Source organism: Ostrea edulis, chromosome 6, assembly GCF_947568905.1.
Source record: "Ostrea edulis chromosome 6, xbOstEdul1.1, whole genome shotgun sequence".
NCBI classification, from domain to species: domain Eukaryota; kingdom Metazoa; phylum Mollusca; class Bivalvia; order Ostreida; family Ostreidae; genus Ostrea; species Ostrea edulis.
Window position 1 is genome coordinate 47,806,297 of NC_079169.1, and position 70,109 is coordinate 47,876,405.

The window sequence follows — 70,109 nt, forward strand, 5'->3', positions numbered from 1 at the left end:
TGCAAACTCTTCAAATCATGAAAACTAAGGTTAATTGACATATATGAATGAGGACTAATGAAGTACAGAAACTGACTAGTGATCCCATTTGACACGGAATGATAGATAGCCGACCTAACAATATTGTAAACCAACAGGTGTCATTCATTTGAGCTAGTTATATATTATATACCTGTAGATCGATAACAATAATAAAAGCACATAAAATTATAAAAATGAAATGAGCACATGTGCAACGATATCTAGCACCATAATTTTTATCTGTTAAATACAAAAACAATGGATTACATTACACAATCCCGACACGATTAATTTTCGTAAACAGAACTGAGAAAGGAAGAGAATATGTTTACCTTTTCTTTTTACACCGCGTGCCACAGGTTCGAACAACTAGTTAGTTTAAAGCATTAAGTAAATATTATAAAACATACCTTTCTGAAGCTGAAAACTTCACTACTCAAGCACCTATATCAATGTTTGACATCTCACATTCAAGATAGTATCAGCGGAAGTCATTCTGATGAGAATGCACGGGATGACTACTGAAAAAGATATTCATTGGCTGAAAATTGATGCTCGAAATGTTTAGCGGGAATTTTGAAAACTACGTATAACGTGAGATAGCATGTTCTGTCGTTTGTATAAATTTCATCCCATTGTGAGGGGACCAACACAGTAACATGTACCTCTGCTAAATTATCATCAGTAAATAAGTGATTTTTGAAACTGGATCTTCTGTACATTAAACATCAACAGGGAGAGGGTGGCCCCATGGCCCCAAAATCTGTCCCGTTGCTTTTCGTCATTTTACACCTGTCCTGTGAGATTGATGATATCAAAAACCGTGGGATGACCTAGTGGCTGCAGTGACAAGAATTTGGAATGGTCTCTCTCAAACATACAAACAGCTATCAACTACAGTACTTGGCCATCAGTAAGTTCCCAAAGAAATTTTTCTCTATATTTCATGTAAATTATTATTTTTCAAAATCTTCTCTTGGAGCCTAATTTTCCCTCTATGTGGATGAAATAAAAACTATTTTGTTTAGAAATATCAAAAGTATCTGTTGTATTTTTAAAAATGTTACGATGAAATATTGCAGAGAGATAACATTTTATTCATAATGTTAATTTTATTAAATTCCAAAATTGCACAAACTAAATGTCAAACTTTTATAAAGAGTAAGTACTCTCAAATTAAACTTCGTGTTAAAATTGTCATATCTTTACAATAGATTATTATATAATTATTCTGAAATTATTTGATGATATTGTGAATACTTCTGATCAGATCAGTGCTTTTTATTTCATCAAAATTGATCAAGAAATGCGTTCAGAATTTTTGTTGTTGAAAAGATATGGTTTTGTATGAAATATATCTAGTGGAATTTTTTTTGGGGGGGGGGGGAACTTACTTATGGCCAAGTACTGTACATATCTATATAGTCCGAAATATCTGACATTTTTCTGGGTTTTTTATGATTTTGATATTTACCGTGCCAGGAAAACGTCAGAACCGGCGCCATTACGTAAACTGGAAATTCGCCGCCTCCAGCTGGAGGCGGCATTCTCGGACCGATTTTAAATACTTTGGAGTCGAATTCAATGTTACATTGTAAACTCATAATTAATCAATAAAACGAAGCTTCTTGTACTTACTAATATCAATTTTATGGGTTCATTCATCATATAAACAGCCTCATGAAAACATTTTAACAAACTGTCGAGCTGTTTCGAGTCACGTGACTCGTTCGCTCAAATGACAGCGAAAATTCGGTTGACTACAATTGTGTGCTTCTGTTATCGATTTTGGAGTGATATTTTCTTTTAATTGGTATTAGTAAGTACAAGAAGCATCGTTTTATTGATTAATTATGAGTTTAACATTGAATTCGACTCCAAAGTATTTAAAATCGGCCCGAGAATGCCGCCTCTAGCTGGAGGCGGCAAATTTCCAGTTTACGTAATGGCGCCGGTTCTGACGTTTTCCTGGCACAGTAAATATCAAAATAATGAAAAAGCCAGAAAAACTTAAGATATTTCGGACTAATATCTATACTGCAGGAGTTTGTTTTATATATATATCTGTTATTCAGTAGATCTATATCGAAATCACCATATGGGTCAACGACAAATTAGCGACAAAGTGTTGTTTATTAAGCCTATATCTACCTTAAAGCTGTATGGTCCGAATTACAATATTTTTTTCCATCTCGTAAAAACGCTATTAAATCATCGCACGTATGTAGTTATGAGACTATACGACATATCATAAATTATTTCACCTGTTTTAAACCAAATAATTTGATTTTAAATCGATGTTTACAAATAACCGCTTCACTCTGCCATTTCTAGTGACAGTCACGTGACCAGTTCAAACTTTCAGATCATCGGTGGTCTTATCTGTGTAAAGCTGTGTATTTTGTTATAACAGTACCGTACCATAAGTTTAATAGAAATAAAAATATCAAATACCTCTTAGTAATTCGTTGTTTTACGCACTTTCAGTCTTAAAACTAGACAGTTGCGTATGAGTTAATACATCATGTTGGGATTCCCCTGACGCGCGTGGGTCTATTTATAGACGTCTATTATGGGAGGATTTATATATGTACCCACTATATTTACTTTCTAAATAATATTCGCACTGTTTTCTTTTACATGCAGATGTTTTCAAGCATGTAATTAAGGGAAAGTTAATAACTTTATAAAGTAATTAATCTGCTTTAAAGTAATTATGTACAAAAATAATACATGAACATCGGGTCATACAGCTTTAATATATTAGGTTTGTTACCGACTGTAGATCAATCTATGCAAGGTGAAGATAACGAACAGTGATCAATCTCATAACTCCTATAAGCAATACAAAATAGATAGTTGGGCAAACACGGACCCCTGGACACACCAGAGGTGGGATCAGGTGCCTAGGAGGAGTAAGCATCCCCTGTCGATCGGTCACATCCGCCGTGAGCCATATATCCTGATCAGGTAAACGGAGTTATCCGTAGTCAAAATCAGTGTATTTACTATTAGAATTAGATCTTTGGATCCGCTCACAAATATCGCTGGTGATTGACTGCACACAGGTCTACCGTCGTACGGAAACATGACAGTCTGGTCGGTCCATGTAAGACGTGAAGAAACTGTACGGTATTATTTTCGTGTCTTTAAATTGTTAATAATTAATACTTTTGAATGGAGTGCACAATAATTGAATTATTGCTCACTTCAAATGATATCTTATCAACAGTGATAAAAAATGCGTGAAAAAATTGAGTTGATGCGCGCATTGATCAAATCAATCATTGCTCCTTCGTATCAATTCAATTAATGCGAGCAAAGATGAGAGAGAGAAAATAGATTTTAAGGTGCGTATGAATGGAATTTTAGCTTGCAGTAATTAATGATATCTTCAAATGATTAATGGTATCTTCAAATGTGTGAGTTCATGTTAATTTGGCGCTCCATAAAGAGGTATTAAATTAGAAGTTAAACACGTGACGCGTTTTATCAGATGACAGAGCCTCATTCTAGTAAGTGCATAGAGACCAAACCTCTACTCACAATAAAGTACAGTTGATTGATTGTATCTTGTGTAATGTCTCTCTCTCTCTCTCTCGAGAATTTTTCACTCATGGAGACGTCACCAATCTTGACCGGTGAAGGGCTTCGAGGCCTTTGCTCAGCGCTTACGGCCATTGAGTAGTGAGGGTTCTTTAGCGTGGCATCCGTTTTTAAGGTAACCTCCGAGGACCCGTGCCATTCCGATGGAACTGTCACTACCTGTACTAAAGACTTTGGTCTGTCGCGGCCAGGATTCGAACCCGGCCGTCCCCATGCGGGGCAAACGCTCTCTCAAACGTTTATGTATAGCTGAAAAGTTTCGTGTGACAAAAAGTATCACCGATACTCTGGCAAAATACGAAAAGTCTAATGTATTTTTTGACCATGTTGATATTGTTTTTGATAAACAATCACTTTCAAAATTAGTTTTAGCTCACCTGAGCCGAAGGCTCAAGTGAGCTTTTCTGATCAAAAGTCCATTGTCTGTCGTCGTCGGCGTTGTAAACGTTTCACATTTTCATCTTCTTCTCCAGAACCACCGGGTCAATTTCAAGCAAAGTTGGCACAAAGCATCTTTGGGTGAAGGGCTTACAAGTTTCTTCAAATGAAGGGCCATGCCCCCTTCAAAGGGGAGATAATAACAAAAATGCAAAATTAGGGTAGAGTCATTTAAAAATCTTCTTCCTAAGAACCACTGAGCCAGAGGAGGTGAGATTTACATGAAAGCTTTCTGATATAAAACAGATTCAAGTTTGTTAAAATCACGGACCCGGGGTGAGATGGGGTCACAATAGGGGATCAAAGTTTTACATAGAAATATATAAGGAAAATCTTTTTCTCAAGAACCAATGAGCCAGAAGACCCGAGATTTACATGAAAGCTTCCTGACAAAGTGCAGATTCAAGTTTGTTAAAATCATATGGCCCCCGGGGGTAGGTTGGGGTCACAATAGGGGATCAAAGTTTTATGTATAGATATATAGTGAACATCTTTTAAAATCTTCTTCTCAAGAACCACTGACCCAGAAGAGCTAAGATTTACATGACAGCTTCCTGATATAGTGCAGATTCAAGTTTGTTCAAATCATGGTCTCCGGGGGGGGGGGGGGGGGGGGGGGGGGGGGTAGGTTGGGGCCACAATAGGGGATCAAATTTTACATACAAATATATAGGAAACATCTTTAAAAATCTTCCTCTCAAGAACCATTGAGCCAAAGAAGTTGACATTTGCATGAAAGCTTCCTGACATAGTGCAGATTCAAGTTTGTAAAAATTATGGTATTTTGGGGCCACAAATGGGACTAAGGTTTTACATGCAAATATACATGTACAGTGTATATGGAAAGTCTTCAGATATGGGCCAAGGTGACCCAGGTGAGCGATTTGGCCCTCTTGTTAAAGGTGTGTTTCTAGTAGAAGAAAGAACACGGTGTAGTGCAATATATCACAATGTCAAACGTATGCCATGGTTTATGAAAATTCATTGTAAATTAAGACTAAGCCATATCTGGTGTATTCTTAATGAAAATCCTGGTCAACAATTGTCTAATAATTGTTTCTTGCAACTTGATTCTGTATATGGAAATAGTTTCAAAAGAATGTACACTTTGTGCGGTAAGAATGTTTCAAATTATATCCTTGAACCTTCCATTGTACCTACCTAGGCTGACAAAATAAAGCAAGAGAAATCAGCAAGAGAAATCAACCTTCGCTCAATTCTAATGTGGAACACTCCCTATTCGCATTGAAACTTGTCGCTTCCGAAATGAGCCAATGCATGACCGAATTTGTGTTTTTGTACAATTCCGTTTGTTAAAGACGAACAACACTTTCCTTTGAGGACTCAAATTTCCCCTGTTCGATTATAGATCTAGTCTAGAAAGAGAGAGAGGGGGGGGGGGGGGGGGGGGAGAGTCATAGAATTATAAGATCATTGATGACTGTATCACTAAGGATAAATAAAATTTCAGCATAAAACATTCATGCAGAATATTACGATCTACAGAGCAAATGTTTAATCCCCCGTAAATACTATCTGCAACAAAGTCGTCATCTGATATCTGTGAAGTCGGACTGAACTGAAGACTGAAGTTTATAGCGCACGACGTTGAGTGGAACTTAAAACGATCGTTGTCGCTGTCACATTTGATGACAATGAACCAATTGATTTTTTTTAAAAGCTTCATATCTCGGGAATTTTGCCCCCGCTCGCCGCGCTGTTTGCACAACAAAATCCTTACACTCTCTTATAAATCTTATGTACACCGGAAGTCAACAAGGACGTAAACGAGTCTTGCGCCACCTATGTTTGAAATAGGGGAAACAACTGACAAATATTCGCAATTGTTCTTTATATAAAAACCTGAGACAAAAATTCTCCTATATGTTTAATACAGAACGGTTTTAGCAGTAATGAACAGTAATGAACATTTGTTTGTTAAATTGGTTAATGACTATATTTACAAACAGCCAGATTTGCTATATAATTCAGCTTATCTATTAAAAATATATATCCGTAAGTAACAAAATGCATCTGAATGTAATGAATAATTACGTAAAATAACATGCATGTACTGCTCAGTTGCTTCAATGTGTTATCAGAAAGAGAACATCTACTAGAAAATATAAATGCAAATGTTAGATCTTGAAGAATATGTTGATTTTGAGAGCCAATTAGTATTGAAATATAATATCTTTCTCTTTGGGGATAAATCAACGGTACTAGCTTTGGGAATTTGTCTCATGATAAATAGAAGGTAATTCATATTCTTTGAAAATGTCATTGACTTAGTTATTATTACATGTATCATGAAATCAATTATTGTTCTCATCAATTGCATTGATGCGCATATGATTTGATGCGCGCCTCACTTGGAATTTTGCGCACAATAATTGAATGCATGCGCGCATCAATTCAAGTATTGCTTTCATCAATGAAATTGATTCATGTATAAGTGTGGTGGAATTATTGCTCGCAAAATCTTAACTTGAAGCTTGGTATAAATTATTTGATGATACATTTAATTCAATTGAAGACATCTTTAATTCTTTACAATGATTCGGGTTAGAATGAGTCCTCAGTACCCCTTGCTTATCGTAGGAGGCGACTAAATGGGGCGGTCCTTCAAATGAGACCGCAAAACCCGAGGTCCCAGCAGGTGTAGCACGATAAAGATCCCTTTCTGCTCAAAGGTCGTAAGTGCCGATTATATGCCTACATTTTGCAGCCCTTCACCGGCAATGGTGACATCTCCATGTGAGTGAAAAATTCTTGTGCAATATACATGTACATGCAAACAACCAACAACGATTTTGTATAAGGAATTAATGCCCGCATCAATTCTCTTAAAGAGAGGAACAATTCAATTAATCTTAAACATATTTTATTGAGAAAATCGATAGGATCGGGCAACAGGCATAGCCTATGTAGGCCCTCTCCCAAATACAAAGATCAAGTACAAAGGTATGGTTGATAAACAGGATTCTTTGAAGATGTAACAATATTCAAATAAAGATATTTAATTAATTCAATTGCAGGTATCACTAATTATATAGCTGCTCTCTCTATACAAGAAATCAATCGATATGGTGATATCATTAATTCGATTGAAAAGGGCAATATAGTTAAAAAATTATCATCAATTCATTTTAAGAGAACAGCAATTCAATCATAATCATAATAATTCTACTCAATCATCAATTCAGTAGAATAATTAATGAAGATATCATTAATTATTTGAAGAGATCTTTAATTGAATTGTGAGCATTAAATGAATTGACGATATCTTCAAATTATCAACGATATAATTATTTGAGTTTATGTCAACTTGGCGCTTCAGTGGGGAAAGAGGGCACAAATATATATGTTCATATAATTTTTTCTTCTGTACAAAAATTCATTTGTTTTTAGTTTTAACTACTATATTGACAGTTGTATTTAAGGTTAGGACCTCGTAAATGTAAGTTGATAGAACTTGTGCTCAGCCCTGTTATATATATGTACATGTGTATTTATACAATAAGATATGTTCAAATCAATCAATCTGACGATAGACAGTAGTAAAAGGCATCAAATTGGGCACATAATTCCTTAAAGTCTAATATCTGACAAGCTGAATTAAAAAAAAAATATCAGTTATATTGTACACCCTGATCAAACCACTTTTTGGTACCCACAACTCGTACTATGCTATTACACCACATTGGGTGCTAATGGACATATTAGTTTCAGTCTCCATGCATTTGATAAATTGAAAGAACGCGTAAAACATCATAACAGAACAATGAAACATTAGGAAATCTGATTAGGTCGACGCACATTGGAGTATGTTATTGGGCAGATGGTGGGTGTTGTTCCCTAGGGGTGACGAGGTATTTCATAAAAGCAGATGCATTCGGGTTTTCTTAGATCCCATAACTCACTGGGGAGAAGCGGCGATCCTTAACTTTAAAAGTTACGGTCATTCCAAAAATGGTGGCGTCTAAAGTATGGTAGACTGTTTTTATCCTTCATTTCGTTGGTTTACGCAATTAATTGTTCTGAAATTTTTATGGAGGTTGCCTTTCCCTTTAATATTAAGATCGATTGTTTTCCTCTTGTTATTCTAAATATCACAAAAATACAGAATTTACAACCAATGTAACCCATACATGTATTACAAATAAACGTGAAAAAATATCCATTAATTATCCTTAAGTTTTACGTTGCTAATTGTGTAAAGCTTGTAAAAACAATCGCGGATTCAGAAAATTTTCAAATTGGGGGGTGTGGGGTGGTGGTGGTGTTGCGACCCAAGTCAATACCCTTTCTGCCCACTCCCCTTCCCCTGCAAAAGGGGGGATGGGATGAAGACCTCGAAATAGTAAAATTTACCATTTTTACAATTTCCGGTCTCCTTCACATACAGATGCTACGTAATACCAAATTTGGTCAAGAATGACCCGGTAGTTTCTGGGAATAAGTAACTGTTGTTAACGGACGACGCACATCGCACACCGGACGACGACGGACGCAAACTAATAGCAATAAAAATGGTTCAGACGACACAATGCACTGAGCATCAGGTTTGTGTGTGTAATTTTCCCATACTATTTGCCCCTAAATGTGAAAAAGAAACTTCTGAAAACTTATTGCACATCCACAGAACACCACAACCATCTTCCAAAAGATTTCCGCATTTCTTATTGTACTGTCTAAGTGAGTACTATCTTATCTGACACTTCACTGCCATTTGTAATTTGCTATTTGATATCCATCTATTCATTATATCTTCTCTACCAATATTTCTGACAAAGGTTATTAAGGGAAAAAGTATATACACTGTAGATCTAGATTTGTATTTTATATATATATATAAAATACAAATCTAGATTGTAAATGTTTTCACTAGTCAAAGGAAGATAACTCTCGGGCAAGTTCAGATAAAGTCAAAATTAGCGAGATCCAAGCTAAAAATATTTTAAGAAATAGAATAAAAAGGAAAGAAAAAAATTGCACAATGCTTTTTTTAAAATATAATTTTATCTGGACTAAGGAGGGAGCGGACTCCATGATTAAACTCTTGGCCATCTCTTTGGGTTTGTCAAAAAAATCGTTGGTTGGGGCTACATAATCACTAAAAGCATGGACTGCAACCTCCTGTGATATTGCTGTATTACCAGTGCATCGTGTGTTACTATTCTGATCGATTGATTTGTGGGCAACACATGTGTCACCTTCTAGAGATATTAGAAAAGATCACCGTCTATTACAACGATTATCAAGAAACGTGACTTAAAGTGAAGGTTTCATTCTCTATATATTTTTACCTGTTTGATATTGTAATAGTTCTACATATTTGCAATTTATGTATTTATTTTTATATATAATTCTTTGATTTAAAGGCAATTATATTTTAAATAAAAGCATATACTTAAATTTAATAGAATGTTTGTTCTCGTTAACTAACAAAACAAGTATGAATTAAAAAAAATCATATTTTAAAAAATATCATTTACAGTTTATCTAGCATTAGCACACGAGCGAGAGAGAGAGTTGTCTCCAGTTATTCATATAAGTTTATCTCGCATCAGAGAGTTGTCTCCAGTTATTCATCATAGCAATGATATAAGCGAACGTTCAATATTTATTTAGGGTCGGGACCGTTGCGTTCTTGACCCATATGTCCTATCTCCTACGGATACAAAATAAAGTTGCTGTCCTATATCAGATATGTAATAAAAAAGCGTATATCCTGTCTTATAAATAAATATATATGTATGATTAAACAACAATTTTACTTCATTATCATTGTTACAGATCCCATATATTAGTCCTTGCAAATTGTCTCTAGCATATTCAACTTGGACATGAAATAAACATACATAAAATTCAGTATTATTGTTTGTAAGATAGATAAGTTCTAGGATTTGAATTAAAATTTAGAAATACTTTTATATATCTATTTTTTTCATTGATACATTTGCAATAATAATAAAAAAGAAGATACCTGTACGCTGTCCTCAGTGTTGAAAATAATGATTAAAAAGGTTGGAGTCCATTCTGTATGTAAGCCTAAATTGTGTATGTCCTGTTGCATTTCACAACTCCCCAATAAATATTGACCGGTCCCTAAGATGTCTCCCGAGACCGGAGATAGGAATTACCCTCCATCCCGATAAATGATTTTGAAATTGGTAATTTACATATGTATATTTGAGATTCTTTTAAATTTGTGTAAGTATTTACAGATGTATAGTTAAAAATTAATTGTTTTACTAAATGCTTGGTCTTTAGGAAGAGCTGTCAAAAACATTAATGTTTTTTTAAAAATGTTAAAAACCCACTTTTTAAAATTGTTTCCCCTGATTTTTAAGCTTCTTACACAATACAAGTTTGTCAAGGACCGTTTTAATCTTCTTAATGTTGAATTTCGTTGATTTCTAATAATTTGCATAGTGCTCCACATAAAAAAAAACCACGTTAGCTATTCATCTTAATTATAGTGTTTTATTTTGGTAATTTTACAGATATAAGATATTATGCCATACTGTCATTCAACGTAGTTTCGCCCTCCTGTGACGTCATAAGATTTCGCAAAGTCAATGACTTTAAGATTAACCACAGGCGTTTATATCGCTTGGGGGCCTATTATATAATAGTACTCTTATATATAGTAATTAGGCCCCAAAGCGATATAAGCGCCTGTGACAAGAACATAAATTTTGTTGGAGTCTTTTTCAATAGTTTTTAAAAAAATTTATCTTCTTCTAAAACTGTATTTTTTGACAAAATAAAGTAAATTTGATAATTTACAACTTCAAATATTGTTGTACATATCCTCCACTTTTCATCTACATCAAATTTCTCTGGTAAAGCATACTTCCTTATTAAACCATAAAATATTTCAAAAATCTAAGTTATATATGAATAATCAATCACATTGAATCCAAGAGCAATAACTCTGTTTTCATAGAATCCTTTATCAAGTCCATTTCCTTTATTTATCACAAACATTTTGGGGTTTTTAAGAAACAGTTTCATGAAATTGTTATGAATACTATTGTATCGTTTTAACCAGTTTTTTGACGTTGATAACAGGCATATGTGTGCTAATTGTTAAAAAAAAATTATCAATTCCGCAACATATTTATTTTATCATTTTTATTTGTTACTAAGTTGTTACCGTCTTCCTTGGAAGACGGTATACAGAGTTGAAGTGTTTTACAGTCTTCGGACTTTGCACTTCCTCTCTTTTTTCATTGGTAGAAAGTGCATGAAGTGAAAATTTTCAATTATTTCATTGGTTGAAATGCTCTTCAAGGCAAGGGAGATAATTTTCTGGTGTTCTAATTTTCGTACGACTTAACAATTTTTCAAGATTTTCAATCTTAAAAAAATCGACAAAACGAACAAAAGAAAAATGAAATTCATGAAATTTACCAATCTCTACCCAGAGTTATCGTTCCCGCTACGCTCCACTAATACCTCTGTCAACGTCTAAAAAGTTATATCAAAATGTACAAAAACTAACTTAGCATATCGAACTGTAATGATAATATCTGAGCAAATCAAACACTTCTCTGATTTTTTTAAAATCAGAAGATGGTAAATATGAGACACCTAAGCGAATTAGGTTTATATAAATTAGGTTTATATAAATATTCATTCATTCAATAATACTAGTATAATCATGGAATTCGTTGTTTTTTGTGAACCTACTTTAAGATTTAAAGCATAAAACTTAACTTATAAAATTATTATCCATGATGCTATAGGTATAGGTAAGTTTTGCCAAGAATCTTGACATTTAGACGTTGACAGAGGTGTTGTAGCGCAGCGTAATACGCCCTCTGGTGAGAGATTGGAAATTGACACATTACTTTTTTTTTTTACAAAGCATTTCTATGGTTACTTCATTTACACCAATGTTTTCATTTTTGCATACAAACAGAAAAACGTGCCGTTTTGTTTTTGTTTTAATTGCTTGTGTTTTGGGAATTGTCTATTCGGTATTCACCATGAAATAATCTACCATTTATTCAAGAACACAGAAAAACGTGACGTCATACACAACAGTACACAAAATGATACCTTAAGCTAAGAATTACATAAGAATAAATAAGGCTTGACTTCAAAATGAGGATCACTGTTTTTTTAAAGCATGCAAAAGAATAATCCATCCACCTGTTATTACAATTTAGGTAAACGAGTCTAATTTATGCATTTTCAGGGACTTGCAGAAGTATAGTTAATTATGTGTGATTGTTTCATATTTTTTCTTACATATCATAGAGTGACGTTTTTTCATGATTTAAATCAGAGACACAATGGTATTTATGTCTGTGAAGTAACGTCGAATCACAAGAATTTTTATTCAATTTAACTTAGAATTTTGATGAATTCACTCTTGATTTCTGATATGTATTTTATGATATAATTTTTGGCAAAACTATTACAATATTCCCAGGTCTTATCCTGGTTCATTTCTAAAGCAGTTGTACTGTACAATATGCAAGGATAATTTTCATGCAAATTTGAGCAATTTAAATCTTTTTAGTTTGTTTTGTTTCATAACTTTGTTAAAAAAAAAAAAAATTTGATATACACACTGAAAATCTCAGTTTCATTTGATATAGAGGCTTTAATCAGTGATAATACAGGGAACAGTGATTTTGATTTCCAGTACATATACCATTCATAAATACAAACTTTTACAATGGGAGTCAGGACACAGCTTTGTAAGCATGGCAGTGGCGTAGCTTCCATTGAGGCAACCGAGGCAGCTGCCTCGGTAAAAAAACACCTTTTACGTTGTTAAAATGTCGATAGCCCCAGACCCCCTGCCTCGGTAATATTCGAACCCAAGCTACGCCTATGCATGATGTCCGTGAGATTATTTATTTTAGCCTAATTCAATAATGAAGACAATGGACATAATTCAACTTCGCTCTATAGAGTTGCTGCTAAAGACGGCAAGCTTTTTTTTAAAAAGCTTTACTTGTATCACTTGAAGAATCAATAATCAAATATAAGATTGAACCTATTATTCTAGAAGGGTGGAATATTGTATTTTACTGTTTTATTCCTCTTCTTACTCTTGTAAAGCGCCTTAGAATAATTGTTTTATATAAGGCGCTAAATAATATTATTATTAATCATTTTCACACGTGATTGTAATATTCTCATTTTTTCTCTACTATGGCAGTGAAAATTGCTTCATACATGCTGTAAAATTTCTTTGATTTTGCCATGCCCATATTTCACTAATAATACCATTGCAAATTATGTCAAAGAATTTTTCCTTAGATTTGCAACTTTTTAAAAGTTATTTCATTACGCTGGTGTTAGAAGGGAGGGGGGGGGGGGGTAATAGGCGTTATTCTTAGGGCACATATCAATTACAAGATATAACTATTATTCTGTTCGGCAAGTTTCCTTGGGTCATCCCCACGTCCCCTCCTTTTGATTCCTCAAATATCAACAAGATGCCGTACTGTCTCTAGAAAGCGCAGGTGTTCTCCTGGCATATATATATATATATATATATATATATATATATATATATATAAAAGCACTAAAGTTTCAACAACACCCGATACCTCAAAGTGTCGGATCCACAACATGGATACAAGGTCAAATACAAAAAATTATACAAAGCACTAAAATGACCAACGACACGAACAACGAGATTGTCAATCATATATATATATATATATATATATATATATATATATATATATATATATATATATATAAATTAATCATTGGTCTGTATACTCTGCATTCATATACATATTACTTATATTACTATACTACTGTCATCACTTCACTGCCGTTAGGCCTAGTAATTTGTACTTGATATCTACATTGTACATGTACCTATTCATTTTATCTCCATACCGACTGACAAAAGTTTTTGAGAATAAAAAGTATATGCATATATTATATATAATACGTTAATCCTAAAGATAGCAAAGAATTCTAGAAAATACATAAAATCGAAACAAAAGGATTTGCAAACCCATTGTAAATTTTTTCACTAGTCAAAGGAAGATAACTTCGAATAAGTCAAATTAGCGAGATCCAAGGTAAACTATTTTAAACCCATTACGGGTTCATTTAAAAAACTTTCTTAGAAATTGTCATTTATCAAAAGAAAGGGTGGTGGTTATTTCCATTATATAGGGGGAAAATGTAAATGAATTGAGCAATATTTTAAAGGAGTGTATATATCTTTCTATAAATATCTCATTGATGATACCCTTTTAAGAAATATAACACCAGCGTTTCTGTCATTTAAAGTTTTCCATTGTGGAACATTTTGGGATTTTTTTCCGGTGGAGATTGTATTTTGGATCTTTAACGACCGTGCAACAAATACATGTACACTTTTTGATGTTGTCTGTAACTTATATATACATTCTATTATATGGATATAGTGAAAATATTGCACAATATTTTTATTTTGTAATTTTACCTGGAAGTATTTTACTATGGAGGGAGCAAACTCCATGATTAAACTCACAATCTTTTTGTGGCCACCATCTTCAAATGGGAGGAACCCCATAAGATCCTCACAGTGGCCTTTGTAACTCTTTTATTTGGATTACCCCATTTGTTAGGCCTAGTTAACTCTTTGTCACCCACAACTTTCAACCCTATTGTATATATTGTTTTATAATGACGACAACGAAATAGTCGCCTTCTAGAGATATTAGAAAAGATTACCGCATTATCAACGATGATCAAGAAAACATTGTGACGTAATAGAAGGTGTCTTGACTTATATGTTTTTAGTTATCTAATTGTAACAGTTCTAGAATTTGCAATTTCTATAATTATTTATATATTTCAATCTTTAGTCTAAGGGTAATTGTATTTTGAATGATAACAAATACTCAAACATTATAATATGTTTGTTCTCGTTTAAAAATATGAATTAAAATATTATATTTAAAAAAAAAGAAGATATTATTTATAGTTTATCTAGAGCATTATAACACGAGAGAGAACGAGAGATATAGAATATCACACTCTAATGTTGATCTCGGACCTGGGATTGGCCCCGAGAGTTGATCTCGGCCCGAGCCCGTAGGGCAAGGGCCGAGATCACTCGGCCAAGTCACTTGAGATCACTTGACCAAGTCAAGCATGAAAAGGCGATTAAAGAGGAACATGTGGTGGTAATTTCCAAAACACAGCGGTAATTTCATGCAACCTGGCCTCTTATGTTAGTATTTCGTATGAATAAATCCATACCTTGAAAATAAACAAGAAATTATAATTTAAACAATATTTTATTATGTATAATACATAAAAGGATTGGACAACAGACATTGCCTATATAAGCCCTCTCCATACAAATACATGGTCAAGGTCATACAGATATAGTTATCATAATAATGATAATAAAGCAATATAATATTTTAAAATACATTGATATGTTTAACAGTTTCCATTTCTATGATAATTGACGGCTTGATGTATGACTGACAAATATAATTTAGGTATGGATATAGAAATTTACAACACAGGAAAAAGATATAAACAAGTTGGTTCTGTGGTTTGAAAATGAAAGATTTTAAGAAATTAAACAAATCTATTTGTAGACTAGATAAATTCATGTACAATTTTGAAAATTGTAACATTTTGGTTATAACTAAGATTATTGTCACCATACAAAATAAGTTCTAAAGATAAAGGTAATTGTAATTGTAGATCATTAAAACTTTGTATCAGTATTTGCCTTTGTGTACAATATTTTGGACACTTCAGAAAAAAGTGAAGTGTGGTTTCAGGACTATTTTGACACAAGTCACAATTAGGATTTTCCCTAAGAAAGTGTTTAAATAAATCAGCATTAAGATTACTAGCTTTATTTCGCAATTGACAATGCAGTATATTTGCTTTTCGATTGCCATAGTTAAAATAATTTTTAAGTTTGATGCAATATATACTTTTGATGGCACGCTTGAAAGATATTAGTGTTGGAAGACTTCGAATACTCAAGGGTAGGTCAAGAAATTATGTTGGAAAAGGAGTTGTGGAAGGAAGATTTTTTTTTAAAAAAAAAGTCGCTACTATCACCATCATTATATTCTGGTTGCATATGAAACAATGCAACCAGCACCAGGTTTTTATTCGTCGTTTCCCACCCCCATTTGCCCCTCAGAGTGAAAAAGAAAATTCCAAAAACTTATTGCACATCTACAATACACCATCTATCATATTCCAAACAGATTAACTGGTTGTTGCTTAAAATGAAAGAGAAAGAATAAAGTATGACAGACAGACCAACGTACAGATCAGGGCAACAACAAAATTTCTCTACAAGGTGCAGGTATAAATATCACAACGCACGGATTGAGTATGAAACCAGTCGACTTTGTGAGATATATAACCAACAGCACTCAACATCCAAAATATAGATAGGTCAAATAGATATACATATATATAACAAGCATGAAAATGAAAATATTCTGTCGTTTTTATAAAAGAAAAAAAAATACAAGTATTTGTTTAATGTGAAAGAGTTATCTTAATTATTTTGTTAAATGCATTGATACTTAGAAAGAAAGAAAAACAGAAGAAAAGAAGTCATATCTATTATATCATAACTGAACAGACAGTAATTATACATTGTGCAATACTTTGTCTATCTATTTATAAATGTTGTACAATGTTATTAACATCGCATGCTTATACGTGTATTATGGTAACATATCAATACAATGGAAGCGTCGGGAAGATTGCTGCATAATTTATATAAATTATGCAAATTTCCCCACCTTTCCATTAACCCCCACCACCATTACTTTTAAATACATCCACGTGTCCACCGATAGATCACCAACAAGGCCACAACAGGCTACTGGAGAACCAGACTAAAACAATATGTTCGATGAATAAAGATAAAAGATGTTAACCTACATGTAATAAAAGATGTAAAATAGATGTGTAACGCTAACCAAAAACGCACGAAGGATATATCTATCGCTAGAACACGAATGCCAATTTTTAAGATTTCATACTTATCTAGAAAATAAGACAAATAATTTCTTTTGTTGAAAATTCACTATCTTTATTTTGCATGTATGTTTGATCAATAACGTCTATGCATGCAGTTAATGTCAAACGTATAGAATATATTCCTGTACCAGTAGCCGTGTTCTCTTCTGTAGTTTAGTCTGAACTTTGGGATTTAAAGATAGATTTTAGATAATTTCCTTCGTAAAATATTTCGTGAAATGAATATTCATGTTTATCTGTTAAAATGTATGGAAAGTGTCAACAATTTCCCTCTGTAGGCCTCTCTCCCCCCCCTCTCTCTCTCAAATTATAAACTTTATTTCTGTGCTTAATCATACGTTTGGAATCTTAAGGCATAATGTACTAAGCCACAACAAAAACAAACCGATTTTGTAAATATTTAGATAAACAAATCGTAAACCAAATCCTGTTAAAATTCCTTAAAACTGAATAGTTCTGAATTGTTTCGGGTAAAGTATCACCTTAGATTCATTGAATTCAAGATAAAACGATACAGATTGTATATTGATTTCACAATACAAGTAGCGGAATTTTCCGAGGTCTGTGGAATAATAATTATGAATGAATTCATTGACGTAGATATTTTAGCCAATCAGAGTTTAGGTCAAAGGTCGTGTGATAATATTGTAAAATCGTAGTAGTATTCCCACTATTTACAAACATAGGGAAGAGGAAGGTACACGTTGGAAATCTTGTAATCTCTATATAGTTTAATACGAAGGAACTGTTTGATTGTAAATTGCGGTACCTATAGAAATGAGAGATTTCGACCCCTCGGCAGATCAGGGTGCGGTTGCTCCAACATGCAAGATAACAACTGCAGATGGTTCGGAATCGGAGTACATGTTTGATGAAGATGAAGTTCAAGTGGTCGCCGTTGTGAGTAATTAGCATGTTTATACTGTATAAAAAGAAAATAATCATTAGAAATAAAAGACAGGGCTTTCCACCAACCTCGCGAAAAAATGGGAGTTTTAACGACTTATATATTCATAGCAAGCGATGTTTTAAAAAGAAATTGTTGACAATAAAAATATCAAATTCCCAGGGCTTTTATATGATCAATAGTCAGCTTCGTTTATTTGATAAAAGTTTTTGTATGATACAGATCGATAAATTCGTCGTGTTTGTCTGTTAAATGCCATTTGGTATTGATATATACCCACGTGGATTTAATGACGCAATCGTTTTAAGCACTTTTGTTTATTTGGGACAAATACCACTGTCTGATCAAAAGTACCCAATCCTTTATTTGAAAATACTAAATCCCCCTTCAAGTACAAAAACTACCGCGGCTTTTAAACGCGCCCAAACTGCGGTGGGGACACGAGGGGGTATTCTGCTTCAGAAATTGCCGGTATTTCTTCTTCCTGACATTAAGGAAGTTAGTTGTAAACATAAGAGAGGGACAAGGAATATACATAGTGGAGAAACATGTTGCAATTGTACATTCGTTGTGCGCCATATTGTTTAGGATTTTGTTGATGTTTGTAATAACTAGGGCTAGATTAAGGTGCTAGAATACTCAAAACCTATTTGTTACACTTACTAACTTGTATTGTTTATCGGGTCTTTTGTTTATATTTACATACACCCAAATTACCACGTGATTTCTCAATCGATAGAACATTTTGGCGCAATATCAGTAGTGATGAAGAACGGGATCGATTTACTGTCTGACTTCGTGCGTCAGAGCTCCGGAAATAACCTGAAATTTCCTAGAAAGGCAAAGGAATACTTCAAATGATCGACATGCTTTTGCGATGCTTTTGGCAAAGGATAAAATGTGTAATCAATGTTTGCTTTCGATTTTGAATAAGTTCTTTGTTCTATAAATACCAGACTAACGCATGCGGCAATATCGATATCTCGCCCACCAATTTTATAGCTAGTTATTCGTACTGGAAGGATGTTTTAGCATTAAACTTTTAATGAAAAGAAATATAGACAGGAATTGGGATACATGTGTGTTTCATTGTTTTCTCTTCAATTTCTTTAAAAAAAAAATTTTTTTTACTTTGAGGCCTCATAAAAACGCAAGTTCTAAATGGAAACTATTGATAAAGCTGTACAAGATCTGGTTTTATTGAAATTATTATCAAAATAATAGGGTGTCCGGAAAAAAAATGCGTATTGATATCTTGACATTCCTAGTATGCTTGCAGACCAATTGGATTGAGCAAGGAAATCGATTATTTTTACATGTTTTCCAAATAAATACAAAATCAATGATCCGAATTTAAGCAGCGGTTGCTAACACCTTGTTGTCTGGAACAAGCCCGAGTGACATCTATTTATTCTATAGTGCAGATTATTTATTTTTCAATGTCCTTGGCTTTCGAGATGTTGGAAAACCACGAGGACATCAGACTTCATCGAATGGTAATTTAAAGTACCAATGACGTCATTGATGACAGCGACATATGTGACCAATAGTATTCACAGTATCTTATTGAATGCAAAACTGCGGAATATTTTAAAAGTTTTTATTTCAAGTGGCATTCGTCAACAATATATTTCTATAATGTTAGAATTACGACAGTCTTTATATGTAAAGTAATGGTCCATGTTCTTGTTCCAAACAGAAAGAAATACCAGACGGAGACGATTTAAGTCAGAGGAGTACCGAAAGTAACGAGAGCATAGGAGACGACCGCGCACAATGGGGCGGAAAATTAGAATTTCTTCTGACATGTGTTGGTTATGCAGTTGGGTTGGGAAATGTTTGGAGATTTCCCTACCTGTGCTACAGAAATGGAGGAGGTATATACATGTAAATTGTCTCCTGTTGATCGCTTTTATTTATAAAAGAAAAAAGAGTTTAAAAACTAATGCCGACTGGTCCCTTGTTTTAAAAGGTTAAATGCACCTTTGAAACGAGTGTTTTCGCATATCAATGTGATAATAACATCACACCTTTTTACTTCAATCATATCTGAAGAATTTTTTTTATCTAGTAATGTTTGTAAACACTATTTTCAGGTGCTTTTCTTATCCCTTACACCATTATGTTGGCTTTAGTGGGATTGCCACTGTTTTATCTGGAAGTGGCTATTGGACAGTATGCAAGTCTAGGACCAATTTCCATTTGGAGGATAAACCCTCTTTTCAAAGGTAAATCCAGTGCATAGTTCAATATTTATGTGGTGATTTCACTAGTGTGAGTCATATGCATGACCCAAAGCAAAGTTTTTGAAATTTGAATTATTTTATCTTGGATACTACAAATACTTTGAATTTGATTTTGATAGGATTGGGATATGCCATGGTTATTGTGTCCTGGCTGATCGGATTGTATTATAATGTCATCATCGCCCACGTTTTATATTATCTGGGTGCTTCATTCACATCAGAACTGCCCTGGACCTCGTGCAACAACGAGTGGAACACACCCTTCTGCCGAGAGTACGATTATAGCAGCAACAAAATTATAGGTATCAAATACGTGAAAATCTCAGGATCTAAAGCTAGCGATTCTTTGTAATTGCGAAATAGCTATATAGTGTGGTTATAATTTCAATCATATCAGCAGAGTAAACATGAAACTTAATAACGAAATCCGTATACAAATATTTAATACCGAACGGACGTTCTAATTGAAGAAAACCAGCTTTTCACAACAATATGCATGAAGCAAGGCACAACGTGTTTAGTTGTTTTTTTTTCGCTTGAATTTTTTTTTATATCGTGAATCATCTCCAAATGTTTGCTACCATGACAACATCTTTACAAGATCCTCCTTAGTGTCATAATTTTAAACATTCCATTTCTCATTCTTCATTTTGTAAGCTGTATACAGATAACTTTTACAGCAATTAGAGAGGCTTAATTAGCTTGGTGAAAATAATCATAATAGAATGTCATTTCTAAACTTGGGTCCTTACAAGCATAACTTTAAACTATTGAGTGCAAATATATAATTTTATTCTAAGTGAGGTAAATGGACAAACAATATTTAGTACAAGATGATTGAAATAATGGGTAATGAAGCTATTCTCGAAGTAACTGTTAATATGACCTTTGGCGTATGCTTCCGGTCAGTAGGGGGTATAATGCTTTGACCACAGACGAAACTGGTCTGCGCACTACTTGGGTGATCATTGTATCATTTTGGCGCCTTTTTATTTGGACATGTGTCTAGCATTCTTTCTTCAGTATGTGTTCCTCATTAGTTTCTCATTAAACCATCGTATCGATATCCATGCACATTGGTGGTGGTGGTGGTGTGTGTGTGTGTGGGGGGGGGGGGGGGGGGGTCACAGTGGGATTCTAGACCACGAATTTCTTTCTTTATCGACTCATAGATTAGTGAAATTAATCATAATGTTAAAGACATTTGTCAGTAGGATTAAGTCACAATATGTGCAGATCAGACTGACGGTGATCATAAATAACAGATCCTCGAGCGATTAAACAGGAAAGGATCAGCGTCCACTAGCGGATGTTGTCACCCATTGAATGTGTTCACAGAAAATTCCTACTTATCTACTTTAATCAGCGGATTTTAAAATTTCAACACTCAGAATGATTGAATGAACTTTTCTTTCCTACATAAAATCTTAGTTCGAATGATGTAATGAATGGGGCCTTAAAATGAAACTTTGCATCATGGGAGGGGGTCCTATTTGTAACACTGTTTACTGACCTATCTATCTATCTATTTATATATATACATAATAAATTTTTAGGTAACAACACCCAGAATTCGACTTTAGGAAACTACACTTTGACAGCCAACGTCACTCCACTTCACCACAGCCTTATCACGACACCCAGCGAGGAATATTACAAGTAAGACATACCACTCATGTCAACCATCAAAATAGGACTCACCTTTTTTTTTTCCCCAAGAAAAGGATATCTACAAAGAAAATCTGATCGAGACTGTTGATGGATTTCCGTTTCTTTAGTTTTGCAACTGATATCAAATCTATTGCATCAGACTGAAAGTAAAAAGATTGAAATCTTTGTAAACAGTTGGGAAACACTCCTTTTCTTTTAATTGAGCAAATAAAGTACCGGTAATATGAAACTGAGCTGATATATCATTGAAATTAAATTAAAACCAATATTTGGTTGTTTGTTTTAAAAAAAAAATTATTTAGGATTTTTGAAGTGGAGCCTATTAAAATGACTTTACGCATTTTAAAGAAATCTTGCAGAAAAAAGCCCCTACATTTAAAGAGTGTACATGATCTGCAAACACACAAAGTTGCTTTATGTAACTAATCGAAAACACCGAGACAATGCAGGAGAAGGAAGACTCCTTTTGCATTAAGTGGATACAAAATCTCATACCTTATTCAACCATTTCGAATTTTATTGAACATTAAAAGATGAATGTCCATCGATATGAACATACATTTGCCTCAACATTAGGAAGCGGTTTTCCTGATTATTAAGGGGCATAAATACGTTCATAGCGTAAGCTATATAACATGTGTTTGAGGATTGTCTTATATATTTGCATGAACATGAAACTTCATACTACCTTAATCAATAGAATATTTGATTACAAGAGACGAAGACTGTGGATGTACAGCTTTGTGCTGAAACAAGCGCTGTCTTTGACCTCGTCTTATCTTGCATTTTTACAGCCGACGCGTCTTGGGTAAAACCTCCAGCTTGAATGAGATCGGATCTGTCCAGCCCTATCTGGCTCTGACGCTGCTAGCAGCTTGGCTTATTGTATACCTGACGCTGCTGAAGGGAATACAATCACTTGGCAAGGTGTGTGTGTGTGCTGCGGTCAATGATCGATAAGGATTATTCTGGATGAGTAATTGAGTTCAGAGTTGTCGTTCAATTAGCAAGTTTTTCCCTGTCCAAGGCAATTTGCCATATGGTTCCTTCTGTTTAATGGATCGTCGAAGTATTGTCTTTATTAAAGAAAAAGAACGGAAAATAAAAATCACAGCATTATCAATGGTTCAATAACCCATCCTTAAAAATGTATGCATCTTTGGCCTGCGAGTCTCAGGAACCAGCAAACACACTTGATGAAGAATTATTGCTTCATGGTACTGCAATTCTTCTCAATTCACCTGATAAATAAAAGTGGTGCAATGGCCGGTCATGTTCTGGTGCTTACTATTTCATGTTTACAAGACGAAATCATTATCTCTTTACATTGTATTACTGGGGTTATGACATCAAATTCCCTTTTGGATAACCTTATTGAACCATCTGGTCAAGATCAAACAGTAATCGTTTTATTCCTTACATATTGATCTACAGGTTGTGTACTTCACCGCCATTTTCCCATACGTCATGCTCATCATTCTGATGTTCAGGGGAGTCACACTTCCGGGAGCGGCTGACGGCATAATATACTATCTAAAACCGGACTTTCAAAAGTTGCTGGAACCACGTGTCTGGAGCGATGCCTGCACTCAGATTTTCTACTCACTCAGCGCATGCTCAGGAGGACTGATTGCCATGTCCAGTTACAATAAATTTAAAAACAACTGTTATCGTGATGCTCTTATTGTTTGCGTAATCAACTGCGGAACAAGCGTCTTTGCTGGCTTCGTCATTTTCTCCATTTTGGGTTTCATGGCGCAGGAAAAAAACGTACCTGTTTCCGAAGTCGCGCAAGGAGGTCAGCACACACACATATACTGAAATAGATATTTAAAACCCCACAAACCTATATTCAAACCATGAACATCCACAGTATAATACATCATGAATTTTGTATTTATTCTGCAGGCCCTGGTTTGGCTTTCATTGTATATCCCGAGGCGTTATCACGCCTCCCAATAGCACCCATGTGGGCTGTTCTCTTCTTCATCATGATGGCTACTCTTGGTTTTGGCTCAGAGGTATCTACCTAATACATGTTATAAGAATATTTTACATTCAAATTGTAATTGTATCGAGTTGTATATAACTTTTCAAGTAAATAATCGCCCGAATTCATCTTTGATAATGAACGATGCTATATGTTTTGATCTTGGTGACATTAATGCATTTCCCTTGTATTAAGGATTTATATGTATTTGTCATTAAGCTTTGTTTGTTATATTTCAGTTCTCCATCATGGAATGTGTGTTCAGCGCTCTGACGGATGTGTTTCCCCAGATACAACCAAGGAAGGCCAACATCATATTCCGCACCATTTTTACCGCGTTATGCTTCTTGTTGGGACTTCCAATGGTTTGTGAGGTAAGAAACCGGATACTGTCGTGAGAATCTATGACGTAATCCACTTAAGATATATGCACGTTTGAGAGTGGGTAACAAGTGCTGAGGGGTTTGTGACGCAAGAGCTATTGCACGTCTTTAGTTCTGTAGTACTCAGAGTTAAACTTAATTTATAGCTTTTCCTAGTCGATCTGGTAGAACTTAAAATTAAGTACATGTATACTATTTTTAATTCCTCAAGTACAAAGCATTCAGTAAGAATGTTTGATTTGTTGTTTTGCGTCCCATTCGAAAATTTATCACTCATGTAGAGACGTGACCAGCTTATGGGTGAAGTATTACAAGTTTTGATCTATGCATGGCATTCAGGGACGTACAATGTATTAGTGAGGGTTCTCTATCGTGCCGACGCCTACCATAACATCCGTTTTAAAGGTCATTAGCGAAAGATCCACGACTTTCTCTTCTAATGTTGGGTGCTTCACTATACCTGTGTTAAACGTCACTATCTGTGTTAAACGTCACCACCTGTGTTAAACGTCATTGCGGTGGCCTAGAGGTTAGAGTGTTCGCCCCGCATGCGGAAAGCCGGGGTTCGAATCCCGGCCGCGACAGACCTAAGTTAAAACATGTAGTGACGGTTCCATTGCCAAAGTCCCGTGGGGATCCGCGTTAGAATAGGTCCTCAGTACCCCTTGCTTGCCGTAAGAGGCGACTAAATGGGGCGGTCCTTCGGATGAGACCGCAAAACCGAGGTCCCGTGTCACAGCAGGTGTGGCACGATAAAGATCCCTCCCTGCTCAAAGGCCGTAAGCGCCGAGCATAGGCCATACTTTTGCAGCCCTTCACCGGTCATGGTGACGTCTCCATTTGAGTGAAAAATTCTCGAGAGGGATGTTAAACAACATACTATCAATCAATCAAACGCTCGGCATCCGGTGTGAATGTCACGGGTCCTCGGAGACGACCTTAAAAACGGGTGTCCTGTGTCACGGTAGGTGTGGCACGCTACAGAACGCTCACTGCTCAATGGCCGTAAGCGCCGAGTAAAGGCCTAAATTTAAGCCCTTCATCGGTCTTGGTGACGTTTCCATATGAGTGAAAAATTCTCGTGAGAGACGTTAAATAAGATGCAATCAATCACTCATTCGAATGCGATGCCGGGATCCAGGATCGAACTCGGGATCTTCTGGTTAAGAATACATGTTACTGTATCTATATTATGTATTAAGTTATCTTTACTACACAGATGATGAGAACACTTTTAAGGTTTTACTTTTGCGCTCTAAGTAAAATATTTCATTTCCATCCGCACGCGGAAATATCATTTCTCCCGCAAATTCTGAAATTGTGAATTAATGTTTTATTTCCACAGGGAGGAATCTATCTGTTGAACTTGGTGGATTTCAGCGTGGGCGGTTTTCCTTTGCTTGTTGTCGGACTCTTTGAACTGCTGGCTATTAGCTGGATCTACGGTGAATGACTCCCTTTACCAATATACATGTAGTTAACAGTCAAAACAAAATAAAAATCGTGGAATTACTGCAATGCATTCGTGGAAGCAATTATAATATTATATAGTTGACGAAAGAAAGGTTAAACGTTTAATGTCCAGCGTGCAAGACATTGCTAGATAATGTTTATATACAACTTTTATTTTGTTATTTCCAGGATTTAATCGATTTTCTGATAACATTTATGCCATGCTGGGAACCAAACCAACGAAATACTGGGAATTATGTTGGAAATATATATCTCTTCTTGTTATAGGTGTAAGTACACGCATAATGAGAACCAAACACCAACAATTGTATTGTTTTCTTATCAAAAGATGCAGCAAAAGTTTACTGCTTCAGTAATTGAATTTACTTAATTTAAAGATCACCATCTTTTTTGTAGATCACTGTCTTAATGAATATAATTATGTATGCTGAACCCGATCTTGATGGACAGACATATCCCGAGTGGGCAAAATCTCTCGGCTGGTTAATAGCATTGTTTCCAATCATCGTCATTCCCTTATGGTTTTTAGCCAAATACTGCACAGATGGAGGATGGAAGGTATAAATTCTGAATGTTGTGGGTGGATCCAAGAATAGCGTATTTAAAATGAATTTAGTTCCTCGATGTAATGCAAATATAGGAGAAAAAAATGTTCATGTTAAGTTTTTCCTTTTCTTTTTTTTTCCAGTTGCTTCGTAATGGCGTAAAACCACTGCCATCATGGGGACCCTCCGAAGCTAACAAAAAGTTTGAATACAGAGATAGCGGAGTGACTTACAGATCAGATCGCAGCGCTTTTGCCAAACTAATGAGCAGTAACATCTCCAACATGACGACTAACACAACATTGTCAGATTTTCCTTTCAGTTCTTCCAACGCACTTGGTAATCCTGATACGGTGTAATTAACGACTGCTGGGAATAGATCTATATTCAGTGATGCTAGTATGTCTAAAAATGAACTGTTAAGATCGGAGACAGTATTGGACTAGAAGTATTGGCACAACATAATCGTGAAACGTAGGGCAGAAAATACTAATATCAATAGTTTTATCGCATTCGCATCACGGGGATTCTTTTAACAATGACATTCTAGCATTTTAGAGGGTAGCAATTTTTCCTGAGACAAAATGCAAATGGAGTATTAGATGTCTTCAGGAAACAGTTCGTCAGACATTCCCTCTTCGCACATAGAACTGGCAAGCTTACCCGAAGCTTACAATGAACGCTTGGATATGTTGCAGTTGAGAGCACATAGTCGGGGATGGTTTAGAGTAGGTGGGTATGGAACAAAATTCACTTGTTATGAAGCCGATACACTTTGTTCATTGTTTTTGCAGTGGCAATATTAATGTAAGATATTCATGTATCATTACGAACATCTATCGCCTTAATTTATGCTTCATACATGCGATCATGTCACATGCATTATCACACCAATGTTCAATGCAAAGTGGTTTATTTTTGTGTTTATAGTCAATGTATTGTTAGATCTCGAAAGTGTTCCAATATGAAAACAGAGCAACGTGGCATCTTGTACTCTTGTTATGAATTTATGACCAATTGTGTACATGTATTTAAGTTAAGATTGACTCTTTTTTAATCTTGGACCATGATAAGATTGAATATTTTATATGATCTCGTGTACCTCTGTATGTTTTTTTTTTTTAAATTTTACTCACTAATATATACTGATTCTCAAGTATGTTGAAAACAAATCTAAATTAAATCAAAATTTTATTTCGAGACAATCTTTCTTAGCATTAATTTCTATCACACGATATTCTCATTCGGTTGTTTATTTTTGCTTTGGATTCCTGTTGCTTATAAACTTCTTTGTATATTGCATGTCAACGTTGTTTCTGAATCTTAAGTCTTTCTAGTCACCGCGTACTCAGGGAATATTGATTTTAAGGTAGTACTGTAAGTCCTTAAAGTTCGATAACTCTAGCTGTACTTGTGGATTTTAATACGAAAAAGTTACATTTTCGGATAATCAAACATACCCGTATAATAGGTAATGCCTAAATGAGATATGAACGTTACTTGTATTTCTTTCAGACTGAAAATACATGACCCATAAAGTGGGGGGGGGGGGGGGGGGGGGGGATCTAGATCCATTACTATATAATATCTTTATCTTCCTTCTTAGATACTCTTGTACTTTGCACGAAAACAAAACGAGTTTAAATGATAGTCATTTGTTTGTTTCAAATTTTGACAGGGAATTAAGATAATTTAGTCAAAAGTCAGTTTGGTTAAAATTGTTTTAGCTAGAGAGTTATCGGACATTATTGGGTGTCCACTGGCGAGGCATATTCAGCAGTGAATCTTAGCAGCTTTGTATGTAGACATGTATTAGTTTTGTGAAGGCTTTTGCCTTTTAATGCTTAAACTGTAATATTTATACAAAAGTCACATTCTAGTTTTTGAAGAATTTTTTAAAGACTTTTCTTTTGCAATTAGGAATGGCCCCCTCATTTTTTAATCTTTAAATAAGAAAATATCGTTGTGGAATGAACTTTGATTTTTTATTATCAACTTCATAAAATGAATGATAGTCAGTGCTTTTATCGAGATAAACATTACACAATCCATTGAAACAGCATAGGTTTTATCACCGACAAAACATAAGGAAAAGTAAATATTTGTACATATATTTTTTCCAACTGAGGCATTTTACACTCAATTTTTCCGTGAATATTGTGTCAGATAAAGCGAATCTCAGTTTTACACGTGCTAGCCTCTGTGTGTTCAACTTAAACGTTAGTTTGTTACGTGATGTAATTAATATGACGTGTTCAACAAACTTGATATATAGTAATGATTTATTTTTGTTGTTGAAAATGTGATAGTAAATGATTGTTTATCGTTTTAACAGCAGAATATTTATTTGGGGGTGATTTTCTTTGCATATAATTTTTGATTATTTTTTTTTTTTGCTGTGAAGATTGTTACAATGTAAATGACATGGTGTCAAAAGTAAAAGTTTGAAACTTAAAATAAAAACTAAATACTGAAATAATGAGTGTTGTGTTTGATTCCTGAATTCTCGTGCTTAGTGGGAGACCACAGAACTGAGTGTAGGAGGAGACTACTCCTGAATTCTCGTGCTTAGTGGGAGACCACAGAACTGAGTGTAGGAGGAGACTACTCCTGAATTCTCGTGCTTAGTGGGAGACCACAGAACTGAGTGTAGGAGGAGACTACTCCTGAATTCTCGTGCTTAGTGGGAGACCACAGAACTGAGTGTAGGAGGAGACTACTCCTGAATTCTCGTGCTTAGTGGGAGACCACAGAACTGAGTGTAGGAGGAGACTACTCCTGAATTCTCGTGCTTAGTGGGAGACCACAGAACTGAGTGTAGGAGGAGACTACTCCTGAATTCTCGTGCTTAGTGGGAGACCACAGAACTGAGTGTAGGAGGAGACTACTCCTGAATTCTCGTGCTTAGTGGGAGACCACAGAACTGAGTGTAGGAGGAGACTACTCCTGAATTCTCGTGCTTAGTGGGAGACCACAGAACTGAGTGTAGGAGGAGACTACTCCTGAATTCTCGTGCTTAGTGGGAGACCACAGAACTGAGTGTAGGAGGAGACTACTCCTGAATTCTCGTTCTTAGTGGGAGACCACAGAACTGAGTGTAGGAAGAGACTACGCGGGGACGAATTTAGTCATTTACTTCGCTTCACCAAATTCCACAGGTTCTGTACGTTCAAAATATGAAAACATATTCAAATTCAATGTACTTCAATTTCAAACTGTTGACAAAGCCTATATAAGATTATTTTTTTTTTTTAAATTTAAAATAAATATCCCACCAAACAAGCATCTTCGCATGGGAGATGAGAGTAAGCGAATCGGACACTTGACTTGCGAAGATGCCAAACAAGTAACAACACAGAAAGTTCATGCCAGTATGGATATTCTTTTACAAATATTAAATGATTTTGACATGAAACGTTTTAACCAACTAATCCAGCTAATCACATCACAGTGCCTCCTTGTGAAGTTGTACTAAACCCCTCAAATGTCCTTCCGTGTAATACAGTCTGTGATTTGAGTCAAAGGCTTTTTGGATTGTTTTTGAATTACTGATAATGAACTGGCTTGGAAAAAATACATGTACTATCAAGTTCATATGTATAAGATCTACAATATTAACAATATCGTCATTGTTGTATTTACAGTAAATACAAACCTTACAATATACGTGTAAGTATGTTGGTACCTGCACTTCGTACTAAACACAACGTTGTACCAATGCAATGCATTTCTCCAAGTTTGCCGGCGTGAAGCGACGCAATTCCTCATTTATTTTCAGAAAAAAATAATTCATTTCTTATATTTACATTCTACTTTCATTACGGTCGGAATTCCCAACTGATCGAATAGACGTACTATATTTATACAGATTCATACGCGCAATGTTTACAACTCATAAGGAAATGTAGAGATAGTAGAGCAAAAACATTGGAAATGTAAACATTTACTTATATCACCGTCAGAATGGGTATTACACATTTAGAAAATAAAATATATACACGTAAGTAAGAAACTGATCTAAAGCTATCCACCTTAACAATATTTCAGGTTATACTAGTACAAAATTATGTAGAGTCAGGCATCAATTGATCTAACGCCCATTCACACAGCTACATGTGTATTTATTTTCTGATATTGACTAATTCTTTTCTATATTACTATATCTTGTTGAATCTTCTTAAAATAACTTCAGAGTCAAAGAGATTCATACTCCTATATTATAACGTACAAAGTCTCCTAACCGATTATAAATGTACATTATAACGTACAAAGTCTCCTAACCGGAAGTAAATGTACATTATAACGTACAAAGTCTCCTAACCGATTATAAATGTACATTATAACGTACAAAGTCTCCTAACCGATTATAAATGTACATTATAACGTACAAAGTCTCCTAACCGATTATAAATGTACATTATAACGTAAAACAGGAGACAACCGAATACTTCATAAATGTATCATTGCGTGAAGAAAAAGAAAAAATGGCAAAATTATTGTTAGAAGACAGTAACATTCGGTACATGTAAAACAAAGCATGTTAAATTGCACCTTGATATCAGACGTGATGTTCCTTGCCTCATAACACTTGTATGAACTCGCAACAAGCAGACGAGAAACCTGGAATGTCTTCAGCCCTTGACAGAAGATACAGTCAAGGATGCATATCTCATACAATATATCGTCAATACAATTTCCTGATACTACTCAAATGTACATCCTAAATGGTGGGCGAATCTCGGAATTTTTGAAACAGAAAGTTGACTGCCTTGGAGTCCCCTTATGGAGGAGACTACAATATCTCATTCCCTTATAGTTGTTTTTATAATTTCTAGCTGAGAACGTTTTTTTTATGACTGCAGTTCTATGACACCAGAAGTTGTGTTATGAGACATAGTTTATCAACTTAAGTGTTTCTCCGACACAAGTTTTGTATACTTTGTGCAATACTGTTACATGCAGTTTCTGTTGCATATATATATATATATATATATGGGATGAATTGGTACCTAACGTATATCGTAATTAAGGTAAATAGAAGGCATATCATTCCAAAGGGTTTGGGGGGGGGGGGGTGGGGGTGGGGCTCCTTCAGTATAATTATCTCCTCTTTAAAAATGTAAGGAGGACCCTGGATTTTCCCTCTGGGTTGACCCTTGTATATCATAGCAAAGTGCTTCTTACGAAGCTGCATCTGTCCGTGACGTCATATTATGGACAATTAATTATAAAAAAACTCGGGCACCTTAACATTCAGCACTTGAGGAGGGTATCGTAAATAATGGACGATCCTATAAGATTAATCAAAAGCTTGGTTCTTATATTTGCATAAAGCAGAAACCTGGACCCCAGAAAATAACCATCCTCCCGCAGTATGAATGCTTTATTGATAACCTGTTTCTATTTTTGTTTGTTTTTGTGTAAATGTTTGCGTACTTCACACTTGGAAGTAAAACTCCAGATCGGAATTATTTGGCAGACTTGCTAAGAAAATTTAAGATATCTAAGGTGCTACGTATTATCGGAAAAAAACCACAACAACAATACTCACTGACTGTTAATGCTAATAAGGTCAAATTGTTAATTTCTAAATAGGTCACAATGGTAATTCTAAAGAGTTAAACAGTTAATTCTAAACAAATGAAATATGTAAGTACATGAAATGTCATACTGTAATTCTAAACATTCTAAACGGGTCAAACTGTTGACTTTAAACAGTTTAATTCTAAGCGGGTCAAACTGTTGACTTCAAACAGGTTAATTCTAAACGGGTCAAACTGTTGACTTCAAACAGGTTAATTCTATACGGGTCAAACTGCTGATTCTAAACACATGACACTGTACATTCTAAAATGGTAATTAAACTGTCAATTCTGAACAAATCATCTATCAATTCTAAGCAGGTCAAACTGATTTAAATTTTAAACAGGTCAAAATGATTTTCATTGTAAAATACTTGATATTGGCCTCTTGGCCTTCCATAAACAACATTAAGGTTCTGGTTACTGTTAGGGTTAGGGGTGGATTTAGGGTTAAGTGTTAGAGTTACAATAGTTCGTATGTCATCCTATAGGCGGATTTAGAAAAACATCTCAAGTAAAACTGTTCACAGTATAGCGAGGTAAAAATCTATTTTCACAATGCTTGTTTTCTTTCTGTATATTGATCTACATTTTTATCTGTTTGTATTGACCCCCTTTTACACTCTAATCTTTGAACAGTAAAACTCGAATATAGCGAACAAGGATATAGCAAATTTCCGATTATAGCGGATTCAAACCGATTTCCCCGGAACATTCTTTACATACTCTTTTATATGTGTATTGTGTTCCCTCCGTATCCGATCGTTGTTCGCTCATTACCTTTCTCTTTAAGCGAGTACATCATCCAACTATACATTCAATCAATTGTACAATTCAAATTCAGAGGTGTAAATATGTGGCACAGTATGTACATGCAATAGTAATTTCAATCTACTCAATTTCAATTTGATGCACTGTCTTCTGTATATACTTCGATAGTTTGATAATTTTGGTTCATGGGTGTCTTTAGAAATGATCCTCGCATTGTATTTCATGTTATATCTTTAGCATTACAGTTTTTAAACAATGATTTATTTTTCTACTTCGTTTGAAATTCGTTTTTTTCCCCTTCAAATTCATCTTACAAAGTAGGGTACCTGTAAAATGCGGAAGAAAATTGAAACGAAACGAAATCTACCGAAACGAAAGAAAATCAAATTCAAACGACATCTAATGGCCCTGTCACACTACATCACGACCATCACGACCTCACTACGTTCTATAATTTTTTTTAGATCGTGGTGAGATCGTAGTGCGAACGGCATGAATTTGTAATTTTGTCTGTCTTCACGATGTTACGGCGTCCTCACTACGCTCTTATCACGACTCCACTACGATTAAACTACGGCCTTGTTACGATTCCACCACGTTCTCACTACGTTCATCAAGTTCTTACTACGCTCCCACTACGTCCATCACGTTCTAACTACGCTCTCACCACGACTCCCACGACTGCAACACGAGTTTCCTACGCTTCTGCCACGATTGTATCACGATCTTACTACGATTCTACCACGATCTTACTACGGTTCTACCACGTTTCCGCGCTGATGTCGCCACGCTTTGCAGCAGCTGAATCAGATCCAGATTCAGTATAAATACAGCTCAGAACCTTCAGGACTGTTGATCCTCCATCCTCAATTCATTCATCAGTTTATCATAATGGCCAAACTGAAGTCTTTTTCAACAGAAAGCCAAGGTCGTACCCAGCAAGATCTACGCTGCCTTACGATTCTCCTCCTCCTTCGCCTTAGTAACAATATAGCAGCTTGGTCGTTAAGTGCCATGTACTGAATATGCATCAATATCTCCATCAATATTTCTTGGTCTGGCCTTTCCATGATTCCAAAGAAGCAATGGTCATATGCAACTTTTGTTCAGTTTTTATACCAGTGTGTGGGGGAGAACAGAACGTGATTCGGTCGTGGCTTGCGCGCAGTGAAATCGTAGTGAGGACGTATTAAGGACGGGATGATCTTGGTAGAAACTTACTACAGTCTTCAACAACATAGTATGGACGTGCCGTGATCGTAGCGGAAGCGTGAAGAAAACGTAGTGCAAACGGGATGATCGTAATGAGAACGTAGTGAAAACGGGATGGTCGTATAGAGAGCGTAGTGGAATCGCAGTGCAGTCGGTTTCTTCTGCATCACGATCCCATTACGATGCTACTACGACCATGCCGATCTAAATACGATCTTAGTACGTCCTTACTACGCTTCCACTACGATCAAATTTGACCACGACCGCACTACGTTTGTTTTGAGCATGTTCAAAGTTGCTCCACGACCATCACGACCATAAAGACCTTACTACGTTCTTACTTCGACCTTACTACGACGTACCCGATCGCACTACGATCATCAATTTTTACATGGTCGTAGTGCGAACGTGGCCTAGTGTGATGGGGGTATAACGAAACGAAACAGATTGTATAACCGAACTCTTTAATTATAATACTATAGCCGGGGGTAGCCGGCGACAAATGTTAAAATGATATATGGTTGTTGCCAAAATGCAGAACGGAAAACCGAACGGAAATTTAAGAATTGTCTAAGATAACAATAAAAATTGGACAAATGCTTCATTATATGATTAAAATCAAAATATCAGGAATTTGTTCACAAGCGGTAAACAATTTAATCGTAAAATCCTGCACCATAAATGATTAAGCTAAGTTGAATGTTTGCATAAAAGTTTTCAAAATATCTAAAACTTTTTATTTTTCAAAATTAGCCAGCTGTCCTTCTGAAAGCTATTCTTAATATAAAAAAAATATCACGTCGTCTTTATTAAATGGCCCTATACTTGACATCAGTTTGATTATAAGAACAGTCAGAATTTATTCTAAATACATGTACACTAAGCAATTTATAGAACCATATGTAACCCAATACAAAATTTTCTAATCCATGCAACCCCCAGACATGAACTAGGGACAAAATAGTCACCATTCATACACATGTGTCTCCGCCCATTCGAACTTCATAACATGGATCCACCCCAATCTGTCTATGGGATAGAACCATTTTTTTTAACCCGTTGCAAAAAGTGAAATTGGAAAAGCCCTCCTCCCTCCCCATCAATCTGAAGATCAATGTGTGCATAGAATTATGAAACAAAAGACCTTTAGAGTTTAACGTCAGTGTTAATCTACTCTTAAGGAATATTAATTACTCCTACATTATAAGAAGGATATAAATTTACAAGTAATTAGAAAATATTTACAGGTAAGCACTATCTTGCAACTTTGCGAAAGATAACTGAAACTTCAACTTTCTTAAAGTGAAATAAAACTTCCTCAGTTATCGCTCTTTAATCTAATAGCCGATGCAGGTCTACAGCAGAAAGTTGGGTGATTTTTATTTTCTAAATGCTGTAGTACATACCACAGGGAACCCAGAGGATTAAGTAAGGAAGTAGTACACCCTTGTCGTACTATTTTATTTTGAACGTGTTCACCCCTCCCCCACTGGTATTGGGTCCGTCTGCTTGTCTGTAAGGCCTTCGTTTCCGGATGAAATAGCAAATACCGCTTGAGCCTCAGATAGGAAAGTTCAAAATCTAAGGATAACGTTATATTTGTTGAGGTTAAAGTTTATACATCTCAGTATTATTATGTCACAGGACGAATTATTAATTGTTTGATATACCGTATAGCTAGGGAATGGGTGATGGCGGGTATATAATTTTGGCGATTTCCAAAGATTCATCAAAATTAAAATCGCTAAATCCACGTACATCAGTATGTGTACATTGTATAAATAAATAAAGATTTGTTCACCGAAATTAAGAAGAAATAACACACCAGGGTTTTATATAAATGAAAAGTGAAGGATGTATATGTTCAATAATATTTTGAAATTGAAAACTTTCAAAATTTATTTCATTTAGTCAAAAATGCAGTTTTAGTAGAAGTAATATGAACAAGGCAATCAAATCTAAAGGTATACACACATATTGCTGATATTTATATTTTCACTCATGATTTAAAAGGAAGTCAGTCATTATGTCGATGTAGAATACCTCCTTAAAGTTCGATTTATTTTTAAAAAAATATTTTAAAAAATGAAAATTAGTTCAACTGATTCTAACAAACCATTTTCTGTAAATAATGACAATTAATGCATTTATTTCCAAATTTAAAGCCATTGTATCTTCATATTACAACCACTGAATTTTGCTTCCTGGACAAAAATTAAATCTGCTATATAAGTTGACTCCTAGTGTGAATTTTGACGCACATGCAATCATTTCATAAATATCATTCATTCATCTTTTTATGATATTAAAATGGAATAAGATGATTTGGGTAAGGGGAAAAAAATCACCAAAATGGGTTTGACTACCTCTTTAATGGTGTACCTTGTAGACCGAAATCCGCCGTGTCCCGCAGAAAAAAAACTGGCTATACAGTATCAAACATGTAATAATTCATCCTGACATTCACTGGGCATAATTAGATATGCCTACAATTTAAAATCGATCTGGTGTCGAGAATTACATGCAACGCGAATAAATGAATTCTATAAGACTAGTATGTTGTTTGGGATATAACATCCCTTTGTGCAGATTAACTGCGAAACAAATAACATAATTTAATTATATCACTTGAGAAAAAGACCCTTGTAATTTTGTATCTACAATGAATTGCAAAATAGCTTAAAAATTATCATTAATGACATTACAATGTTTTCAAAAGCAACTTGAAATATTGAAAAAAAAAATACTAAAGTTTGTTGTTCAACCATCAAATTGCATGTTAGAAACGAAATTAAATCAAAATTATGAATATACGTTCTACTGGCTTACAACCACATCTCGCCAATTCAAGGAAAAATACAGGACTTCGAAAGGTTGGCTTTTATTTGGAGACAGTTTAATATTGCTGATATCAGCTGAAGATATGTTTGATTTCAGTAAACTTACGCAATATCAAAGGGGTAAGATACTAGGTAACCTAACCACACATTTTCACGCGCTAATGATACCCATGTAGTTCGCTATACGTACCTTTGACATATTTTCAGGATCCAATGAAACCATTGACCAGGGTATATGAACAGACTGAGATGCAATATTCTAGCTTTTTTTCTCTCAAAAATTTTATGGTCTTGATATTGGTAAAACGATATCCGTCATGGTATAACATATCTTTTACCTATTTTCCCCACTATGGATATTTGAAATAGATTTTTCCCGTATATATCTAAAGATATTTGCGAGTCGGGTTTCTTGGATTCGGGAGGTGACAAGAGCTGGTATTTGGTAAAAATTAGATGCAAGTCAGTATACATATTTGGTTAGACATTTTTGCTGCTATACAGATCCACATTGAGGTTGGTACATGTACATGTATGTAATATTCTATGAAATGTGACGAATTGGCAAATATCGTGTCACGTTAGGCGTTGGCAGAATAAAGACACTAATGCCTCGTTCACACGGAGAGTTTAATGCAAATAAAATCCTAATTTAATTCGCATTAAATTTGAAGAAAAGGGAAGAAAGATTGTGAATTTCGTGGTTAACTCCCTTTCTGGTCCTTAGCGAAAACCTCTAGAAATAGTGTTTTTAAAAAATATCACCCCTGCTACCAAATTTGTGAAAGTATTGGCCCCTGGGATTCACACAACACGGTAGGATCATAAAGATGCAACATTACATCTCAAATTATGAAATTCGTGAACCTGGATCAGGGGGTTCAAAGACGAACTACGATGTATGTGAATCATAAAAGGTGACGATAAGGAACAGTGATCAATCTCATAACTCATATAAGCAATACAAATAGAGAGTTGGGCAAACACGGATCCCTGGACACACCAGAGGTGGGATCAGGTGCCTAGGAGGAGTATGCTGATAATGCAGTACATCTTTTAAAAATATCTTTACTCGGATATCTAGCACATAAACTGGGCATATAACAAGGAGGCCTCTATCGATATTCTAAAACTCATGGCAAGTGGGTTAGAAGGCTAGGACCCTGGATGGGGATATGATAATATAGTGCATCCCCAACGATCTTTTTCGTTCCTCAACGTCAAGCCGAAAATGTTGGCGCAGGAAACACATAGTCACAGAGATATATATATTAGACCCAGTTTGCTTATAACCAGACAATATGACCTAATTCTGAGCTAAGTTTTTTGTGGAAAAAGGTTAGAAATGTTTTGGCCATGACTTTGGAATGAAAAACATTAAGAGTTCATTTGCTGATGACCAGAGAGGGAATCATGGTCCGCAACGAAGATCATTTAGCCATGATGAAAATCAGTGATAAAAGTTAGAAACAAGCGTTCTTGAGGAACATTCGAAGTAATGCATCACTTTCAAACACAAAAAGTTTAAAATATGCAATTGATAATTCTGATTAGGTAATTTTAGTACAATTCCCAGTACAGTGTACCCTGTATACACAATTCCTTACACACGTACTACAGTGTACCCTCTATATACAATTCCTTACACACGTACTACAGTGTACCCTCTATACACAATTCCTTACACACATACTACAGTGTACCCTCTATAGACAATTCCTAACACACGTACTACAGTGCACCCTCTATACACAATTCCTTACACACGTACTACAGTGTACCCTCTATAGACAATTCCTTACACACGTACTACAGTGTACCCTCTATAGACAATTCCTTACACACGTACTACAGTGCACCCTCTATACACAATTCCTTACACACGTACTACAGTGTACCCTCTATACACAATTCCTTACACACGTACTACAGTGTACCCTCTATAGACAATTCCTTACACACGTACTACAGTGTACCCTCTATATACAATTCCTTGCACACGTACTACAGTGCACCCTGTATACACAATTCCTTACACACGTACTGCAGTGCATCCTGTATACACAATGTCCCTACACACTTACTACAGTGTACCCTCTATACACAATTACTCACACACGTACTACAGTGCACCCTGTATACACACTTACTACAGTGTACCCTTTATACACAATTACTCACACACAGTCACTTACTACAGTGTACCCTCTATACACAATTCCTTACGCACATACTACAGTGTACCCTCTATACACAATTCCTTACACACGTACTACAGTGTACCCTCTATATACAATTCCTTATAAATGTAACACGTACTACAGTACACCCTCTATAGACAATTCCTTACACACGTACTACAGTGTACCCTCTATAGACAATTCTTTACACACGTACTACAGTGTACCCTCTATACACATTCCTTACACAGATACTAGTAGAAAGACATACTGGTTGTGTAGTTTACGTGTGTCACACAGAGAGACAGACTGGTTGTGTAGTTTACAGGTATCACACAGACAGACTGGTTGTGTATTTTACGTGTATCACACAGACAGACAGACTGGTTGTGTATTTTACGTGTATCACACAGACAGACTGGTTGTGTATTTTACGTGTATCACACAGAGACAGACTGGTTGTGTAGTTTACGTGTATCACACAGACAGACAGACTGGTTGTGTAGTTTACGTGTATCACACAGAGACATACTGGTTGTGTAGTTTACGTGTATCACACAGACAGACAGACTGGTTGTGTAGTTTACGTGTATCACACAGACAGACAGATTGGTTGTGTAGTTTACGTGTATCACACAGAGACATACTGGTTGTGTAGTTTACGTGTATCACACAGAGACATACTGGTTGTGTAGTTTACGTGTATCACACAGACAGACATACTGGTTGTGTAGTTTACGTGTATCACACAGACAGACTGGTTGTGTAATTTACGTGTATCACACAGAGACATACTGGTTGTGTAGTTTACGTGTATCACACAGACAGACAGACTGGTTGTGTAGTTTACGTGTATCACACAGACAGACAGACTGGTTGTGTAGTTTACGTGTATCACACAGACAGACAGACTGGTTGTGTAGTTTACGTGTATCACACAGACAGACAGACTGGTTGTGTAGTTTACGTGTATCACACAGAGACATACTGGTTGTGTATTTTACGTGTATCACACAGAGACATACTGGTTGTGTAGTTTACGTGTATCACACAGACAGACAGACTGGTTGTGTAGTTTACGTGTATCACACAGACAGACAGACTGGTTGTGTAGTTTACGTGTATCACACAGACAGACAGACTGGTTGTGTAGTTTACGTGTATCACACAGACAGACAGACTGGTTGTGTAGTTTACGTGTATCACACAAAGAGACAGACTGGTTGTGTATTTTACGTGTATCACACAGAGACAGACTGGTTGTGTAATTTACGTGTATCACACAGAGACAGACTGGTTGTGTAGTTTACGTGTATCACACAGAGAGACTGGTTGTGTAGTTTACGTGTATCACACAGACAGACTGGTTGTGTAGTTTACGCATATCACACATAGACAGACTGGTTGTGTAGTTTACGGGTATCACACACAGACAGACTGGTTGTGTAATTTACGGGTATCACACACAGACAGACTGGTTGTGTAGTTTACGTGTCTCACACAGACAGACAGACTGGTTGTGTAATTTACGTGTATCACATAGAGACAGACTGGTTGTATAGTTTACGTGTATCACTAAGAGAGACTGGTTGTGTAGTTTACGTGTATCACACACAGACAGACTGGTTGTGTAGTTTACGTGTATCACACAAAGAGACAGACTGGTTGTGTAGTTTACGTGTATCACACAAAGAGACAGACTGGTTGTGTAGTTTACGTGTATCACACAGACAGACTGGTTGTGTAGTTTACGTGTATCACACACAGAGACAGACTGGTTGTGTAGTTTACGTGTATCACACAGACAGACTGGTTTTGTAGTTTACTTGTATCACACACACACAGACTGGTTGTGTAGTTTACGTGTATTAAACAGAGACGAATTGTTTTAAATAGTAAGTCAACCATCATCTGGGAGTAGGTCGGAGGGAGGGGGGATATAAAATCCATTCTACTAGATTTAGTCATCTGATAAAGACAGGAAGTCTAGGACAATTTTGATGTGTTGTTATCGTTTTTGAAAATTACGTTCGTTTTAGAGTAATGAATGTAAGGGAAGTACATGCGTACAGAATTAGGTACATTCTGATTTGTGCATCTTCGTGATATTGATTGCAGTTGTGAGCAATAAGTTCTGGCTAGTAGACAGAACTAAACCAGAGAGTCATAATTTTATTTCACAAAGTGTTTCTCAAGAGCCAAGGTATCCCCGGTACAAGTAGTCATTCCTTGTACGTTAAGGTCTGTCTTCGGGTCATCAAACTGAACTAAACTTTTTCAACATATATTGTGAGAACACGATAATACGTGAACTCATGATGCTTTATAAAGCGTCATTGCCTGGCACATGCACCATAAAATTGAAATGAGGTCACTTTTGAACTAATCTAGTTTTTTTTTAAAGTTTGATATTGTAAAAAGGTGAGGCCAGGGGTTCGTCTTTGTTTATCTGATCTCATGGGATGTTGCGCATTTGAAATACATTATTACTTATTATTCTGAATAATTTTTCATGTGCACTTTATTAATTTGTCATTAGTTTGATTTCTATTTTTGTGTTCGCATTTCCGGATTACAGCCACCCATTATCCGACTTGGAAAACAAGTTTATGTGTCTGCTATCTCCCAATGAGATATTAGATAGGGGACCAGTCTAGCCTGATGTCTTACGGGGATGTGTCAATTCAGTCTTGCTGTTAACCATTTACCTAGCCGATATACATTGTATCTCTGTAGAGCCGACCAGACCCAACCTCACAGAAAGGGGGACTCAAAGAAACCCATGTGTCCACATACACGTACATCATCAAGTATCCATTTCTTAATTTTATCAAGTCTGTGAGGGGTTGCACTTTAAAAACTGGTAGTTAAAATGCTACTATTAAACCTCGTTAAGGTCGCTAAAGTAAGCCCATATTTCATGTAAATACCAGACTTTCACACGCTTAGCGCTATTCAATGGTTTCAGTTGTTTTCATTTCTTATTTCCATATCTTCTTCGTTTTATTTTTTATTGCATCTGTTTGTTTGGCGTCTCTTCGAGATTTACTTGCACATATTGAGACGTCATCAGTCGTAAGTGAATTACCCCAAATTTAGACCTATGTGAGGAGCTGAGAGCCTTACTAGTGAAGGTTCTTTAACGTGCCAATGTCTGCCACCATTTTATGGTCATATCCGAAAACCGGTGAGCATTTGGCAAAGGATTGATCACTGTTTATTTTTGACTAGGCCGTGGCATGAGCGGGGCTCGAACTATATACTACATGTACCAACCGGTCACGAAGCGAAAGCTACTGCGACGGTTCTATTATTACATGAACTCTATATCTAATATTATTCTATATCTTACAACCCCTTGTTTCCTAAATTCTGCCTTCTGCACATTTGTAGATTTTTTCCCGACGCGTAAATCGTACAGTTTGATCGAAGCTAATAGAAATTTATGATAGAGAGCAAGACCTCCAGAAAACTGTTATTAATGAAAGATCAGGGTCATATTAATTTTCAGGGAAAGAATTGTTTTAATATTGGAAACACGCCTTCTTTATTTACGTAAAATAAATCACTTTTCGTGGCGCATGCATGTGGGTTATACGGCAGGACTTCGTTGGACGTTCAGAAATGTTGACATGTTCTGGCCAGAATTCTAATCAATGCAACCTCCGTGTCCCGACCGCCATCCCACTTCTAATCAATATATGGCAAAAAATAGATCGATAAATTGAAAAACACTACAGTTACTTCCCTTTAAATTATGTTCAGCAGCATTTTCATTGCTAAGACAGACAACTTCCGGTTAGTGACTGTGAACCTCAACGAATTAACAGAAATTTGACCCATCCCGAGTGACTGTTTTAGAAAACTGTGATTCGTTTGGAACCCTTCTACTGTATATCCATTTTTATGACGGGGGAAATTAGTGTACGTCTTGCATTCATCTCGCCAATTTTGGGATTTATTTAATACTACCTGCTACAGTATTGGAATTCGCAGCTTATATATGTGGCTAATTATTCTTTGTTCGTGGTGTTGGAAATCGTATTAAAATTTAAACTAAAATTCATAAATCATTATCTTTTGTCATCTCACGGAGGATCGAATTATTTCAGAAGATCGTGGGTCACGTGATTTGGATCGATATGGCGTCAAAACAGTGCTTTGCAAGCATCGATCGTCAAATGTTTAGTAACATGCTTATTCCTCTATTTCTTTAGATAATTGAAAATTTATCTGTGTTATGTTACAAAATGAAACAACTTTTAGGACATCAGCGTTTTCAGTCGGTGTATTAGATATAAACTGAGAATAGCACAATTCTGTATCATTAACGCCATGATCATGTAAATAAATTGCCGTAAGCTCTCGCAGTCATCAATGTGCTATGAAATCCAAAGAGTCCGATTTGTTTATGAAATTCTGAATTTATTCTAAGCTTAATTTTAGCGCATGTCTGCCAGACACCAGTGACAAAATGGCCACTTCAGTGGGGACCAGTTTACAAGGTAGATTTATTTTTTGCATTAATTTGACTTTTATTGTATTCTGTGTTGTAAATGTGGGAATGTGGTTCGTGTTATTCTTAGCTGTTCTGCGTTTCTGAATAAATATAATTGGCAAGCTAGCCTTCGTTTATAGTTTTCAAGTACACATCTTCACCCCCTGTACGTGAGAGTTTTATTTGTTGTACTTACACGATGGATTTCATTATTCTATGTAACGTTTACTTACTTTATCACGTGCAGACACTGATTTTGCATGTATGAATGATTATACATAATCTCTTAATTAATATCGAATAGTTGTGCCAGAAAAATTCTGATTTTCAAGAACTCTTTTACAATAGACCTCCGCATAACTCACAAAGTTGAACAGTATCCAGCGTACCTATAGTTGATCACGTTAATATCAAACCTCTCTGTGACTGTCCTTGTATCTATGTGTTTAGTTGATCACTTTAATATCAAACCTCTCTGTGACTGTCCTTGTATCTATGTGTTCTCCCCCATGATAGTGGAAGGTGGCTCTGAAGGGTTAACCAAAGACCAGATGTAGCGATACGGGTTTATTGTAGACATAAACCACTCAGAAACTCCAATTATGGTTCATCTATAGGTGCTTCCAACGCGGCTCCAAAATCAAATTTGGACAAATTAACAACAGTTATTGAAAAGTGATGAGGAAACGCCGACTAAGACGAAAGGATCCCAGTGTTGTCTGTATCTGATTAATGAAAATTGAATGGTCAGGATTTTATTTAGAGGATTGTGGTGTAATGAATAACTGGAGGGTAGGATGATTACACAGTGTGTTCTAGTAGGTATGAAGTCGGACTGAACTTCTAGAAGTCGAAAGTTTGGTATTTCAGAAGTGGGTCGTCTATTGACTGTATATACCATTAATTCAATCATCAATATTTTTCTGAGAGTGTGTATAGTGCCCCCCCCCCCCTTTACAGTGTCAATGCATTTGAATTTCTCACTAATGTAAATACATGTATTTTAATGATATGTTGTTAGGTTAAAAAAAGAGTGTAGAAAATTGAAGTCCTGTTAAATATATTCCTCATTAATAGTAATCAAGGTCAGTTCTGAATTGGGAGAGTTTTGTGTCAACTTCCTTAACAGGGTGTTCTCGCACTAGTGCTAAACTTTAATCCGATTGTTTGAAACGTGCAAGATGGAGAGAGAGAGAGGGTAATTTTAGTAATATGTATCGATTCTTTAACAATCTTGATCCCAAGTTCGATGGTGGGTAATCTATTAGGACCCGCACACTGTGTAATTAAAACAGCTCCCTTGAAAGAGACGTCAACTTCTCCACTTTGACAAGAGAGGGGCTAGTATTGATCCGCTCCGAGTCGTTCGCGAAAATTGGACCCGTCTTTTCAAAATGTTAAAAAAAAAACATACAGAGAACCAACCAATAATGTACAGAAATGATCTTTTAAAAAGTGTTTGAATATAAAATGGTGTATACTTTCTTTGAAAATTTAACTCATTCGGATAAGGTCAAGAACATGCGTGAAAATTTCTTTTCGATCAGCTCATATAGAATGCATAAAACAGAAGAAAAGGAATAGGATCATCTCTTTACTTGGTATTGCTTGGTTATCCAACTAAACAAGTGTGCACAGTAGATAAAATATATCGATCTGGAAACATTTCTAATGCATTTAAAGTTTATAAACACGAACTGATATGATATGTTTTATTTGCAAACAGAAGCCCCATACTATTTGACATGACGTAAAAAATAAGTTTTAATCTTTAATAATGTATAGGGTTTGGTTCGAGGAGCTTCATTAAGTTTGCTTCTATGTGAACAACTCTCATTATTTGGAATAATGAGATCACACCGTTTAAATGGGATGGAAAATATCAGCTTAATTTAGGATAATATTTCGATTGGAATTGTATATTGAAATCATATATAATTTAAAAGCAGTTGTCTCAAATTTACACAGTATGGCATACCGGTATATATTTAATTGATTTTATGAATGCAGTTTTTGGTTTTCATTGAAAGGAACCAATCCTAATTCAAAGGAAAGTATACAATGAGCAATTCCGCAATTCATTTTCGATATTAATACATAGAAAATACCACAATGAATTGATTAGGTTTGTCATAGGCCCCGTTGGGATCATCTTTTCGCACATGTACCTCAGTAAGAAAACTCGTAGAACGAGTTCCCTTGAACATATTTTGAACAATAGTTATAGCAGAGAGGGATGACAATCCCCACGAGATGGAATATAAGAAACAATGCATATCTTGGATATTTCATGTATGATACTGCTGAAGATTTTATGTATGGCACGAGGCAATTACGACCGACAAATGCCAAGAATTGATAAGGCGCATTCCCTCTATGGTAAAAAGACTAGGCTCTACCATTCTTCTGTGTATTTCGATTTTAGAAATGCCTGCGTGAAGTAAAATGAGGTGAGAACGATATCATGCAGATAAGGTTTGGATAATCACCCATTAAATGGATAGCGAATTGTTTGAAGGTGTTTTCGTGCTGTGTTAATCAGAATATTATTTCGGTCGAGATTGATTGTTTTGTTGTATTACAGGTACTCAAACGTTAACATATTCCTGCATGGATGCCGTCAAGTTGTTGCAACAAAAAACAACAACAGAAAATAATAACACCTCAAAGTCCCTGGAATTATTACCATTTCAGAAGGATGGATTAAATGGATATCCTGTTATATTTTCGCCCAAAAATTGTTCTGACGTTCGGTTGCCCGCGTCCCTCTTCTACCACCGAAACAGCGACCCCCTTCTCCATGGACAATCACAGGTCAGACAAGAGGAGGAATTCGGAAGTTGTTGCCAAATAGCCCGCGAAAATAGACGCCAAAGTGACAAAGGTTCCAGTACAAATGGGCATTGGGAACAGTCAAATACTCTATGTGTTCAACCTGCTATTGCAAACCTTCACAGAAAGGACAAAAAGCATATTTGCAATGGCGGACCACCTGGTTTTAGGAAAGTAAACGGAAATCTTCCAAATGGAAATCTAGAAACAGAGTTTTCACCAACCTCAAGAAACAAACATTCAATCGATGATTTACATGAGCAAGCGACTGAGACTAATGAAAACGTTTTCGGATATCCGACTGATTGTGGAGACATCAAAACGGAAACGTTGTCTGGGTCGGATTTACTTTTACACAACAGCAGCTACCCGGATGAAACTGAACCGGACGTCGTAAACATAGATTTGCGACCACGTATTGTGTGTAATGGAACACTTATATCTTCATACCACGAAGATGATGGAACATCAGAGAGACAGCCATTTTTGTCTCATCAAAGCGTCAGTGGTTCAGAGTCGAACTGTTCTGTAAAACAAAGCGTGAGTTGGCAAAAAGCGCGGGAAAATGGGGCAGACGACTTTGTGGACCAAACTGTCAGTTTACCGAGTAGCCTAGAGAGACGTTCGCACGTGATTCACGAAACTAGTGTGACAGACTCGGAGTCGAGTTTGTCAGTGAAACCCTGCAATATTTGGAACAGGGGTCGACCTTTGTCCGGGCTTTCGTCACGATCCATTTCACCGCAGCCCGGACCTAGTGGGTATAATGGCGCCAAACTTAAAAGAGACAACGGGAAGAAAACAGTGAGGTACAGCGACACGATTGGAAGCTACCATACTGTAGCTTCAGGTGGCAGCTCAAACAGCATTAATAACTTCCCCACCACTCTGGTAAGCAAACCAAATTGACAGTAGTTTTAGGAAAACGTAGATTTTTAAAAGCTAATTTTGTAACAGTTATATTTCCATCACCGTCTATGTATCAAACCAATGTGTAACTATTTTAATATACATAGATATACATATATAGTAGTGAGCATTATAAGTATTTTATCAAAGTCGAGGAACTGTCTCTCTATCTGTATATGTGAGAAATTCTCTCTCTCTCTCTCTCTCTCTCTCTCTCTCTCTCTCTCTCTCTCTGTGCTAGCACAAGATACAAGCAAAGCAATAAAACGTCTGTTTTATTCTCATTCATGGTTATAAGGAGTTGATAGGATTGCTTTAGCAACTTGGGGGCGGCCGGTCTCGTTATACACTTGGTCTGTGATAGCCCTCCCAACTGATCATGCTGATTACATATCTGTTGTAATGACACGTAAAAAGATAAATTCCCATCACGTTAGCTTCACAAACGGCGCAAACAGTGATGATAGACCGCAGAGTTATCAAGTTGATTCCTATTTTAGGTTTGTGAAATTGATTACGATGCGTCACTTCCGCCGGAGTAGTCACCTTTTATTCGATATTTCGTTTGAATTAGCCACCGAGCCAATTTTTGCATATTAACATACTAGATTGTCGACTGGGACACTGAATATAAAATGTATATTATTTCAAGACTTTTAGAATTTAATGAGTACTTAGCAAACGAGTTCCAGATACAAAGCGTGATATATCTTGTGATAAATATGGGGCTTGAACATTTATTCATCTAACATGCGGAGTTAACAATACTTTGTTCACTGCAATTACACAGAAGAAAATGTTTTTCGGAAAAACAACCCTCACAAAACAACATTATCTAAAATAAATAAATTACAGATTCGTGAAATTGCATTGTACGCGTACATTGTCAAAATGGCAGAGAAACCCATTCAGATAAGAACAGCCATTTTCCAAAGGTACAGTGCAGTATCAGACTGATTCTGATGGATCGCAAGTCCTCGCCCAATTACACTTTTATCGATTAGGAGAATTAAGCTGACAAATCTTGTGAATAAGTTCTGTTCCTTGGCTATGACGTGATTCCGATACCACTAACTGCCCAGCCGTATTGACCATATGACTAATAAAGCTGTGGGTGCGGGGGAACGCCCCCGATGTGTACGTCGAAGTATCGGAGTGACTAAGAAGCAATGGTGTATTCTGTTTAATGTGAATGTATAACGCACAACGTTACTTTCAACATTTTCTAAAATCTCGTTCCTTTCTGAACTAAAAACACTTCGCAACGGTGCGAACTGACATCACAAAGGAAATGTACTTTAAAGTGTTCAAAGACTTTTAAAATAATTTCACAATATTGGAATTCCAGAATTACTTCATTGTAAATGCAGAGTAATGCAAAACGTACATGCCACAACAGTTGTATTCGATCACATTGCCGTTTGCCATTTTTAGATCTTCATTGCTCAAATGTAAACAAGGCGATTTCTGTGTTGTATTTGTTGAAAGAAAAGATGCATATGCACGTTGTTTACAAATCAATGTCTTTGAATACCGCATTTGTTTAGGAGATTGATTCATTTTTGCATCACTAATGTACATACGATCGTCTTTCTGAAAGCTATAGTGTCTTCTTGGGATAGAGAATAACTCGGATATTTAGAGCAGCAATAAAATTTGATTGCAGGTAAATTGGATTATAAGCAGGGTTTTCCCTGTTGTATAGTGCATTATTTGATAGTCAGAGTTCTTGCACAGATACTATTGATCCGGTTTGATACGTATTAACGAAATTAGCTTCATGTAATGAAAACTTTTTAGAGGAGGCTCCACTCACAATTTGGTATTGTAAGACCTTGGAGAAAAACTGATTTTGTAAATAAAAGTTTTATTTGTAAAAACAAATTAATTACTGATCATTCACCGTCATCACCAATGCGTGAATATATTTCATTATCTTTATACGATGTCATATCTAGCTGCTCAATTGTCTATCAGTACTGCTGTATTGCTTTTGGAACCGGGCTACGAAAGGTTCGGAACCGGACTATGAAGGTTCCTTCTTTTGTTGCCACTGTAATTCGCTGAGTGTCTTGTGTATCTCGATAAAGATTTTGTAGTTTTGGGATATTTTCTTTGTTTTGTCGACAGGCAGGAGGATTTGTGACTCGAATCACTTTCGGGGACTTATTCAAGGTGGAGGCAATTGGCATACCGTACTTCAAGATCTTAGATGAAAGTAGAATACGATATATTGTATTATTAAACAATGAAGTAATTTGATTTTCCATTGGTAGTGGCAACCGTCGTGTATTACCCTGTGGTGAAAACGCACACAAACGCGCACACACACACTACGCAATGAACTGTATTAAGGATTTTGTGAAGAAAACAAAATTAAGGTAAAACAGTGCGTTATCAGAGCCGTCTATATCAGACAACCACCTCCTTATTAGAACGATTGGAGAAAACTATTGTTTATAATCTTATATTTACATTTCCAATGTTTTGCATTTAATGCGATCTTTACAAATTGTAATGATGATTGCACCGAAGTTGTGAACAATGCGCGTATGAATCTTGATAAATATAGTGCTTCTGTTTTAATGGTTTGGAATTCCGACAGAAATAAAAGTAGAAAGTTAATATAAAAATTAAGTTAATTCATTTTTTTCAAAAATGAAATTTATTTCCTCAGTGAATGAATTGATTTTAGATGATGCTTTATATAACCATTACAATCTAATGTACAGTGTAAACTTGGTAAGGGACACATCTCTCTTGAAAATAATGATAAAAAGCAAATATGTAGTGAGAATGTAAGATAAGTTCCACTCAGTATTTTCCTATCATAGATACAATTTGTAAATCATATTTGATTATTATATCCTATCCACGTGTTGTTGTTTTTTTGGAGGAGGGAATAAGACTTTAAAAAAAAAATGAATTTTTGGAAGAAACTAATTTGACATCATAGTGCTAAATTTTTCCTGTTTTTTTTTTTTTTTTTTCTCCCTCTGAAATTAATAATATAGAAAACATCTACAAATTGTATTGTCCATTCATTGCATTAGATTTTTCAAAAATACTGTAAATCGAATTTTTATATGAAAACTCAAGGGGAAAAAGGAAGAGGTTTGCAATTCAGTATCACCTCTAAATGTTAGTTAAATATTTTAGTTCGATGTGTTCATTTCACTGAATAGCGACATTGGCAGTCACGTGACTTGCTGAACTTTATTATGGAAAGTGTTGTTTCCATTTTAAAAAAATTGTACAAAAACGTGTGCCGTATCTTTATGCGTTTTTAACGAAAGTATTGTGATCATACATGTATGAAGGTGATTTAAAAGTGCGTGACCGTTTTCAAAACACAACAAAGGGTTTCTTTAGATATGAAGTAATGTACGTCATAAGGTTTGAGAGGTTCAGCAGGTCTTGCAATATCTTGGCAACTGCTACCACTTCTAACAAGTTTATTAAAAAAACCACTACCGCTGTTCCTCTTTATATCAAGAGCAGAAAAAGACAGATTTCTGCTGTCTGATCATTTCCCCTTTGTTCAGAGAGAGAGAGAGAGAGAGAGAGAGAGAGAGAGAGAGAGAGAGAGAGAGAGTCTTCTGTCCCTAAGGTCAAAATGAACGTTGTCAAAAATGAAAAGTGTAGGATGTGCGCAAAATGTTGTGGTGTCGGGAATTTTAAATTTCGCTTCAGTTACCACATTATCACATAAACATAACATAGTTTTAGTGTAAATTTATAGAAGCATCTGCGGGACTAGAACACACGACTTAAAAAGTACCTGCATAACACCTTATATTACACCCCTGAAAACTGTAAGAATGGAAAGTAGAGAATATGTATAATAATTTGTTGACATAGAAAACTGAAATTTTTACTTGATTTAAGGATAGAAATGCACATGGAATTCATAGGGACAAGAAATAAGTTATTGGTATTTATTTTCCATTTATGGGCCCCGTGGGGATCCGGGTTAGAATAGGTCCTCAGTACCCCTTGCTTGTCGTTAGAAGCAACTAAATGGGACGGTCTTTCGGATGAGACCGCCAAAACTGAGGTCCCGTGTCACAACAGATGTGGCACGATAAAGATCCCTCCCTGCTCAAAGGCCGTAAACACCGAGCATAGGCCTAAATTTTGCAGCTCTGGTGACGTCTCCATTTGAGTGAAAGATTCTCAAGCGGGATGTTAAACAAAATACAACCAACCAACCCTTTATGATTCGAAGGAAAGTCGGCCATTATGAGGATGTGTTATTATTCCTTAATCCACTGAGCTATCGAAACGGATAATAATTTTTATAAGGACAAAGAAGATATTTCTGATTTATGGCGTACTTCCGTTAAACTGTGACAGAGCGTTATTCCTCTTTAAATATAAAAGTGAGACTTCATATACTCGATGAACTGAAAGGTCACCAACATCATTCATCAAGGTCACATTTACATCCTCGGGGTCCTTGTGTTTACCATTAAATTCTGTATTATTGGTTTTTCCATATTTAGAACAGTTTCTAGGTACTATCATTGTCTCAAATACCATTAAATGAATAATATCGAAAGTTTCAATGATACACTTTACATTACAGTTTTGTTGTTATGCTTATTGATAAAAAGGTAACACTCAGATCACCTGAAATTTCAATGATACACTTAACATTACATTTTTGTTATGCTTATTGATAAAAGGATACATCCGGGTCATTTGAGATTCCAATTGTACACTTAACATTTTTGTTGTTATGCTAAATGATAAAAGGTTACGTCCGGGTCATTTGATTAATAATAACGATGGATCTTTTGAATATGCAAGACCAAGTGTACTCGGCCCTTGTTTCATTGTAGCTCAAAGGCCAAAGAATTCCGGTGTAAACAGGGCCGTAAGTAGGGTTCTAAATCAGGGGAGGCAGGGGATTGGGGGCCGCCGATTGACTTTACGACTGAAAATGACACTTTTTAAATCCCAATTTATCATGTTTGTGTTTCATTTGTACTATGTAAAGAATCGTAATATGGTGTCAAAGACAAAGGTGCTTGTCTTCATTTTAAACATATATCCTATAATATAACATTTATATAATTTTATTTTCTTTTTTGCCAAAAAATCAGACGAGGCAGTTGCCTCGTCTGCCTCATCGGCAGTTACGGCCCTGGTAAATGTAGAGAACCCTCTTTTAATCTCGCGCTATACTAAGTGTTAGATATTGCCATTATTTGCAATGAACAGTTTGTTAGTTAACATCATAAGTAGGAAGCATGCATCTATCTAACTACATTTTCTTGCAACTGCCAAAGATAATAAATCGATGTTTGTACTGATAACAAAAACTGTCTAAAATATGAACGTTTACACTTATGTACACACACTTAGTATGTACATGATAACTGAAATAACACGACATGATTAGATAGGTGCGCTGGAGGCAGCATCACTTAAAATCTACAATCAAGTGACAATATTTATAAATTTTAGCTCTGTTGTTTTAGCAGGTAAAACGCACGTGTATGTGGGAGACTATGTTTACTATATATCACGTACAGTGATGTCGTTCAACTTTTCACAAGATGTGGGTTTTATGACAAATAAAAGCTTATTAAAGTTTAGCATTTGTAGATTAGTTGTAGAAAACCATTGTGAAAGTTACACAGACAATTGTGTAGACATCAGAGGAAAGATCATTTAGAAGGGATCAAGGCGCAAGCTCAATTATGCCCAATTTCGTTGGTTTCCTTCGTAGAAATCAATTAAATTCAGAAAAGGTCTAACTGAAATTAATTTCTCTTGTTTCCATGTAGTATTGTTCATCCGATACATTCAATGAAATGAATTAATATTGCATGTAATTGAAGGAAATTTCACCCTTTGAAAAGTATTGTTAATGTAGGCTATACGAAGCCTCTTCTTTCACTTTTGTGCTGTATTGCACGCTGGTAATCAGCAAAACAAAAATGATTAGTTTCAAGTCTGATGTAAACCATATTCTATATTTGGAGCCTGGAACACAAATTAAAAAAAACCCGGTAAAAATCCTGGTATTTCCTCATCTTCCTCGGTATATATGTAAAACTCACTGACGATGCAATAAGGAGAATTTGGGAGACTTAAAAAATATGTCTCCTAGTCTCTGTACAACTTAAACCCCAAGTAAAAATTGGGCGAAGCTCTAGAATCTGTCTGTCATGAGGAAGGGTGTCGAAATATCATCGACATTTCTACAAGAAAAAATATTCATTAGTTTGAGATAAACTTCCCTGAACAATATACAATTTATTTCTATACAGTGGTATATACATGTATGTACATCGATGAAAGGTGAAGATAACGAGCAGTGATCAATCTCATAACTCCTACAAGCAATACAAAAAAGAGAGTTGGGCAAACACGGGCCCTTTGATATACCAGAGGTGTGATCAGATGCCTAGGAGGAGTAAGCATCCTCTGTCAACCGGCCACACCCGCCTCGAGCCCTATATCTTGATCTGGTAAACGGAGTTATCCGTAGCCAAAATCAGTGTGCCAAAAACGGCCAAACAAACGGTATGAAACACGTCAGATAGCATTTTACCCAATGATAGGTTGTATTGGCAAACTAGATCGTTCTAACGACCATAGAATTTACGAAATGCTGACTATAAACGAGACTGTTGAAACCCCTGCACCATCAACTTGTTTGCCAGTAGTCTGCCTCGATTGGAAAATTAATCATGCGCAGAACAAGCTCTTTCGTATTGAATCAGTTGAGAGATATAAACACCATATGTAGGTGATAATGGAATATTGCTACATAGATATGGGAAGTTGACGATGGAGAAACTGAAATCATCCCGTTTATCATAAAGATGAGTTGTTAGTTTGCCATTGATATCTATTTTCATTAGAATATCTAAGTATGAAGCAGAAGTGAACGACTCTGTGGTGTCTTTCATTTTCCTCTAATGTTTTACTGATTTTTCTTAAACCGACTTCAACATCTTGGTAAAGAAGTTCCTTCTTCTGTCTAGGAACAGTAAGAAAATGTTTTATATAATATTGTCGAAAGAATTCCACTGTATAAACATGGACATATTTATCAAATATGAAAACAAATACTAGTGATAGGTAGCAGCATATGTAAGAATGATTTGGAGGATTATTCATTGAAAATTGTACGAAGATACCTGTATTCATTTTTGATGTTTTTTTGATGTTGAAATACCTTGTATCACAGTTTATACTGTCATTTGGCGTTCGAACATGCGAGATAATTGTTTTAATGTTTCAATAAAACTTTATAAAGGACAGATGACTCTGTATTTTGCAATAAAATAGATATAAAAAGCATTGGGAATTTACTGTCCGTCATCTTTTATGAGGAAACGGTACATAAAAAAATTATTGTGCATTTAGTGATTCGATAGTACCGCCATATACTATAAAACTTATAAGAAATAAAAACAATGTAAGATTTTAAAGATAAATCACACACTTTCTTAATTACATGTTTATGATTTTTTCGCAAACTGCTAAATCCTGTTTTTAAAAAAGTTGAACTTTGTCATAATTAAAGCAGTGAAGTTTTTGCATAAAAATACATACATCTTAGACTTATTTGACTGCATTAAAAAGTTCTAGGAAAATTATCCAATATCGCATACCGGTAGCTTCCTAACAAGGTACAATACAACCTCCTTTCGTGACAAGAGCTAGATGATAGAGCTATACTTGATATTGATTAGAAACATTATGACATAAAATTAAGTAAACGGGACCAGATTAAAGCATTTGTACATTACTGTAAGATTTTCCTCGGGGGCTTGTAAAATCCTTCCGACTAATTTTGATTTGCAACATGCTTTCATGCTTATTTCATCTCTTTGTGAGTGTGAGTATGCGGCAATCAATATATGATACTTCATAAACGGGGTGTTTTGAGGGTAGCCGAGGCCGAAATGGGCGCCTGCTGCCGCTTATGATTAGGTTTTTAATCTGAGTTGGCGTATGGTAGATGACACGTGGGCTTAGACGAGGGGGATTAATTGGATGATTGGAAAACAAATAGAGTATTTTCTTGTATTTTGAGATATAGAAAATAACCACGGGTCTGCTTATTGGTGATGACGTGACATGCATTTTTGGAAACTCTAGAATATATATGGAAATTAATTCATTGCAAATATAATTCAATACTAGGAAATACTAGACTGTCTATGGAATAATTCATGTGCAGATTCGAACTGGAAATAAGATAGAATGAACATGATTCTAGTATTGAGAAAACACTTTCTTGAATTTTTCACAATATTTCTTGAATACCCCTTGTATGAAATTAAAGTTAACTGCAACCCTAATCCCAAGTGCAACCCGAGGCACCCTAACCCAAGCTTTAACCCTAATTCTAGGGGGGAACTCTGATACAAAGCAAAGATAAGTGATATTTAGCCCAGTCTGATCTGAGAAATGTATAAAATAATCACATGATTGTTAAATGGGCATAATGTAGCGATATTTAGCCCAGTCTGATCTGAGAAATGTATAATATAATCACGTGACTGTTAATTGAACATAATGTAGCGATATTTAGCCCAGTCTGATCTGAGAAATGTATAATATAATCACGTGATTGTGAAATGAACATAATGTAGCGATATTTAGCCTATTCTGATCTGAGAAATGTATAATATAATCACGTGATTGTTAAATGAACATAATGTAGCGATATTTAGCCTATTCTGATCTGAGAAATGTATAATATAATCACGTGATTGTTAAATGAACATAATGTAGCGATATTTAGCCTATTCTGATCTGAGAAATGTATAATATAATCATGTGATTGTTAAATGAACATAATGTAGCGATATTTAGCCTATTCTGATCTGAGAAATGTATAATATAATCACGTGATTGTTAAATGAACATAATGTAGCGATATTTAGCCCAGTCTGATCTGAGAAATGTAATAATCACGTGATTTTTTAATGGAACATAATGTAAATGAACACACCGTAAAAGAAGAAAATCACTTTGATGTAACGTGCTATAGTTGACGTGTTATGCAACATTCAACAGTAACCGTATATATGTATATACTTGTCATGGCTGAGCTAGTTACCAAACATTTAGTCATAGTCTTACTATATAACCTGGGGAAGGGGGTTGGGTTCAATCACAATAAAAATCAATCGCAGAAAATAAGGTTTCAATGCTCTATATTCAATTGTCTCGTACTGAATCCACAAACATTCATCTCGTACTGAATCCACAAACATTCATCTCGTACTGAATCCACAAACATTCATCTCGTACTGAATCCACAAACATTCATCTCGTACTGAATCCACAAACATTCATCTCGTACTGAATGCACAAACATTCATCTCGTACTGAATGCACAAACATTCATCTCGTACTGAATCCACAAACATTCATCTCGTACTGAATCCACAAACATTCATCTCGTACTGAATCCACAAACATTCATCTCGTACTGAATGCACAAACATTCATCTCGTACTGAATGCACAAACATTCATCTCGTACTGTATCCACAAACATTCATCTCGTACTGAATCCACAAACATTCATCTCGTACTGAATCCACAAACATTCATCTCGTACTGTATCCACAAACATTCATCTCGTACTGTATCCACAAACATTCATCTCGTACTGAATCCACAAACATTCATCTCGTACTGAATCCACAAACATTCATCTCGTACTGAATCCACAAACATTCATCTCGTACTGAATCCACAAACATTCATCTCGTACTGAATCCACAAACATTCATCTCGTACTGAATGCACAAACATTCATCTCGTACTGAATGCACAAACATTCATCTCGTACTGAATCCACAAACATTTATCTCGTCCTGAATCCACAAACAATTATCTCGTCCTGAATCCACAAACAATTATCTCGTACCGAATCCACAAACATTTATCTCGTCCCGAATCCAGAAACATTTATCTCGTACAGAATCCTTAATTTCATAAAGTTATATCCCTGCTTAGATTATACCTAATTTGTAGTTTTAAAGAAAGGATAGACTCTATTTGCAATCTCTACTGTCCTCACAGAAGGCGAGGTTGTTTATGTTACATGATTTTTAGCGTACTAAAGATGGCGAATGAAGCAATTACTTTATGTCTCATATTTACAAGAGTACACATAAGTTAAAATTCAAATGGTAATCTGAAGAACAATTAGCGTAAGTGGTGCAAGAAATTAAGAACGAGAGGAATCTATTCGTAAAATTTAAGTACCATTGTGAACGAGCGTATGTCCCTTTTGATGTTTGATCATAGTTCGGAGCAATACTTGTGTGGCTTGTTTATTGCTGGGAATATACAGTACATAGGCATCCCAAATCAACAGAGCATGATTGGTCAAGTGATGTAGAATGAGCCCAATCATATCCCTTGGAGAAAATCCCAAGGTTTAATATCACGATAGTCAAATTCCATTGGTTTGTTAGGAGAGTCGCTTATAAGAACCCAGCAAAGATGTATTAAAGTAATCATTCAGAAACCAATTACTGCCTGTGAGCTGGTCTGTCCTCAAGGCTGGCATAAAACGATAGGGGTCATTTTTAAGCCATAAAGGCAGACTATGACGTTCCATTGTTATAGCTAATTTCTTTCTAATTGTGACCTGGTTACCTCGATTTTTTTAAACCTAAAATCAATACGAGGCTTTCTTCAGACATTAATACTTTTCATTTGAAGTTTCTTGGCAAAACTACAAGCAATATCTGATATATCAGTAAACCACGTACAATATATGATCTTGTGAGTTTAATATTGGTCTCAAAGACAATAAAGATTTATAAATGTTGACCCACAACAATAATGACGTCGCCTTGTGACAGACAATCTGCATGTATATTCCGTAGGTTTTATCGCCAAAGTGTTAGAATGCGTGCGTTTGAGACCAGAGCTGGACATAACCACGATTGTATTAATGAAAATAATTTGGAAACCGTTTCTTACACTATGTAACCAGGTGGTATTGACCTTGTAATAGGGGTCATTCTCAAGTAATGCCTAGAGATATCATACGGAAACGATTTCTTACCATTTGTGACATTGATCTTATTGGTTATCCTTAACTTATTGAGAATTGTGATATTCGGAAACAAAGATGTTACAAACAGACGGACAGAAAATAATGTCTCATTTCACTTATTTTCATACAACTCAGAAACATTGTACCGTCAGAAAAATGAGTTGTTCGGTAGTTAAGAGATCGAAAGCCTTCTTATACTCTTATGCCACGGCGTTATACTGGAATTCCAAGCATTCTAAAAAGTAAAATATGATTCTCCGGTACCATTAAGAGGCACTTTGTGCCAAATTTGTTGAATGCTGTTAATGCAGCTATTCTATAGACATCATTCAGAATAGTTCAATACACCAGAAGCCAGACGATTTCTATTTAAATTCCGACTTCTCCTAAAAATAACTACTTTTGCAGGTGTACACTTTCACTTGAGGAACATTTGTGCCAAGTTTGAAGACGAATATTCAGAAATATTCCAGCCAACCAGGCAGGGTGTCTTTTCTTCTAATTATTCTGAATTGACTAGTAACAACATTACTTTAGGACCACTAAAGGAGCTTTTGTTCTAGGTGTTGGGGTTGAGGATTGTGAATTTCATATCATTAAAAACACGCAGTGAGATTATCCATTTGTTCTATTGTTTTGGAAATCTTCACGAACGGAGTCAATCTGATACAAATGATTACCTTAAAATTATAGCTATCAAAACATACTGTATACAGTTTTCGCGTTACCACATTAATAAAAATAGACAATGTTATCAATTCATAATATGAAAAGGAAATGTTAAAAAAAAAAAAAACCCAACCCTCTGGATAAGTAGCAATTCCATCACATTTAAGAGAGATCTATCGCGCTTCATTCAGATTTAATAAGTGTGTATCTAATTTACTTCCCACTGCAGGGAAATACTAAAGGTGGTATTTTTGTTAACGAAATCAGTATCGCAGATCTATATACAAAATGAGTTCATGGAGTTTACACCATTCCGAATAATAAGTCTAGATCGAATTTCTTTACATCACAGAGTAATGATAAAGGTTTAACAAATTCAGTTCTGCTGCACTTCATGTAGGTTGAGTTCATGTTGAATTGAAAACAGATTTCCAGGTAGCAAATTTCTCAAGGTATATTTCACTTTAATTCTCAACTGGTACACAATGAACGCCTTTTCTTTACAAATACAAAAAATTATGGAATCTGGGAAGAGATACGTTGGGTTTTTTTATCGCGATATCCCACTATCGACTAGAAGGGAGATGGTGATGATGAGATAGTAGTGACGATGGTATGGTTGCGGTGGCAAAATGGACAATGGCGCGAAAGGGTATCGTGTCATCGCGTCACCATCGACCTACAAGTCGATTGTAGCATAGATGCGACATAGTGAACAATATTGACCTTTCCGGATTCCATAGAAACTGTCTCGGTTTTTCTTCATATAAATGTACAGTTATATATTGGTTAACTTTTTCAGAGCGAAGAACACATGAGCAGACTGGATCGAGAAATCAGAGAACTGGAGAGAGTAGGCAAAAAAGCGGACAGAGGAACTATTTACTGCGCATGCGGTGTCTTGGGACTTGTGATAGGACTGATTCTAGTCTTTGTTTACCTGCTGTGATGTAAACAGATAACTTTTAACTTTGTTACGTTTGAATGTTGGAGCCTTGGAACGATTTCAATAATTTAAAAGCCGTTGATTTTCGTTTAAATTAAAACTTATTTCAAGTAATGTTATTTCTTTGTAATTCGGTGATTTTATGAATCAGGTTCGACATAGTGCCAGGATGTCATTCGGGTATGTTCTGTATTGTTAGAACCACTTCCTCCACACGAACATGTCATGATTCACCAAATCGAAATTAATGTGCACTAAAATTTTCACTTTAGATTTTCATTAAAAATTGCGATAGAACATAGCATACCTATGCATCGACTTAGAAAAAAAGAAGAAAAACTGACAGGTGTTGGTATATATAAACAATAATTAATCATTCGCTGTATACTGTTACAATAAGTAAATCAATTTTCCATGAAATTTCATACCAACCTGTTTGGCACCAGTTGAATAGACAAATCAAATTGCTTGAATTAAAACTATAGGCAAAAGGGAAACAACGGTGTGATATTTTCTCTCATGAAACACACAGAACAGCGAATAACCAATATTTACTTCCTTTGAAATATTGCATATTGTGACCATGAAAATGGGATTAGTTAATCTGTTTCGTATGAAAGCGTTTGTTGTGATTTGAACGGAAGAAGCAGGAGTCATGTAACATTAAATTGACTTTCTCCATCTTTTGATTAATTGAAATATCAGCTGGACAGCTCATCGTTGAAATATGTTCATCCTCATTTCGGACTGCTAGCAGTGTATTGACAAAATGTGAGATTTTCAATCATTATTACCCATACCATCTATGATTTAAGCAGCGTCCCTGAGCTCCCGTCATCTAGAGAATGATTTATAATCTCGATTCCGGAAAAAGACTCCAATTATATGCCGGCCCTCTAGCAGAACAGGGCTGACACTTGAGGGTTGCACTATCAGGGCCAGACTTGCACTTGACGTCTTTCAAACTGCAGTGGACACAAGTCTTGAATTTTATAACTTTTTGGCGTTTTAAGCTTTCAGTCTCCAATTTGGAAACCACTCTAATGGTATCAATACACTGTGTTTGGAGTAAGTGTATTAGGCACCTGCAAATTGCAAACCAAATAATTTGAGGGGGTGGGGTGGTTTTACTATATACCATAGGTCAGATTGCGAGGAAGAGAGTGATGGAGGTAGAATTTTTAATATAATAGGTAGCAGTACAGTTTACTTGGAATTAAAAACAAATAACTACATGTACATGTATATCCGAGCACCTGTAGCTTGTAGAACATGTGTAGCTACGATACCTTAGCTGATGAATGCAAAACATGTTCCTTGTTTAGCTGCATCTTCTGTTTAATTAATATCTACACAAATATCCAATCTTTCTTATTTTTACAAATGTTCTTGATTGAGCAATAGTAACAAATCGCAGGGAGTGAAGTCGGCCTTCATTACATACGGTCAATTACAAACTTTCGTTGGATATGCCAATAATCTCATAGGCAAACATAAATATTTATGCCATCCTGAAGACTAAAATTGAAACCCTCGTTGTGGATAATTAACTCCAAGGAAAAGCAGTAACCTAAAATAGACATTCTACAGCAAAGTTCACCTTAACAGGAATCATTGGCTTTGATAAACGACTATTGATCATATAGCCTGGATTTCATAATTATATTTTGATTTCAAATTGATTTAATCTTTTTCATACATCTTTTACTGAAAAGTGCACCATTAAGTAGCAGACAGCAATCTATAATTTGGTGTTTAAACGAAGAACAAAACCCAAACTCTAGTTAAAATCTTTGGATCTGTCTATAAAACATGCAGAAAACAGGTCGAGGTTCCGGATAATCTTCTGGCAATGTACTCCAAGAAAAGGTAAACCTTCATTTTTGGTTAACTGGGAAAGAACGATATCTAAGTTCGTGCTCAAAACGGTGGTTTTTAAATAATATTCACAACTATCATATCTTAACTCGTGACCAGAAAGGCAAATAAATCTTGCAGAACAGAATAGAGACTGGAGACTACAGGTACATACTGTATTATATTATTCATTCAGAAAACATATCACTCGTATACATGTATATGATACAAATGCAAACCCTTTTTTCATCATCTGTAAGACAATCTACAAGATTTAAACATATATTGTGCACATTTTATCCATGGCTGAACAAGTGACCTCACAGAATTTTCGCCCAGTACAAAGCCATTTTTTTTAAAAAGTGAAAATGGGTACCTGTCAGTTTCTCTATACATCAGGTACTTGATTTATCAAGGTTTAGAATAAAAAATAAATAAGTGAATAAAATAAAGTGTATCTTTCGATCATATCTAAACTTTCATAGCCCCATACTTCGCAAGAATAAAGTAAAATGTTATCATTTTATTTTATTTTACCAATTTATTGGGTTAATGTCTTTATCAAACAAGTCTAAATGACAATTAATTGGTAAATTAAGATTAACGAATTGATGTAAAACCATAAAGTGCATGCTTTCCAGGCTTAATCTGCTAAACGTTTCTTCACATTATTAGACCTGCCACTTCTTGACAGGAATACACCCAATTAATAGAATTCTTTCGCATTTTCAGAAACATCATTATACAAAAAAAGAACCGTTTTGTCATAGGACCTTTAGAGAAAATGACTACCTTTGTTTTGGCTTTGTTGACACAGAGTTTCCATAGATTACAATATACATGTATAGCAAAGACATCAAGTAACTTATAACCAGAAGCAGATTCGAACAATAATATTGTGGCCATCATTTTACATTATGTCCAGTGACCCCCGGCATGATGATGTTGGTACCGTCTTCTCCAGACCGGTCTGTTTTCGGCCCCTATCACCAGCTCTGACAGAAGAGTCCAGGTCTGATGTCATCTGTTCAGCTTCTCTGTGGTCCTCCCCTCTTTCTCCCACTGTCGATGGTGTCCTGCAGATGGTCTTACACAGGGAGTTGCGGCTATCACTGGCTAAACCAGACCACTTTCCTCCTTTTGATGGTGGCCAAGAGGAATTCTTGATGTCCGGCGAAAGCTTCAACTTTGTTTCGCTGGCCATGGTCATGTGTTCGACTCATGAGATGCGGAGCAATTTTTGATAGCATTTTATCTAAACTGCTTTGACCCTCTTCTCAAGTTCAACTGAAAATGTCCAGCTTTCACATCTATATATCAAAAAGGAATGGAGAGCACAACTAAACATGTTGGGTTTGATGGCAAGGGAAATGTTCCTGCTCCGCCAGATCTTGTCCAGTTTTACCGTCGCTGATGTTGCTGTTGCGAGGCGGATTTTGACTTATGTGTTCCACCACGTTATGTATTGGAAGCAGTATCCTTCTTGAATTGACGGGAGCATTGGTCCTCACCTGGCGTTCAATTCAGGCTTCTATGTCCGGGTCCCATCTCCCGGATTCCACTTCTGTTGGCGGTCTAGACGTTTTGAGAGGCTGGTGCCTTCTTACACACCAGTAAAACACCCGGAGGGCAGATGAGTGACACCAAGGTTACCTCAAGCTGACACCAAGGAAAGAGGAAAATCGTGTCGCCAGCATAAAAAGTTCAACAACACAATCAGACTAACTTGAATTTACAAACTAGAACTTGTAAAACCTTTCATTTCTTGTTAAATGATCTTGCAGGTCGTTAGTGAAAAATGTAAAGAGAAAAAAAGACAAATTTTCCTCTTGACCAAAACCAACATTACACATTTAGGGTTGACGTTGGGCCTTGTATAGTGAGCCCCTGAGTGTCGTCAAATTCTTTATTGCAGTTAGTTATTTCTTTCCTTTACCTCTCAACGAAAGAACACTCATTACAGATGTTTCAAAAATAGTGTTAACTCGTGATCGCAAAAAAGGGCATGCATATGACTACAATGTGTTGTTGTTTTTTAAAAAAGAAACATCGACGATAGAATGCGTTCAATTACTGTAGTTCGCCAACCTAGAAAAGAAAACCTATATCATATAATGTTTAAATAAATCTCAGCAGAGCCAATGCTTTGTAAATATGCAAAATAGTATTCGGCTTAAATACATGACATGTACAAGTATCCGGGGGTTCTATCCTTAACGATGCCATACCGCAAAAGCAAGATTCCGGCGATATTTCAAAGATTATGTTTGTTTCATTATTTCTCTTTTGTAAAAACAGTAAACGGTTCAAATCAATTGTATTAACGATCCATTGCATGAGCCATTTACCTGTTAATAGAGCAATAATGTGTCATCTGCTGGAATCTGTGTTGTCCATCGATCTGCGCTGTAAAGTACAGGTCGAGATTCCGACGTCTGCCAGGCCTAAGGGGACAACCATTGAATACTGATACCTCGGCAGACTACATACTCTGTACCGTTGAAAGATGACGGAACATGTAGCTAGGCACGCTATGGTCTGGACTGGACTGATCAATGTCAGATACGAATGCTTATCTCCTCTGAAATGCATCATACATGTAGAAAATTACTTCGCTTTCTTACAGGAATTCAAAAATCCTACAAATACCCCCCCCCCCCCAACTTAAGGAAAATTATCCTGTAGCTGATGGTCTTTTGAAATGCCGATTTGGTCTGGCAAAATCATTCGAACTAGATATTTCAGAAGTCACCTAAGGTTACATTTGTTGATAAATTTTTGTATTACTACTACGAATATGTCAAACTGTGATGGGAGGACAGTGTGAATCTTAAGAGTCAGTGTGAAGGATTTGTTCAGCTGTGAGGACAGTGTGAATCTTAAGAGTCGGTGTGAAGGATTTGGAGGACAGTGTGAATCTTAAGAGTCAGTGTGAAGGATTTGGAGGACAGTGTGAATCTTAAGAGTCGGTGTGAAGGATTTGGAGGACAGTGTGAATCTTAAGAGTCAGTGTGAAGGATTTGGAGGACAGTGTGAATCTTAAGAGTCGGTGTGAAGGATTTGTTCAGCTGTGAGGACAGTGTGAATCTTAGAGTCAGTGTGAAGGATTTGTTCAGCCGTGAGGACAGTGTGAATCTTAGAGTCAGTGTGAAGGATTTGGAGGACAGTGTGAATCTTAAGAGTCAGTGTGAAGGATTTGGAGGACAGTGTGAATCTTAAGAGTCGGTGTGAAGGATTTGTTCAGCTGTGAGGACAGTGTGAATCTTAGAGTCAGTGTGAAGGATTTGAAGGACAGTGTGAATCTTAAGAGTCAGTGTGAAGGATTTGGAGGACAGTGTGAATCTTAAGAGTCGGTGTGAAGGATTTGGAGGACAGTGTGAATCTTAAGAGTCGGTGTGAAGGATTTGTTCAGCTGTGCTATCACACTGAGGGTGCCAGTGCAAATATATTTCCTTTAATGGAAACAAAAACAGAAACTGCAGTTTACATGCGATATATTTTAAACATATACAGTCACGGGTCGCAGGGCGAACGAAGGTTTTTATCAATTCAATGTGGAAGTTTGTTTTTAACAATCTACGGGGTATATATTTTTGACAAAGTTCATACTCGTAGTTTCACTTAAATCAAGAGAAAGATTTTTGTTACCCTGGTACTCTTCTTCCATTTTACACTCAGATCCTAAAATTATAAAAACTTTTTTTTACATTGTGCCTCCTAGCACGTACTTCTGAATTAAAGAAAAATAACTCGCACACGATTGAAGATTGATGGCGCAAAATCAACATGGAGTCCCCAGCTACCAAGGTTCCCTAAGGCTTCATCCTCAACCAAACCAGTCCCAGCCACCTAGATATCAGGAACGTGGCTGACTCCCTGTCAATGTGTTGTGTAAATTTTAAGTTGAGGTAAGATTGAATAGTTTCGCAGGCCATTCAGAGATATTGGATTATCCACTGTTAGTACATATATACCGTACCAAATAAAGACGACTCTTTTCCATTGATACGTCATTTATCTCACCCCCAACGGGCAGAGTGTGAACGACTTAACAAGCAATTTTGTTCAATCAATTACACTTCTTTTAAGGAAGCGGTGGGTATGTATTCCTTTTTTGCATCTACAGGCGTTAGTTGCTCGTTTATACACTAAGTGTGCTTTCAGATTATTATTAATCCATAAGTCGAATTTTCAGTTTCTGGTATTAGGTTTCAAGCAAATGCATGTGTCATTTGGTTGCGCCGTTGGTTGTGCTAAGTTTGATCATATTCCAACATTCTTTGAATGGGATTTTGAAACATCAATCAGTCTGACTTTGTCGTGAATTACTTAGATAATTTTATGTTGGGGGAGAGGGAGGTTCTGGGGCTCGAGACTGATACTGTTGATATGATAGGAAAGATTCCATCTGCTAAGATGTCACAATTAATGGTTCAATTACTATTGTTATCAAAAACGTTTACCTTGAAGGAGATTCAGGCACTCTCATTAACAGGGTTACTACATGTAGCAGACTGACTAAAATTTTATTCAGAGCTATCCCATGGTAGGGCATATGTCGTTACACATGGGCTTTCAAATCCTCAACATCGACATAGGGTTAGTGAAGAAATGAAAAAGGATACAGTGGAGTCATTCGATTCATGGGAACTAACACTTTTTGTGGGTACCCCTTTCCTACGAATTTCAAACCACAACGAAATACACAATTTCTATGATATTCCAACGTACAGAAACCATTCCACGAAATTACATTTATGCAAAACTGTAAAATCCTGGCAATTCACAACGAATTCAAACCATTCCGCAGTAGCAGTAGGCGCATTGCATTCCTAGAGTGTTTCAGTGACGTCACATCCCACAGGTACATAATACGATTTGGAGCTGGAGTTCTCCAAGGATATTGCTGGTAGAGCTATATATAGGTTTGGATGCAGGTAATGTTACATGAAGGTATCTCCAGTAGCTAATTGAATGGACGAGTTTCGATATCTTTCGAGGCATTACATTTTTCGAGTTGATCCCTTTCGGTATGGCTTTTAACATTTAGGGCTCTAAATCATAATTATGTTAAACATATTATTCTGCATACAAACACTTGTTCCAATTCGTAACTAAACACTTCAAGTAGAGTAGTTGGTTTTGCAGGGTTTGGTTCACACATTCAAGGAGATCACATCTCTGGAGTACATTATGCAGATTCTCTTTCTCGTCATCAGTAGCCTCGTTTCTCTACATACATCCCTAATACTCTAAAGTTACGTCAGAGAACACTAAGATATCGCACTGCCTTAAATGAATGCAGTTCCTTCCATACAGCGTACCTCCACATGGAGAGGTGACCACTGTCCACCAGTGATTTAGTGACCACTGTCTACCAGTGATTTAGTAGATTGCATTCCATCGCAAGTTACACAACTATCCAGACACAACACACGGTTTGCTATTTAGAAAAATGCTCCTAGGTTTGAGTCGCATTGATGTCCGTGTAGACAAGCAAAAACCCTTTACTACTGAGATTTTATCAAACATGACCAGTGTTTTATCCACCATTTGTATTTCACCCAACCAATCAATCCTATTTTCTGCCATTTAACAGAACTGTCCCGAGTTTTCGCATTCAAAACCGAAACAATCCAGGACATTCCTGCAACTGGTGAGTGGTGACCGCATTTACACAGTTAATACTTTATCCAGTTATACCTACACGTGTAAATGAAGCTCAGTTTCTTTCATTCGACTTATAAACGTATGAGTTGATATAACGTCTCAATTTTTACATGGCTATACAGAAACTGGGGTTAGACACACAAATGTATAAAATGTATTTTCGAATCGGAACGACTTCCAATGGTTGGACCGCTGAAGCTGGGTTAACTACTGCATAAGTAAAACGGCAATGTACAAACCTACTAAACTAAATCTAATAGTCGTGAGAAATTTTTATTATGTACTTATATCTGTATCTCCAACAACCCGCACTGGTGGTATCATCCTCCCTCGTATTACAGTTTTGTAGATCATAAGACGATATAAGACGATATGGATTGTGGTCATCCATTATCAAGCATGTGTTTTCACGGTTACGAATCACGTGACTTTGGCATAACCTATTACTAGGAAAAATGATGAAGAAAGTCAACACAAGGGAAAATTCAAACGAGTAGGTAAGTGCATGTAACATTTTTATCAATAACAAATTGTCACATAACTTATATCAACATTTGAAGAATTTTCCCAGGAACAAATATATACTATAATGGTAATTCTACGTGCAGCAGAAGCAGAGAACATTGACACAGTGTTTTTGGCAGTCGGAAAGGATTTATCTGAAAACAAAGAAACTGTGTCAATGTTCTCTGCTTCTATAGAACATAGAACTATCATTTAAGTATAAATTTGTTTCTGAGAAAATCCTTTAAATGATATAAGTTATGTGACAATTCGTTATTAATAAAGATATCACTTACTCGTTTGAATTTTCGTCGTAATTTTCCCGGGTATTTTGTCATGCCAAAGTCATGTGATTCGCTACCGTGATTTTGCTTTGGCAGCAAGTCATTATTTGATGTAAACCTGGAGCTTAGTAGACTAAATATTTCCCTTTTAAAGGCAGGTAAAGAGAAATGCAGTGGGAAAACGTTATCCCATAAGTTAAGTTACTACTGAAGAGACGACCCAACCCATTTTATCGGTGATCGCTTTGGAAGTAGTAACATTCTGCTCGACGAAGACGGCAATTCGGCCGATTTGTTTCACCATTGACTCTTCTCTATAAAAAAAAAAAAAACAACGCTTAGACTGTAGGGACACAGCGTTAAAAGGGCAATGGACAAAATGAAGAGACGGGTAATTAGACCAGGGAGACAAATACATTAGATACAGTACACTCTGAAAATACAAGGTACACCTCATTGACTTAGAAAATGCTTATTATTGTGTAGGTGACAATAAGTATCACCGTCTTTATAGACAGAAGAAGAGAAAATGCTTATTATTGTTTAGGTGGCAATAAGTATCACCGTCTTTATAGACAGAAGAAGAGAAAATGCTTATTATTGTGTAGGTGACAATAAGTATCACCGTCTTGATAGACAGAAGAAGAGTTTCCCCGAGAGTTGGAGAAGACTTGCCATGGCTGTGCTATGACTAATTGTGATAAATTGCCAGGATTGTTATTCCTATCATGAATGTGACTTATTGTGTGGTATTCATCAACAAAGAAATACTATAACAAAGGTACCTTCAGTGAAACTTTGATTTACTGTGGCAAAAACGCCGAAAAATTAGTTTACTATGGCAAATACTTGGATATTTCCATTTACCATGGCGAAAAGATTAGCAATGGCAGCATTTCTGAAACTTTGATTTGCGCTATGTCAAAAACGTTGGTACTTTGACTGATAATGATTACCGCTATGATGGCTGTAGTTGATATCGTGCTATTGTTTGCTTATTTGATTTTGCCTTAGAGCATTGTTTTTGCTTTAATTCATGGTGCACATTTTTGTCAACTGTAAACGTTTTTCCAAAGTTGTACCCTTTAGTGCTGAAGCTGTTCAGGCTGTACTCGCATTACACGGCACTAAACACTAAAACCAATGGTTCGCGCGGACTAAGCTGCTAGTCTCGAAAGACTTATTTCAGCTCACCGATAGTACGCGTGAATTCAATATTCCACACTAACAGCTTGCTGGTTTGCGTTTTTCTGGACTAGACTATAGATCTCAGGCATGCAGGTGAACATCTGTTCCCAGGGCTTACTACGCGTTTTGTTTGGGGACGTCCAATAAAGCAAAAGTTAACGACTGGATCGTTCAATGACGACAGCTGTGGCCCTTCTTGCCAACATAAGATGGAAATCATCAATCATTGGTAAAGAAAACTAACTCGTAAACGATTGAAGAACTGGCTTTGTCAAGAGTTGTTGCCATTTTATTGCATTTAAATCCAATTCATGATTATGTGCCTATAACTTATTAACCATAATTCTTGTTTTCACAGAGTGATATTCGCATATATACAATCACGTTGATTGGTCTTTCCCTTTGTAATAGAAAGAATGAATTGGCAATAAGTTCTTGACTGTTCAACTTTGAGCTATTTGTAAAACGAATACCAACACTTCGGGATTACTATATGTATTCTATTCGTATTTGAATATTCATCATATATAAAATATTTTTAATAGAATGTTACTTACCGTTTCCAGACCACCACAGCGTTGTTACTATGTGATCGTGTTTGGGTATATTGATTTAGTAATTATATTATATGGAATTTCTTGACGTTAAACTGTTCATTGTTTTCGGTAGGTATATACTGAAACGACAGAGAAAAATAAATTGAACGTATGAAAATTTATTAATTTTTCCCTTTAAGTCCGAGATGCATGCCACCCAGAAGGTCGCCATGTTACATGATGAAATCGGGTTTCAATTCCGGAAAAGTTTAATTAAAATTAATAAAA

At 35.9% G+C, this 70,109-nt stretch overlaps 3 protein-coding genes across 5 annotated transcripts in view; 2 read left to right on the top strand and 1 right to left on the bottom strand.

Moving 5' to 3' along the window:
* Nucleotides 1–543, bottom strand: part of LOC125646691 (solute carrier organic anion transporter family member 5A1-like) — a 55,919-nt gene extending 55,376 nt beyond the window's left edge. The window contains exon 1 of the mRNA XM_048873193.2: nt 432–543. The gene's annotated coding sequence lies outside the window, so the exon portion shown is untranslated. The remainder of the gene's footprint in view (nt 1–431) is intronic.
* Nucleotides 544–17,692: 17,149 nt separating this feature from the next.
* LOC125646692 (sodium- and chloride-dependent glycine transporter 1-like) lies at nt 17,693–28,767 on the top strand. Of its 2 annotated transcripts, none has more exons than XM_048873196.2 (13): nt 17,693–17,976; nt 19,683–19,860; nt 20,080–20,211; nt 20,349–20,531; nt 21,786–21,888; nt 22,695–22,827; nt 23,335–23,698; nt 23,809–23,921; nt 24,130–24,264; nt 25,619–25,718; nt 25,915–26,015; nt 26,143–26,304; nt 26,435–28,767. In XM_048873196.2, the coding sequence occupies exons 1-13, from the start codon at nt 17,854–17,856 to the stop codon at nt 26,648–26,650; spliced, it is 2,043 nt and encodes a 680-aa protein (XP_048729153.2). In that variant the 5' UTR covers nt 17,693–17,853; the 3' UTR covers nt 26,651–28,767. The 2 variants fall into 2 exon arrangements, with proteins under 2 accessions (XP_048729153.2, XP_048729154.2); XM_048873197.2 differs by having other exon boundaries at nt 17,718–19,479.
* A 13,826-nt stretch (nt 28,768–42,593) lies between these two features.
* On the top strand, nt 42,594–59,896 carry LOC125646694 (uncharacterized). Of its 2 annotated transcripts, none has more exons than XM_048873200.2 (3): nt 42,594–43,381; nt 45,959–47,097; nt 59,639–59,896. In XM_048873200.2, exons 1-3 carry the CDS (start codon nt 43,351–43,353, stop codon nt 59,783–59,785), a joined length of 1,317 nt encoding a protein of 438 aa, XP_048729157.1. In that variant the 5' UTR covers nt 42,594–43,350; the 3' UTR covers nt 59,786–59,896. The 2 variants fall into 2 exon arrangements, with proteins under 2 accessions (XP_048729157.1, XP_048729159.1); XM_048873202.2 differs by lacking the exon at nt 42,594–43,381 and adding an exon at nt 44,403–45,824.
* The last annotated feature ends 10,213 nt before the right edge of the window (nt 59,897–70,109 follow it).

Coding starts and splice junctions, on each gene's coding strand:
- LOC125646692 (XM_048873196.2), top strand. CDS start 17,854: ATGAGAGATTTCGACCCCTCGGCAGATCAGGGTGCGGTTGCTCCAACA. Junction 23,699..23,808: donor TTCCGAAGTCGCGCAAGGAG/GTCAGCACACAC, acceptor TTTATTCTGCAG/GCCCTGGTTTGGCTTTCATT. Junction 24,265..25,618: donor GACTTCCAATGGTTTGTGAG/GTAAGAAACCGG, acceptor TTATTTCCACAG/GGAGGAATCTATCTGTTGAA.
- LOC125646694 (XM_048873200.2), top strand. CDS start 43,351: ATGGCCACTTCAGTGGGGACCAGTTTACAAG. Junction 43,382..45,958: donor AGTGGGGACCAGTTTACAAG/GTAGATTTATTT, acceptor GTTGTATTACAG/GTACTCAAACGTTAACATAT. Junction 47,098..59,638: donor ATAACTTCCCCACCACTCTG/GTAAGCAAACCA, acceptor TAACTTTTTCAG/AGCGAAGAACACATGAGCAG.